This window comes from Gopherus flavomarginatus, chromosome 12 (assembly GCF_025201925.1).
Source record: "Gopherus flavomarginatus isolate rGopFla2 chromosome 12, rGopFla2.mat.asm, whole genome shotgun sequence".
NCBI lineage: Eukaryota > Metazoa > Chordata > Testudines > Testudinidae > Gopherus > Gopherus flavomarginatus.
This window is the reverse complement of record NC_066628.1, coordinates 23,736,773-23,794,719: the sequence shown is the minus strand read 5'-3', so window position 1 is coordinate 23,794,719 and position 57,947 is coordinate 23,736,773. Positions and strand designations below refer to the sequence as shown.

The following is a 57,947-nucleotide window of genomic DNA, read 5'->3' as shown; positions in this document are numbered from 1 at the left end:
CCCAAGCAAAAGGCTGTCATTATTTTGAAATTTTTTTAGTGGCCTTTTCCTTCCCTCCTATCCTCCTCCCAAACCCCACCCAGGCTACCTTGTCAGTTCTCTCCCTCTTTTTATAATTAATTAATAAAGAATACATGATTTTTAAACGAGAGTGACTTTATTTCCTTAGGAAGCAAGTGGTTATCGAAGGGGGAGGGTGGGTGGCTTACAGGGAATGAGTCAATCAAGAGGGAGGGTTCATCAAGGAGAAACAAACAACAGTCACACAGTACCCTGGCCCATGATGAAACTGGTTTTCAAAGCTTCCTGGTGTGTTCTAATCGCCCTGGTGTCTGGCTGCATGTAATCAGCGGCCAGGTGATTTGCCTCAGCCTCCCACCCTGCCATAAAGGTCTCCCCTTTACTCTCACAGAGATTGTGGAGCACACAGCAAGCAGCAATAACAAAGGGGACATTGGTTTGGCTGAGGTCTGAGCAAGTCAGTAATGTGCACCAGCGCGCCTTTAAACGGCCAAATGCACTTTCTACCACCATTCTGCACTTGCTCAGCCTGTAGTTAAACGACTCCTGACTACTGTCCAGGCTACCTGTGTATGGCTTCATGAGCCATAGCATCAAGGGGTAGGCTGGGTCCCCCAGGATAACTACAGGCATTTCAACATCCCCAACTGTTATTTTCTGGTCTGGGAAGTAATTCTCTTGCCGCAACCATTTAAACAGAGTAGTGTTCCTGAAGACGCGAGCGTCATGAACCCTTCCTGGCCATCCCACGTGGATGTTGGTGAAATGTCCCTTGTGATCCACCAGTGCTTGCAGCGCCATGGAAAAGTACCTCTTGCAGTTTATGTACTGGGTGCCCTGGTGCTCCAGTGCCAAGATAGGGATATGGGTTCCATCTGTCGCCCCACCACAGTTACGGAATCCCATTGCAGCAAAGCCATCCACTATGACCTGCACATTTCCCAGAGTCACTACCTTTCATAGCAGCAGCTTAATGATTGCTTTGGCTACTTGCATCACAGCAGCCTCCACAGTAGATTTTCCCACTCCAAATTGATTCCTGACTGACCGGTAGCTGTCTGGCATTGCAAGCTTCCCGAGGGCGATCGTCACTCGCTTCTCAACAGTGAGGGCTGCTCTCATCTTGGTATTCTGGCATTTCAGGGCAGGGGAAAGCAAATCACAAAGTTCCATGAAAGTGCCCTTACGCATGCGAAAGTTTCGCAGCCACTGGGAATCGTCCCACACCTGCAACACTATGCGGTCCTACCAGTCTGTGCTTGTTTCCTGGGCTCAAAATCGGTGTTCCATGGCTAGAACCTGTCCCATTACCAGCATGATCTCCAAAGCACAGGTGCCCGCGGTTTGAGAGAATTCTGTGTCCATGTCCTCATCACTCTCGTCACCGTGCTGCTGTAGCCGCCTCTTCTGCACCTGGTTTTGCAAGTCCTGGTTCAGCATAGATTGCACAAGAATGCGCGAGGTGTTTACAACGTCCATGACTGCTTTCTTGAGCTGAGCATGCTCCATGCTTGCCGTGCTATGGCGTCTGCAAAGTTCACCTAGGAAAAAAGGCGCACAACGGTTGTCTGCTACTTGGACGGAGGGAGGGGTGAGGCTGTACCCAGAACCACCAGCGACAATGTTTTTTGCCCCATCAGGCACTGGGATCTCAACCCAGAACTCCAATGGGCGGGAGAGACTGCAGGAACTATGAGATAGCTATGGGATAGCTACCCACCGTGCAACGCTCTGGAAATCTACGCTAGCCTCGGTACATGGACACACACCGCCGAATTAATGTGCTTAGTGTGGCCGCGTGCACTCAACTTTATACAATCTGTTTTTAAAAACCTGTTTCTGTAAAATCGGAATAATCCCGTAGGGCTCTGAGAGGCAGAGTACTTGCCATGCAATAGGTTTATCGCTAGGTCCCAGAAGGAACTGGGGAGGAGGGAGTGATCACCAGCCTCACTCAGTCCTGGAAGCAGGAAGTGAAATGCACTGTAACTCTTTGTTGCTGTGAGGAGTCCACACTTCTTGCAAGATCTTCGTGTCCTGGCTGCAGCCCAGAGAGGTGAATCTCCATCAGTAACATCCCTGCTGCTCCCCAGGAGCCTCTCCCAGTGCAGAGACCCCAGTCTGGCCAGGACACCCCCTTAACGGGAAGATCCTTGATCCCAAAGAAGGCACCACTGGGGAGGGGGGGAAGGTAAGAGTGACCCTCTCATTTCCCCCCCACCCTGGGAGCGATGCCTCCCGGTTCTACCCTGGCTAGCGGGGTAGGGGGATGCCCCAGGCTGGCTGCAATTCCCTGCATTGCATATAGGAAAGATGGCCGTCACCTCCCATTGTTTGCAGTGTGTGTGACGCCAACCTGCTCCAAGTATCAGGGTGAGACAGGGACATCTGGTTAGCTGGAGCTGGAAGAGGGCTGGAGGAAGAATATGAGAGTAAGCAGAGACTGGCTGGGGAGAGGAGAGCCAGAGAGTAGGAGAAGGGAGAAGGATGGTGAGAGATACAGTGGCAGCTCTCCCAGCCTATACAGGGGGTGGGGCCAGATAGGCAAATGAGATCAGCCTCTGCCTGAGTGGGGACTTCAGGGGCAGCACACAGAGGATCAGAAATTGGTGCAGCCACCACAGGGCTCTAGTTATTGCCAAGGGAGAAGAGACTGTTGCCTGTCTCTCTCTTCTTATGATATCAGAGTACTAGAATTCAGTCCCTGGGGCAGAAGCTGCCGCCTCCTCCATTGTGATCTGGGAGCCCAGACTGAGCAGCTGCCGCTCCGCTAATGGGGGTCAGTGTACTTTGATGAACTTCCGCTGACACTATTTGCTGTAAGTAGCAATTACTGATCCTTAGGGGTTCTCCTGGGCTGCCCTATCACAATATGCTGCCTCTGCCTTTCCCCATCCTCTAGTCCAGTGGCTCTCAACCTTTCCAGACTACTGTACCCCTTTCTGGAGTCTGATTTGTCTTACGTACCCCAAGTCTCACCTCACTTAGAAACTACTTGCTTACAAAATCAGACATAGCAATACAAATGTGTCACAGTGCACTATTACTGAAAAAATGCTGACTTTCATTTTTACCATATAATTATAAAATAAATCAATTGGAATAAATATTGTACTTACATTTCAGTGTGTGTATATATCGAGCAGTATAAATAGGGCCCTACCAAATTCCCAGCCGTGAAAAACACATCTCAAATCATGAAATCTGGCCTCCCCCTGTGAAATCTGATCTTTTGTGTGGTTTTACCCTATACTATACTGATTTCACTGGGATGACCAGTTTTCTCAAATTGGGGTTCCTGACCCAAAAGGGAGTTGCAGAGGGGAGGGGTGGGGGGGTGTCGCAAGCTTATTTTAGCGCGGTCACAGGTATTGCCACCCTTACTTCTGCACTGCTACCGTCAGAGCTGGGTGGCTGGAGAGCAGCGGCTGCTGACTGAGGGCCCAGCTATGCAGACAGAAGCGCAGAAGTAAGGGTGGTAGTAGCATACCATTCCATTCTTACTTCTGCTCTGCTACTGAAAGAGGGTCTGCCTTCAGAGCTGAGATCCCAGCCAGCAGCCACCACTCTCCAGCTATCCAGCTCTTAAGGCAGTGCCACTGCCAGCAACCTTCCACTGCAACCCCCCCACTACAATAACCTTGCAGCCCCCCCCCTTTTGGGTAAGGACCCCTCCAATTACACCACCGTGAAATTTCAAGTTTAAATAGCTAAAATCATGAAATGTATGATTTTTAAAATCCTATGACCATGAAATTGACCAAAATGGACCAGCAGTGACCCCAGCAACCGGCCTCTGTGGGCTGCTGCCTGCAGAGAGCCAGCAGATGCCGCTGGGCTGGGTCTGCCAAAGAGTAAGTAACCAAGGCAGAAACCACAGCCAGCCAGCCAGGGAGGGAGCTGGGGGTAGGGGGGTGGAAGAGAGGAAGGGAAAGTCAGGGGTGAATGAAGGACAACTGGAATAGCCTTCATGAAATATATAAGATATTTAAAGAAAGTTTTATCAGTTTCAGCCTCTGCAGGCAGGACAAAACAAAAAGAGATCTGAGATTGCACCCACTGTCCTAAGGACATTTCAGGTGTTTAAATCAATATATAAAGAGGGTGGATTGGAATGAAAACGACTATTTCTTTCAAAGGAGGCACAATAATTTCACTGAATATTCAGTTTTCCCCTCAAATCCCTTTGTGGTTTTGTCTATGGGGGCTATTTGCTTTCCCTGCAGGGCCGGCTCTAGGCTTTTTGCTGCCCCAAGCAAAAAAATTTTTGGCTGCCTCCCCCCTCCCCCAGACAAGAGCTCCCCCTCTTGCCCACCAGTGCCCCCCCACTCACACCCTCTGCTGCCCCAGCACTGGGCTCCCCCTCAAACGTGAGATCTGCTACCAGCACACTGCAGCCAAGCCCTGGCCTAACTGCAACTCTGTCTCCATGCAGGTGGAAATGCTGGGCGGCGTGGAGTGGGAGTACCTCCAGGTGGCGGCGAGGCTGCGGGGCAGCACAGAGAACACGGCCCCCTCTCTGGGCTTCGCGGCTCTGCTGGTGACTGAGGTGGATCCAGGGCCGTCCTTAGCCATAGGCAGAATAGGCAGCCGCGTAGGGCACCACTCTGCCTGGGGGCACCACTCTGCCGGGAGTCTGGACAGACGGGAAGCAGTGGAGCACGTAAGAGCAGGGCTGCTGGGTCCTAGAGAGAGCTGAATGCAGCACAACCTGAGGGAGGGGATTGGCTGCTTCTGTCTCTGGGAAGGGGAGGGGGAACGAAATCACCTGTGAGTGTGACTCTTTCCCCTGGCGTGAGGTGAGGCAGCCTCTGTGGCTCTGGCAGTATCCTTTGTTCTCCCCTATAACGTCCATTCTTCTCCCCTCTGCCCCACAGAGCACCCCTCCATTTCTCCCTCCCCCCCACGGAGCACCCCTCTCTTCCCCCTCCCCTCCATCAGGGCTGAGTTTGTGATGTGCTGTGGGGGAGGGGAGGCTGGCTGGCTGCCTGCTGAGGAATGAAAGTAAAAGTAACTCACTTCCTCGGCAGGCAGCCAGGACTGGAATGGTTGCACAGGACTGGGCTAGGGATAGCCAGATAGCATGTATGAAAAATCAGACAGGGGGTTGGGGTAGGGTGAGCAGATGTCCCACTTTTATAGGGCCAGTCCTATTTTTTCAGTCTTTTTCTTATATAGGCTCCTATTCCCCACCACCCCATCCTGATTTTTCACACTTGCTGTCTGGTCACCTTAGACAGGGGTAATTGGTGCCTATATAAGACAAAGCCTCAAATATCAGGACTGGCCCTATAAAACCAGGACATCTGGATCTGATCACCCTAGCAGGGGAGCGCATCTCTCCACTGGGCTGGCAGTGATTCATCTCATCCGGGGGGAGCGGCATAGGGCAGGATGAGCTGCTGTGGCTCCATGGGTGCCCCGTCCCTGAGATCAGTAGCTGCGGTGCCCATCAGCATGTGATCAGACCTGAGGATTTGCTGCTGCTGTTGCCACTCTGCATCCCAAGAGGTGGATTTTGGGGTCCTGCAGTTTTCCACCTATCTCCTCCTCTACTGCAGCTGTTGGACCAGCAGGCTGAGAGGTGAGTCAAGCATGAAAGCAGTACTGTGTTGCCATTTAAAGTGTCATTTAACAACTTTGTTTGCCAAAAATGCTTGCTAACAATCCTGAATTAAATTTCAATATTTTTTTTAAATCAATATCTTAGCCAAAAACAGAAAATTAAGTTGTTGATAATTATTTGTGACAAGTTTGGTATGGGGAAGGGAGTGGGCCAGTTTGCATCAGAGAAACAAAAAATGTTAACTGACTTTCCTATAGCCCTGTTACTGCTAAATGGAGCCCTCCAACAACTGTAATATGCTCATCTCCTTACTAGTGTATACAGCAGGGATCGACAACCTATGGCACATGTGCCAAAGGTGGCACGTGCGCTGATTTTTGACGGCACGCGGTGACGAGCTGAGCGGCTCAGCCCGTCACTGCTTTGGGGTTCCGGCTGCTGCCCCATTGGCATCCAGGGTCCCGGACCCTGGCGCCACTCAGCACCCACTGCTGGCCTGGGTACCCCCGAGGAATCCCAGGCTGGCAGCGGCTAAGCAGGCTGGCGGCTGAGACCCCGACTGAGCCACTCAACCCACTGTCGGCCTGGGGTTCCATTCACTCAGCTGGCAGAGGGCTGAGCAGGACTAAATTCAACGAAATAGGACAACATGAGCAACTAATGACAAAGTGCAAGAGCCTAGAGCAGTGGTCCCCAACTTTTTTCGTCTGGCGGGCACCAGATGAAGGACCGTGGTGGCGGACAAGCATCCGCTGAAATGATGCCGAATTTCGGCGGCATTTCGGCAGATGCTTATCCTCCGACCAGTAAGTGGGTGCACCGAGAGGCCCCTGCGGGCGCCGGGGCACCTGTGGGCATCGCGTTGGGGACCCCTGACCTAGAGAGCCTCCTGAAGCATGGTGATCGTTTTGATTTAAATGGACTTGAACTGTACGAAAAATTGAGTTGTTGCCACATGCAAAATCGATGATGGACATTGTACAGTTTATTCATACCAGCAAACTTGTTGACATATATCCTAATGTGTACATTGCCACTCGTATTCTACTGACAATTCCTGTAACAGTAGCATCAGGAGAACAGAGTTTTTCAAAACTAAAGCTCATTAAAAACTATCTCCGCTCTACAATGAGTCAGGAACACTTGACTGGTCTTGCTATTCTTGCAAACGAACAAGAAGACATCACTTTGTCTATGTCATATGATGACATTATTACTGATTTTGCAGCCAAAAAAGCCAGAAAGATTGCTTTTTATTAAAAACTAATCCTTGTTTCAATACCTCTTCATATAAATTTATAAATCTCGCCTAGGGCACCATAAATCCTAAGGACGGCCCTGGGTGGATAAGTTCGTGCTCAGCGCCCTCTCCCCCGACATGCTGGCGGCCGAGGACTTGGAGAGCCCCCCAGACCTGCTGCTTTCCAGCCTCATGGTGCCCTGGCCCAGCCCCAGTGGGAGGGAAGGCGAGATTAATAAACTGGTGCCCCGTGCCTGTCTTGCTCTTAGCAACACAAACATAAGCTTACAGTATTGGAAAACTTGCCACATGCATGTTATTAAAACCAGTTTAACTTAATTAAGCAAACTGTAATGCTGATGGACTAGCACTAAAGAAGTAGCACTATAGAAAAAATTCTGTTTTGACAGAATAATGCAAATAATATCATTTTTTTAAATTTGTCAACATTTTATTGGAAATTTATATGGAGAGGTATTGAAACAAGGATTAGTTTTTAATAAAAAGCAATCTTTCTGGCTTTTTTGGCTGCAAAATCAGTAATAATGTCATCATATGACAAAGACAAAGTGATGTCTTCTTGTTCATTTGCAAGAATAGCAAGACCGGTCAAGTGTTCCTGACTCATTGTAGAGCGGAGATAGTTTTTAATGAGCTTTAGTTTTGAAAAACTCTGTTCTCCTGATGCTACTGTTACAGGAATTGTCAGTAGAATACGAGTGGCAATGTACACATTAGGATATATGTCAACAAGTTTGCTGGTATGAATAAACTGTACAATGTCCATCATCGATTTTGCATGTGGCAACAACTCAATTTTTCGTACAGTTCAAGTCCATTTAAATCAAAACGATCACCATGCTTCAGGAGGCTCTCTAGGTCAGGGGTCCCCAACGCGATGCCCACAGGTGCCCCGGCGCCCGCAGGGGCCTCTCGGTGCACCCACTTACTGGCCGGAGGATAAGCATCTGCCGAAATGCCGCCGAAATTCGGCATCATTTCGACGGATGCTTGTCCGCCACCACGGTCCTTCATCTGGTGCCCGCCAGACGAAAAAAGTTGGCGACCACTGTTCTAGGCTCTTGCACTTTGTCATTAGTTGCTCTTGTTGTCCTATTTCGTTGAATTGAGTCCTGCTCAGCCCTCTGCCAGCTGAGTGAATGGAACCCCAGGCCAACAGTGGGTTGAGTGGCTCAGTCGGGGTCTCAGCCGCCAGCCTGCTTAGCCGCTGCCAGCCTGGGATTCCTCGGGGGTACCCAGGCCAGCAATGGGTGCTGAGTGGCGCCAGGGGCCGGGACCCTGTTTGCCAACGGGGCAGCAGCCGGAACCCCAAAGCAGTGACGGGCTGAGCCGCTCAGCTCGCCACCGCGTACCGTCAAAAATCAGCGCATGTGCCACCTTTGGCACATGTGCCATAGGTTGCCGACCCCTGCTGTATACACTAGTAAGGAGATGAGCATATTACAGTTGTTGGAGGGCTCTATTTAGCAGTAACAGGGCTATAGGAAAGTCAGTTAACATTTTTTGTTTCTCTGATGCAAACTGGCCCACTCCCTTCCCCATACCAAACTTGTCACAAATAATTATCAACAACTTAATTTTCTGTTTTTGGCTAAGATATTGATTTAAAAAAAATATTGAAATTTAATTCAGGATTGTTAGCAAGCATTTTTGGCAAACAAAGTTGTTAAATGACACTTTAAATGGCAACACAGTACTGCTTTCATGCTTGACTCATCTCTCAGCCTGCTGGTCCAACAGCTGCAGTAGAGGAGGAGATAGGTGGAAAACTGCAGGACCCCAAAATCCACCTCTTGGGATGCAGAGTGGCAACAGCAGCAGCAAATCCTCAGGTCTGATCACATGCCGATGGGCACCGCCGCTACTGATCTCAGGGACGGGGCACCCATGGAGCCACAGCAGCTCATCCTGCCCTATGCCGCTCCCCCCGGATGAGATGAATCACTGCCAGCCCAGGGGAGAGATGCGCTCCCCTGCTAGGGTGATCAGATCCAGATGTCCTGGTTTTATAGGGCCAGTCCTGATATTTGAGGCTTTGTCTTATATAGGCACCAATTACCCCTGTCTAAGGTGACCAGACAGCAAGTGTGAAAAATCAGGACGGGGTGGTGGGGAATAGGAGCCTATATAAGAAAAAGACTGAAAATAGGATTGGCCCTATAAAAGTGGGACATCTGCTCACCCTACCCCAACCCCCTGTCTGATTTTTCATACATGCTATCTGGCTATCCCTAGCCCAGTCCTGTGCGACCATTCCAGTCCTGGCTGCCTGCCGAGGAAGTGACTTACTTTCACTTTCATTCCTCAGCAGGCAGCCAGCCAGCCTCCCCTCCCCAACAGCACATCACAAACTCAGCCCTGACGGAGGGGAGGGGGAAGAGAGGGGTGCTTCGTAGGGGGGAGGGAGAAATGGGGGGTGCTCTGTGGGGCAGAGGGGAGAAGAATGGACGTTATAGGGGAGAACAAAGGATACTGCCAGAGCCACAGAGGCTGCCTCACCTCACGCCAGGGGAAAGAGTCACACTCACAGGTGAGTTCCTTTCCCCACCCCTTCCCAGAGACAGCAGCAGCCAATCCCCTCCCTCAGACTGTGCTGCATTCAGCTCTCTCTAGGACCCAGCAGCCCTGCTCTTACGTGCTCCACTGCTTCCCGTCTGTCCAGACTCCCGGCAGAGTGGTGTGCCCAGGCAGAGCGGTGCCCTACGCGGCTGCCTATTCTGCCTATGGCTAAGGACGGCCCTGCTCATTCCCCCCCCCCCCCGTGCCTGGGTAGCCCTGACTCAGGGAGCCCTTCCTCCCACCGCCACAGTCCAGGCTCTTTTCCAGGGGACCCTACCTCCCTCTCTCTCTCCCCGGCTCCTTCACACACTCTGGGATCCCCTCTCACCGCTGCCGCAGCCCAGGCTCGGCTGTGTGAGGAGCCGGGGACGGAGAGGGAGCGAAGCCCGGGCTGTGGCGGCAGTGAGAGGGGCTCCCGGAATGTGTGAGAAGCCAGGGAGGAAGGGAGGAGGGGTCCTGCTGCCGCTGCCACTCCCAGCGGCACCGCGTTTCCGAGTGGGCTGTGCAGTGGGTGCGGATCCTGGCTCGGGCGAATGGCTGCGCCAGGGCCGGCTCCCAGCAATGAGGCCCCAAGCTAAAAAATTAAAATTAAAATAAAAAAAAAGGAGGGGACGGAGTGCCGTCCCTTAGAAGGTGCCACCCCAAGCACATACTTGGAGGGCTGGTGCCTAGAGCGGTCCCTGTTTCCCTGTAAATCTTTAATTGCTTTAGCAAAATTGCTTTGCCCAAAATAAACCCTAATCATCATGACATGTCTTTCCACCATGTTCTCCATGTTTTTTGTGTTGTTTTTTTACTATTCTTATGCAGGTAGCAGATTTCTCTTTCCCTCCCTCAGGCCTGGTCCACACTACGCTGTTAAACCAATTTTAACAGCGTTAAATCGATTTAATGCTGCACCCGTCCACACTACACTGCTCTTTATATCAATTTAAAGGGCTCTTTAAATCGATTTCTGTACTCCTACAAAACGAGAGGAGTAACGCTAAAATCGATATTACTATATTGATTTAGGGTTAGTGTGGACGCAAATCGACATTATTGGCCTCATTCTTTTACAGTAGCTACCCACAGTGCACCGCTCCAGAAATCGACGCTAGCCTCGGACCACGGACGCACACCACCGAATTAATGTGCCTAGTGTGGATGCGCACAATCCACTTTATAATATCTGTTTTATGAAATCAGTTTAAGCTAATTCGAATTTATCCTGTACTGTAGACGTAGCCTCAGTCAGTCTCCTTTTCTTACCAACTCGCACGTACCAGCTTACTTTCACCTCTGCTCAGGGGTGAGGTGCTGCCTGAAGATGACAGAGGGCAAAAGCCCAGCACGGGAGTGGGGGAGGGGGACAGAATAACTGAGACACCAGTGTTTGCAAAAAGTGGGGGGAAGAGGGGCTTTTTTATTTCCTCTTCCACAGGACAGTACCTCTCAGCATGGGCTTCCCAGGGCTGGGTTCTTAAAGGCACAGGTATCCCAACACATAGTCACTGCAGCTCCTATCTGGTTTAACCTCCTGAGGTGCTACAGGAGACTTGCTTGATTCAACTAAATGTTTTACATACACCCCCTCAGAAACAAAGAATCCCTTTATCGGTTTATATAAAGTCTCCAAGAAGTTCACAAATTTGTCTGATGTGCTGTTCAGATTCCCTGAATTGAGCTCCCTTCCTTGTAATCCATTTTAAATATACCTTGGCTCCTTTAAATTGATTACTTTTAAAATGTTATTTTCATTACTCTTAGCACTTCATCATTTACCTTTGTTATCATTGTGCAGATGCATGTCATTGTGCTATTTAATGTATATTTTAATAACAAATACTCATAAAAATATGTATAAGCTGCATAATAAATGATATGTAAATGACTTCACTCTATTAAGAGGTAATTGATACATTTGTACACCAGGCAGGGCTGTTTGGAAACTGAAGGCTTTATGCTTCCATCCCACACAGCTGCCAAGTTTTTTCTTTAGACAAACTTTGTTGCATAGAAAAGAAAGTTTGTGTAGCCAGTGAAGGCCAAAGTAGAGCCCACAGGCCAAAGGCAAACTATAGAGTTCTACAAGTGAGAGGTAGCAACATGGGACAGAGGCCCCCATTAGTTACAACTTGCTACTACTGGACCAGAAGATAAGAAAGGCAAGAGGTAGCAAATTAGGACAAGATTAAGCAAATAACCATATACAGTCACTCCTCACTTAAAGTTGTCCTGGTTAATGTTGTTTCATTGCTGATCAATTAGGGAACATGCTCGTTTAAAGTTGCACAATGCTCCCTTACAGGGCCGGTGTAACCATTTAGGCGGACTAGGCGGTTGCCTAGGGCGCCGAAATTTGAGGGCACCAAAAAGCGCCCTCAATTTTTTTTTAAATGGTTGAGCAGCCACTGTTGCTGGGACAGAAAGGGAGTCTGAGCTGCCGGCGGCAGCCCGCAGTCCAGGGGTTCCCCTGGGTCAGGGCGCCTCCGTGGCAGCCGGCAGTCCAGGGGGTCCCCTGGGTCAGGGCGCCTCTGCGGCAGCCAGCAGCCCAGGGTGTCCCCTGGGTCAGGGCACCTCCGCAGCAGCCTGCAGTCCAGGGGTGAGGTTCCCCTGGGTCAGGGCGCCTCCGTGGCAGCCCACATTCCAGGGGGTCCCCTGAGTCAGGGCGCTTCCATGGCAGCCGGCAGCTCGGGGTGTCCCCTGGGTCAGGGTGCCTCCGCGGCAGCCGGCAGTCCAGGGGGTCCCCTGGGTTAGGGCGCCTCTGCGGCAGCTGGCAGCCCAGGGTGTCCCCTGGGTCAGGGGGCCGCCACGGAAGCCGGCAGCCCAGGGAGTCCCCTGGGTCAGGGCGCCGCTACGGCAGCCGGCAGGCCAGGGGGTTCCCTGGGTCAGGGCGCCGCCACGGCAGCCTGCATTCCAGGGGGTCCCCTGGGTCAGGGCGCCTCCACGGCAGCCGGCAGCCCAGGGCGTCCCCTGGGTCAGGGCGCCTCCACGGCAGCCGGCAGTTCAGGGGGTCCCCTGGCTCAGGCGCCTCCGCTGCAGCCCGCAGTCCAGGGTGTCCCCTGGGTCAGGGTGCCTCCGCGGCAGCCAGCAGCCCAGGGGGTCCCCTGGGTCAGAGGGCCTTCGCGGCAGCCAGGGGGTCCCCTGGGTCAGGGTGCCTCCGCGGCAGCCCGCAGTCCAGGAGGTCCCCTGGATCAGGGCGCCGCCGCGGCAGCCCACAGTCCAGGGGGTCCCCTGGGTCAGGGCGCCGCCGCGGCAGCCCGCAGTCCAGGGGTTCCCCTGGGTCATCACGCCGCCGCGGCAGCCCGCAGTCCAGGGGTTCCCCTGGGTCAGGGCGCCGCCGCAGCAGCCGGCAGCCCAGGGTTTCAGAGGGGGCACAGGCAGCTCCCATGGAGCTTCCGCAGTCGTGCCTGTGGACGGTCGGCTGCTCGCACGGTTCTGGTGGACCTCCCACAGACACCACTGCCTACCTGCCCAATCAGGGCATAGAAGGGGGTGAGGGGAGGGTTGAAGTATGGCTGATAAGAAACCTTATCACTGTTTGGAATGTTCACTGTCCCCTTTAGAAATGCTAACAAGCTTAGTCAGCGAAGTTTTGATGTACTTGATACATGCTATTAGATCATCAATTAGGCATCAACGAGATAATTTAAGAGTAAAAGTCTTTTTGTTTGAAGTACCACTGAACACTAATCTGTCCATTGCCCTCTCCCTCCTGTGTTACTGCTTGAAGCAGAATCCTGAGTAACAGTAATGGGGATGCTGGTAAAACCTTTAAAAATATTTCCCCTTTATAATGCCACATTTTTAATACAATTTTAAAATTAGATCCCATAATTTCAAGGCATCGATTTCCCCGTGTGGACAATTAAATTGCAATTGTTGGCATGAACATCATTTTAAAGCTGGGTTTTGAAAATCTAATTTAACTTCAAAAATTAATGACCAAAAGATGGGCACGTGAAGTAAGGTAAAAGTAATTAACAGAGGGTCTAGCATTCACTCCCAACACCGCAAAAGAGCTGAGAGATTTCCAAAGAACTCCAACACCACTACAGTGTATCATTCAAACGTGAGAACATAGTTACTACAGATAATAAATAATAAGTTAACTGGGTTGGAAATAGATCTTTGTGGAAGGGAAAGCAGGAAATTTGTCTTTTTGAGTACAGAATTATTTTGCTTCTGGATCCATTAAAATAATAACCGATTTTTTGGGGGAGGGGATGTGGGGAAGAAACTCTTTTCTCTACGAGGTTTGTTTATAGGCAGCTGAAAAGAAAAGTTAACCGGCTTTGCACAGAACTGAAACCTAAAGATCTCTCCTCCCTCCTTCTCTACTCTGACCCCTCTGGGCTATTCCAAGTTAATTATCATCTAATTGCCCAGCAAAGAAAGAGATAGTGGCAGTGTCACGGAGTGTGGGGGAGTCCGGCCCTGCACCCCTCTTCCTGGGACCCACAGTGACTCTCAGCCAGCCAGTAAAACAGAAGGTTTATTGGACAACAGGAACACAGGTTACAGCAGAGCTTGCAGGCACAGTCAGGACCCCTCCACCGAGTCCTTCTGGGCTTTCAGGGTGCTTGGATCCTAGCTAGGATACCCTGAATTCCACCCACACAGCCCCAAGCCCAAACTCCCACTGCTTCCCTCCTGCCACTCCCTTCCTTTGTCCCCCTTCCCGGGCAAAGGTGTTTGACCTTTCCCCTCCCTTACCTAGCTCAGGTTACAGGCCCTGGCATCGTCCATCCCCTAAAGTCCTCCCCTGCTCTCCCACTCCCCACACAGACAGTCCCTACTGCATCACATCTCTCCCCCCTTCGAGACTGAACTGAGCGGGGTCACTCTGCCCAGTGACCTGGGGAAGTTCAGGGCCCCCTCTCCGGGACAACGCATCCGCTGTCAGGTTGGCACTTCCTTTCACATGGACCACGTCCATGTCATAGTCCTGCAGGAGCAGGCTCCACCTCAGGAGCTTGGCGTTGGCTCCTTTCATCTGGTGCAGCCAGGTCAGGGGAGAGTGGTCGGTGTACACGGTGAAGTGTCGCCCAAAGAGATATGGCTCTAGTTTCTTAAGGGCCCACACTATGGCCAGGCATTCCTTCTCGATGGCTGCGTAGCTTTGTTCCCGGGGTAGCAGCTTCTTACTCAGGTACACGATGGGGTGTCTCTCCCCCTTTTCATCCTCCTGCATTAACACTGCCCCCAGTCCCGTGTCTGAGGCATCAGTGAACACCATAAAGGGTTTGTCAAAATTTGGGTTTGCCAGAACTGGGCCACTAACCAGAGCCTCCTTCAGCGCCCGGAAAGCCTCCTGGCACTGCTCAGTCCAGATCACCTTGTCTGGCTTCCCCTTTTTGCATAGTTCAGTGATGGGGCCGGCTATGGCACTAAAGTGGGGCACGAACCTTCGATAGTACCCCGCCATCCCAATAAAGGCCTGGACCTGCTTTTTGGTTTGGGGAGCAGGCCAGTCTCTGATCACCTCCACCTTGGCTGGTTCCGGCTTCAGGCAGCCGCTCCCCACCCGATGGCCCAGGTAAGATACTTCAGCCATCCCCACCTTGCACTTCTCAGCCTTTACTGTTAACCCAGCCTTTCGGAGTCGGTCTAGGACTTGTTTAACCTGGGACATGTGGTCCTCCCAGGTCTGGCTGAAGACGCAGATGTCGTCAATATACGCCACGGCAAAACTCTCCATCCCCCTCAGTAGCTGATCCACCAGGCGCTGGAAGGTGGCTGGCGCTCCCTTGAGACCGAAGGGCAGGGTCAGAAACTCATAGAGTCCCAGAGGGGTGATAAAGGCCGATTTCAGCCTGGCATCTGCGTCCAGCGGCACTTGCCAGTAGCCTTTGGTAAGATCCATAGTGGTGAGGTACCGAGCACCTCCTAGCTTGTCTAGGAGCTCGTCAGGCCTGGGCATAGGGTAGGCATCAGATACGGTGATGGCATTGAGCTTTCGATAGTCCACACAGAACCGGATTGACCCATCCTTCTTGGGGACTAGCACCACTGGCGAGGCCCAAGGGCTGGAAGACGGCTGGATCACCCCCAAAGCCAGCATGTCCCTGACCTCTCTTTCAAGATCCTGGGCAGTTTTACCAGTGACCCGAAAAGGGGAGCATCTTATAGGGGGATGTGACCCAGTCTCCACCCGGTGGACAGTCAAATTAGTGCGTCCAGGCTGGTTGGAAAACAGCTGTCGGTACAGATGCAGCACCCCTCTGATCTCAGCGTGCTGGCCCAGGGTCAGTTGCTCAGAGAGGGGAATCGCCTCCAGGGGGGAACCAGCTTTTGTCCCAGGGAATAGATCCACTAAGGGGTCATCTCCCTGCCCCTCCCAATGTCCACACACGGCCAACACCACATTCCCCCTGTCATAGTATGGTTTCATCATGTTCACATGGTACACCCGACGGTGATGTGCCCGGTTTGACAGCTCCACCACATAGTTTACCTCATTCAGTTGCTTGATAACCTTGAAGGGCCCTTCCCAGGCGGCCTGGAGTTTGTTTCTCCTCACGGGGATAAGAACCATCACCTGATCCCCGGTGGCGAAGGTACGGGCTCGTGCTGTGCGGTCATACCAGACCTTCTGCCTCCTCTGGGCTCGGGCCAGATTCTCCCTGGCCAGGCCCATGAGCTCGGCCAGTCTTTCCCGGAAGGTCAGGACATACTCCACCACTGACTCTCCCTTGGGAGCGGCCTTCCCCTCCCATTCGTCCCTCATCAGGTCTAGGGGCCCCCTCACCCGCCTTCCATACAAGAGTTCGAAAGGTGAAAACCCGGTAGATTCCTGGGGTACCTCCCTGTACGCAAACAGCAGGTGAGGTAAGTACTTGTCCCAATCTTGCGGATGCTGGTTCATAAATGTTTTTAGCATCATCTTCAGCGTCCCGTTGAACCTTTCTACCAGCCCGTTGGACTGGGGGTGATACACTGAGGCCCAGTTGTGCTGGACCCCACATTTCTGCCATAAGGACCGGAGCAGGGCCGACATGAAGTTGGACCCCTGGTCCGTTAAGACCTCCTTGGGGAACCCCACCCGGCTGAAAATTGTCAGCAGCGCATCTGCCACTGTGTCTGCTTCGATAGAGGACAAGGCCACCGCCTCGGGGTAGCGAGTGGCAAAATCCACCACCACCAGGATGTATTTCTTCCCTGACCGGGTCGTCTTGCTGAGAGGTCCCACTATGTCCATGGCCACCTTCTGGAAAGGTTCTTCTATGATGGGTAAAGGCCTCAAAGCCGCTTTCCCCTTGTCCCGGGCCTTCCCCACCCTCTGGCAGGGGTCACAGGATTGGCAGTACTGTCGGACATGGGTAAAGACCCCAGGCCAGTAAAAGTTCTGTAGCAGACTCTGCCTGGTGCGCCGGATTCCCTGGTGCCCTGCGAGAGGGATGTCATGGGCCAGGTACAACAGCTTGTGACGGAACTTCTGGGGAACCACCAGCTGCCTCCTGATCCCCCATGACTCTACTTCCCCTGGGGGAGCCCATTCTCGGTACAGGAACCCCTTCTCCCACAGGAACCTCTCCTTGCAACCTCTCCTCATGGTCTGTACCGCACTAAGGTCAGCCCGATCCCTGTGCTTCCGCAAGGAGGGATCTTTCTGCAACTCGGCCTGGAACTCAGCAGCTGGGACAGGAATGGGGACCGGCTCTCTCTTGCTGGCTGGGTCTGAGGCCGCAGCCTCTCTGCACCGTGCCCCTGGGCGTTCCCCGCTCCCTGAGTTAGGGTCCTGCACCTCAGGTCGAGTACCTTCCCCGTTGTCGGGGAGCAGTGCCATTTGCCGACTCTGACTACGAGTCACGACCAGGGCACTCTGGGTGTTACTAGGCCAGTCCTCAAGGTCCCCTCCCATTAACACGTCAGTGGGCAAATATTGGTGTACCCCCACATCCTTGGGGCCCTCCTTGGCCCCCCATTTCAGGTGTACCCTTGCCACGGGTACCTTGAATGGGGTCCCGCCCACGCCCATCAGGGTCAGGTAAGTGTCGGGCACCATCCGATCTGAGGCCACCACCTCGGGCCGGGCCAGCATCACCTCTGCGCCCGTGTCCCAGTACCCAGTGACCTTCCTCCCATCCACTTCCAGGGAAACAATGCACTCTTTCCGGAGGGCAGCCCCGCGCCCACCCGGTAAACCAAAAACCCGGAACCGGGAGCATCCACAGGTGGTATGTTGCCAACCCCCCTTTCCTGGGAATGTAGCCCCTCCTCCGATTGGGTTTTTACCCAGTCCACCCTCTGCGGGTTGGGTCTGCTTGGTCTGTCCCTGAGCTTGGGGCACTGGGCCCGTATGTGACCTCGTTGGCCACAGCGATAGCAGCCCATATCTCGTGGGTCCCCTTGAGTGGGTCGGAGGGACCTGCCGCTGGATGTTCCCCTTTTGGGGGGGTTCTCCATAGGCCCCCTTTGGGAGGTCCCATGATGACTCTCTCTCTGCGTTGAGGCAGGCCTGCTCCTTCGAGACTCCTTCCTGCCATCCCCTGCCCGACTGTCCACAAATTGGTCGGCCAGCTGGCCTGCATGCTGCGGGTTCTCCGGCTTCTGGTCCATCAACCACAGCCTCAGGTCGGACGGGCACTGCTCGTACAGGTGCTCCAGTATGAATAGGTCAAGCAGGTCCTCTTTAGTTTGGGCCCCGGCTGTCCACTTGCGGGCATACCCCTGCGCCCGGTTGACCAGTTGTAGGTATGTGACCTCACGGGTTTTACGCTGGCTCCGGAACTTTTTCCGGTACATCTCAGGAGTCAGCCCAAACTCGCGGAGCAGGGCCTGTTTGAACAGTTCGTAGTCCCCTGCCTCCGCCCCTTTCAGTCGGCTGTACACCTCCACGGCTGTGGAGTCCAGTAAGGGGGTGAGAACTGCGATCCTGTCTGCAGGGTCAACCCTGTGCAGCTCGCAGGCATTCTCAAAGGCCGTCAGGAAGGTATCTATGTCCTCCCCCTCCTTACACCGGGGCAGCAAGTGCTTATCAAAGCTCTTTGTAGGCTTGGGTCCCCCCTCACTCACCGCAGCCGGGGCCTCACTTCTCCTCAGCCGGGCCAGGTCCAGCTCATGTTTACGCTGTTTCTCCTTCTCCTCCCACTCACGCTGGCTCTGGTTCTCCTCATGTTCACGCTGTTTCACCTTCTCCTCCAGCTCTCGCCTCTTTAACTCGAGCTCCTCCCGTCTCAGCTCCCTTTCATATTCCAGCCGCATCCGCTCCATGGATGCCGAGCGTTGCCGGGAGGATCCCCTGCTGGGGGGTGGGCTTCGCCGTGAGGCTCCCCTGCTGGCCGGGGGTGTCACGGTGCCCTCGGTATACACTGGGCTCCTCCCCGCCCTTCCTCTACGCCTAGGGGGGGGTCTCGGGAAGCCCTCGTCTGCCGGCTGACCACTCCCAGCAGGGACAGTCACTGGTGCCTGCGCTGCATCTGCTCGGCTGCTTCCCTCAGAGACAGGGCTCCGTTCATTCATGCAGTCTCCCTGCTCCAGCTGGGCAATCAGCTGGTCCTTGCTGAGCCTCCCTGGGTGCAGCCCCCTCTGCTTACACAGCTCCACCAGGTCGCACTTGCGCTGCTTGGCATACATCTTCCTGCTGGCCACTCACAGGCCGGGGTGCTCGCCGCTCCCCACGGTTTCCAGGGGGACCCCTAGTGCACCAGCCCTTCGTGAGGTCACCACCTCTCTGCCAGGGTCGAGCTGCAGACTCCTCCGCCCCTGGGACCACTCGCTGCAATCCCCCGGGGGACCCTGTTACTGCAAAGTCCTTCTCACTGGGCACACACTCCCAGGGGTTAACCACCCCTTTGTTTTACTGCTCCCCAGTCACTTACTGCAGGAAGCGCCGTCCACGGGGTGCAGTATATCCCACCGCTGCCACCAGTTGTCACGGAGTGTGGGGGAGTCCGGCCCTGCACCCCTCTTCCTGGGACCCACAGTGACTCTCAGCCAGCCAGTAAAACAGAAGGTTTATTGGACAACAGGAACACAGGTTACAGCAGAGCTTGCAGGCACAGTCAGGACCCCTCCACCGAGTCCTTCTGGGCTTTCAGGGTGCTTGGATCCTAGCTAGGATACCCTGAATTCCACCCACACAGCCCCAAGCCCAAACTCAAACTGCTTCCCTCCTGCCACTCCCTTCCTTTGTCCCCCTTCCCGGGCAAAGGTGTTTGACCTTTCCCCTCCCTTACCTAGCTCAGGTTACAGGCCCTGGCATCGTCCATCCCCTAAAGTCCTCCCCTGCTCTCCCACTCCCCACACAGACAGTTCCTACTGCATCACAGGCAGCAATTAGACATAGCCCCCACCAGTTCAGGAGTCATTAACACAGTACAAAGATATGCTGCATGCTTTCCGTGCACCCAGGTCTAATGAGGGACTGGGGGCAAGAGGAGCAGGGTGGGGTGAGCCCCTAGGGAGTGAGCCGCAGAGAGCCAGTGCCCAGGAGGCTGAGAGGGCAAGGGGCTGCAGGGGCATCCCCACTGCTATTTAAAATGCAGATCCCGCAGCGGTACCTCTCCATGGGACAGAGCCGGTTCCTCACAGAAGCTTCTGTCCAACAGCTCTTCCTTCTGCAGCTGCTCTTTGTGCTCCAGCTCCATCCATGGCAGCTGAACCCCCTGTCCTGACTGCAGCCAACCCCTCATCCCCTGCCCTGCCTCCAGTCAGCCCCACACCCCTCCCTCTGCCTCCAGCCAGCCCCTCACCCCCTGCCCTACCCGCAGCCACCCCTGCTGCACCCCCTGCCCTGCCCACAGCCAGCCTCACACCCCCTGCCCTGTCTCTAGCCAGCCCCACACCCCTGTATCCAGCCAGCCCCTCACCCCCTGCCTGCAGCCATCCCCACACCCCCTGCCCTGCCTGCAGCCAGCCCCACACCTCCTGCCCTGCCCACAGCCAGCCCCACACCTCCTGTCTCCATCCAGCCCCTGCTGCAGCCCCTGCCCTGCCTGCAGCCAGCCCCACACCCTCTGCCCTGCACGCAGCCAGTCCCACACCTCCTGTCTCCATCCAGCCCCTGCTGCAGCCCCTGCCCTGCACGCAGCCAGTCCCACGCCCCATCTCCAGCCAACCCCGCACCCCATCTCCAACCAGCTTCGCATCCCCTGCCCTGCCCAGAGCCAGCCAGCCCCCCATCCTGTCAGGTTATTCAATTATTTTCATTAAATATGTAGGTTAAACAATGAAATTAATAATTTTTCAAGCCGAATATGTATTAATTCTAATGAACAATGCCACATTATGCAGTATTCATTTTTGAAAGTTTATAATAAGCAGTGCTCTGGGGGGAGGGGTGGGGGCAGAGGGCGCAAGGTGGAAGTTTCGCCTAGGGCGCAAAATATCCTTGCACCGGCCCTGCTCCCTTATAACATCTTTTAGCAGCCGCCTGCTTTGTCCACTGTTTGCAGAAAGATAAGTCCACTGCAGCTAGCTGGTGGGGGCTTGGGACCAGGGTGGACTGGCAGCCCTACTATTAGCTCCCCACTCGCCTAAGTTCCCTGTTTGGCAACCGCCCAGCAGGCTATCAATTGCCAACAGTTCAACTGTCCCACCCCCCACTGCCCCGTGCTGCTCCTGCCCTCTGCCTTGGAGCTGCTCACGGGAGCCTCCTGCTTGCTGTGTGGGGTGAGGGGGGGAAAGAGGGGAGCAAATGTCAGGGTGTTCCCCTCCCCGCTGCTCCTGTCACCCACTTATCCTATCTCCATGTGGAGGGGGCACACAACTGGGCTCAGGACTGAGGGAGCTTGCAAGCACCAGGTGCTGTCTCAACTTCCTGATTTACTTAAAAAGGCAGTGTACTTAGAGTGGAGTCAGCCTATTTAAAGGGGCAATGCACATCGCTCTCTCATACACAGGGTGTGTGTCTCCGTCTGCCATGCTGTCTCCCCTCCCTCCATTCGTGCTGCCTTGTAGAGTATGAGGCTACATTAACAACAATGTGTTAACCCTTGAGGGCTCAGCTGAGTGCTAGTTCATCATTCAACAGTAAGGCAATCCCTAGGAAATATCCCACCCACCCTCTTCCACCCTCTGACTCCATCACCTCAACCAAGCTTCACACTCATCATTGCTGTGTATAGTAGTAAATTGTTTGTTTAAAACTTATACTGTATATACATATATATAATATAGTCTTTGGTGAAAAAAATTTCCCTGGAACCTAACCCCCTCATTTACATTAATTCTTATGGGGAAATTGGATTTGCTTAACATTGTTTTGCTTAAAGTCGCATTTTTCAGGAACATAACTACAACATTAAGCGAGGAGTTACTGTATATCAGTAACTGCTCTTGGTAGCAAATTATGTAAGGTAGCAGTTTTCATACTACTGGAGCCTGCAGGTGAGGGGAGAGACATGGGGTAAAAGGCTGGGGCTGGGCAGGAAAGTGACTCTGCACCAATGGCCCCTCCTTTGGCTCTGGCTCTGCTCCCAGGAGGGCAGGGGTCTGCGAGTTCCTGAGCTGCTGCCCTCCCTGACCCCCGCAGGCTCTGGTCCCCTGAGCGCCTGCAGGAACTGAGCCAGCTCCAGGAGAGCAAGCAGGGACAGGTGGGTAAGAACTGCATGGACTTTTCAAGCTGAAAAAAAAGGGATATTTGGGAGGCAGGGGGACAACTAGGGGCTGTGGGAAAGCAGAGCAGTGGTACTGTTATTAATAGTCTGAGACCCAATGTCTGGAGCCCCTGTGCCATGCTGTGGGAGAAGCACTAATGGAAACTCGATTGATTGGCTGGCTGGAAGCAGTGTAGTCCCATGGGTGTAAATGCTGTGACATAGCAATGGAATGAGTTTTCTGAGACCAGGGTTGCCCAGAGGATTCAGGGGCCCTGGGGGGTTTATTGTTTTCACACAGACACAGACAGACAGACAGACACACACACACTAAGGAATTAAAACAAGCATTTAAACTGAAAGTGTGGTTGAATTATTATGCAAAACAAATGTAGTCAGACCCTATCTAAGTCTCTCTCCGGTATTATCAGAGTTGCTTATTTTCATTACTGTCATGAAAAGGTAAGGGCTAATTTTACTCTCAGTCCTGATCTGTGAAGGGCATTCACTTCTCCCTTTTTTTTAACGAACAGGGACACAAGGTGGAGGAAAGACAGCAAAGAAAAGGTGGGTGAAATCCAGCTTGTGTTGATGTTTTTGGAATACTGCACCCAGAGACACCATGTGTGTATGTGGGGAGGGGGGGAAGTGAGGTCACGTGCTCTCCAGATTTGCTGCCTAGCTTGTACTGAGCACACACACATGGACTGAGCATGCTGAAGCTGGCTGCCCTTACTCTGCCCTGACCAGCCCTCACCCCCACTATCAGCAGGCACGGGTTATCTCTGGCTGAACAGAGGGAATGCTTTGGCAGGGGCTGGCAAATCAACTGTGACACCTGCTGCTTGGACCTTGGTTCAAGCTCAGGGACGTCATCTAGTTGTATCCTTTCTCCTTAGACAAAGCAGGCTTGCATGGAAGCATTATAGGCTATTTCAGGATTCGATGCTAAGCCAAGGGAATGAGAGGTAGGATAGGAGGAGGGGACAGTAAACAAAACAATGGGGAATGAAAAACAATATAGGATCTTATGTGCCTCTGTCTTGCAGATCATTAGACATTAGCACTGGTCCAGGGATTGGATGCTATGATGAAGTGATGACTTTCAGCACTCACAGGTGTTTCCCTGGTGTTATGTGTTATCTGGACTGGTGATCTGCTAGGTCACTCCAATCCTTGACTCTGGGAACCAGCCTTATCCTGCTCTGCTGTGAGAACCCCGACTCCTAGACACAACCCTAGGAACCTCTGTCTTGCAGTATCCAGTTATGCTCACTGGATGCTTCAAGCTTATATGAGTTCGGCAATTAAACAAAGAAATTGATATGTACCAGGCTTGTTATCCCAAGGGGTCTCTGACATGCTTCAAACCAAACACAGTGCTTCAGGTAGAATAAACAAACACATTTATTAACTACAAAGATAGATTTTAAGTGATTATAAGTCAAAGCACAACAAATCTGATTTGGTCAAATTAAATGAAAGTAAAACGCATTCTAAGCTGATCTTAACACTTTCAGTACCCTTACAAACTTAGATGCTTTTCACCACAGGCTGGGTGATTGCCCTTCAGCCTGGCTCTCCCCTTTGATCAGTACTTCAGTCGCTTTGTGATGATGTCTGTAGATGTAGGTGGAAGAGAGAGGAAGAGCATGGCAAACATCTCTCCCTTTTATCATGTTCTTTCTTCCCTCTTGGCTTTTTCCCCCCTTCAGAGTCATGTGAGCATTACCTCATCATAGTCCTAAAGTGGCCAGAGGAAGTGGGGTGACTCATAGATCCTTTGTTGCTGCCTAGACCAGTGTCCTCTGTTCCTGTGAGGCTGGGCTGGGTTTGTCTCATACATGCCCTGGTGAGGTGTGAACTGCCCCTCTGCTCTTGGAGAGTTTTTGCCTGGGCTTGTTTTAAGTCATGAGGACACATTTTCAGCCTCATAACTATATACATGAAATGACAACCTATAACATAATATTACTATAACAAAAAATACCGTAACAACAATGGTCAGAGCATCATGAGTCTTCCGAAGACATCCAACATGACAAACTTTGCATTGGATACCACACCATCATATTATAAGGATGAACATGGGGGCATAGGGTGTTCTCCCAAGGTACAGAGCGTCACACCCAGTCCCACCCCAGAGCCCGCACCCCCAGCCCAGAGTCCTGACCCCCTCCCACACCACAACCCCCATCCCTGAGCCCCCCACAAACTCAGAGTCCCTCCTGCACCCCAAAGTCCTCATCCCCAGCTCCACACTGCAGCCATCACCCATGCACCCCAACCCTCTGCCCCATCCCTGAGCCCCTCCCACACCCCAAACCCCACATCCCCAGCTCTGGTGGGTCATAGGCATCAACAGTTTTCTTCAACTGGGTTGCCAGAAAAAAAGGTTTGAAAATCACTGCCCTATCCTGACCAAACCTCTGTGTGTGTCAATCCAAAAGGCACACTAGGGTGCAGGAGCAGCTGCATCAGGGCAGAAAGGGGGTCCCTCATGAGTCTGAGGTGGGGTGCCATGCAATACATAGGTTGACCAATGTGAGGGATATTACAGGAAGACTGGAGTCTGGACACAGAGTGGGGATGAAGGCCAGGACATAGGAAGAGAAACCAGGGGACAGATGAGGTGGTGTTCCAGATGCAGTATGGGACAAATGGGGAGCACTAGGACCACGGGGGCAGCTGGGTGGTGGGCTAGGAAAACAGGATAAAGGTACAGATCACAGGGTAGATGGGGTGGGTGGATAAGACACTAGGTAGATGGAGCAGGACTTTAAGCAGGGATCCAATGGCAGGGAGCATGACCCCAGGAATATGGTGGGGGTAGGACACAGTGGGGCAAGACCCTGCAGGGCAGGAGGACTAGTAAAAGGGACTGTGGCAGGGGGTTAGGACACAGGGAGTGTAATGTCTAAATCAGTTTCCTGCCAGGATTAACTAGCATGTGTAGTGACCTGAGGATGCTCAGTAGCATCTTCTGAAGCTGCTGCCTCAGTGCCCTTGCCTACCATCAGACTCTGCTACCTGTTGAAAACAGAAGGAAAAAAGGGGGCACGGGGGCAAATTAGATGGAAGAGAGGGACAGAATTTGTACAGGGACCAAACTGTTTCCAGAGCAGGGTAAAGGTGATGAAGGGAGAGGAAGGAGCTACCTCCATGTGCACTTGCTTATAGCTATCCCCCCATTTTCTTCCATGAGTAGCTCATTCTGATGCATGGCATGGTCCTCTGTCAGAATATGCTACCATCTCTTTTTACTTTAGGGGAACATTCCATCCCTCTGAATGAGACACTCATAGAAAAAGCTGGGGGTAGTTAATTAGGATAGGGAAGCAAGACCTGATATGGATAGTCAGAAACCACCACTAGTAGTTAAATCTAATGGCTAAATCTGACAGGAGGCTGTTTTTCACACCATCCCTTGTGAGGCACTATGAAAACGTGCAGGGCTGAGGAACCAAGGTTGGAGGGGCACCTGCCCACAGCAAATGATGCCCTTGTTTGGAAGAAGAAAAAGTAAACTTGTAAAGATTGAAGGACAGTGATGAAATGTATGATGATAAAAATATTTACCATAGGGAAAAGGCTATGAAATAGGGATAGAAGAATTAGTTAAAGAAATTTGGTTTACTTTTTTTAATTGAAAAGGTGTGAAAAGTACATAATATTGGAAGTCCAAAATTGTATTAATTGTCACAGGAACATAAGACCATTTAAAATATATAGAATCTTGGGGAGAGGTAACAGTCAATCGGTGGTTGCAGTTTCAGCTTGCAAAGTTATCCAGAAAAAAATGTAAATGTGTCCTTAACTGTATTCACTGCAAATATTCTTGTTGCTACCAAATATCTAGGTAGCCAAATACGCATAACTAGTGTTACCGACTTTTGCCATTTTACCATGAGGATGACAGGTATTTGATGTTTTTATTCTGAAAGCAAAAGCTTCTGGAATCAAAAGATTGCATGAGAATCACAGCTTCCATTAAGTATAATAATAATAAATTTTTTTGAACTTATCCTTTTGGGAGAAAAAAGTGAATATATGAATCTAGTGTACCCTAAAGGCTCAGAAACAAAAATGCAAATAAAAAGAAACCCAGACATCTTTGGTTTGAACCCATTATGCTTTGGTGCGTGAGGTGCTATGTGAATTGTTGGCTTATCAAGACTGTATATCTATGTTTAGCCAAAATTACAGTAGAAATTTGCCTTTGAGAGGGATTCCACACAAGAGAGTGTTACTAGGTTGACCCAAGTTGATGGCCAATGTTCAAGGCACTGCACACTGTTCCAGTTGGGAGTAGAATTTGAGGATGAGTCTGGTATCTTTCATACAATCTTGTTTATTTACCAAGTATGTAGGAAAGGCTGTTTCCACTTTAATAAGGAGGGAGCAAAGCACCCTACCTTTTGCTCACAGCTCCAAATTCCCTCAGCCAACTTGTTCAGCAGGTGTGTGACTCTCTCTCTCTCTCAGCCTTGGTATTTTGCTATTGTGTCTTTGTTATCATGTCTCACATTTAACCTGAATGAAGGGCAGCTGCTCCATTCATCATTTCAAGGGGTTGTGAGGCAACCAGTAACAAGAGAACAGGGCTGCCCTCAGTGGGGAAGTCAGTAAATCATGAATGAGGTAGCACAATGCCATCCCTGTGCAGTCTTAACCAAAGGAACTGATGGTGAGCTAAGAACAGGGGTTCTCAAACTGGGGTCAGGACCCCTCAGGGGTTCACAAGGTTATTACATGGAGGGTCGTGAGCTATCGGCCTCCACCCCAAACCCTGCTTTGACTCCAGCATTTATAATGGTGTTAAATTAAAAACACTATTTAATATATTTTTAAGGGGGCGTCACACTCAGAGGCTTGCTATGTGAAAAGGGTCACCAGTACAAAAGTGTGAGAACCACTGGCTAAGAACAAGAGTCATATGAACATTTAAAATAAATAATGAAAAGCAGTGAAACTGCATTAACCTGTGGATTACAGGAAAGGAAGTAAAATGCAACACGGAGTCCTGTTACACCTTATCGACCAGCTGTCAGCAACCTCTGGCACGTGACTCGCCAGGATAAGCATCCTGGCAGGCTGGGCCAGTTTGTTTACCTGCTGCATCAGCAGGTTCAGATGATTGCGGCTCCCACTGGCCATGGTTTGCCATCCTAGGCCAATGGGGGCAGCGGGAAGCTGTGGCCTGCACATCCCTTGCCCGCGCTGCTTCCTGATGCCCCCATTGGCCTGGGATGGTGAACCACGGCCAAAGGGAGCTGTGATCGGCCAAACCTGCTGATGTGGCAGGTAAACAAACTGGCCCAGCCCGCCAGCATGCTTACCCTGGTGAGCCGAGTGCCAGAGGTTGCCGACCCCTGTTATAGACTAACAAATGTATTGGAGCATAAGCTTTTGTGGGTGAATATGTGTCTGAGGAAGTCGGTATTCCCCCACAAAAGCTTATGCTCCAATACATTTGTTAGTCTGTAAGGTGGCACTGGACTCAGGGCCGGTGCAACCATTTAGGCGAACTAGGCGGTTGCCTAGGGCGCCAAGATTTGAGGGCTCCAAAAAGCGGCGCCCTCAAAAAAATTTTAAATGGTTGCAGCCACTGCTGCTGGAGAGGCAGTCTGAGCTGCCTGCAGCGGGCAGCCCAGGGCGTCCCCGGGGTCAGCGCGCAGCCGCTGCAGCCCGGCAGCCCAGGGCGCCCCCGGGATCAGCGTGCCGCCGCTGCAGCCCGGGATGCCCCCAGGATCAGTGCGCCGCCGCGGCAGCCCGGCAGCCCGGGGTGCCCCCCGGGTGAGGATGCAGCCGCGGCAGCCCGGGGCGCCTCCGGGGTCAGGGTGGCAGCCCGGCAGTCCAGGGCGCCCCTGGGGTCAGCGTGCCACCGCGGCAGCCCGGCAGCCCGGGGCGCCCCCCAGGTCAGGACGCAGCCGCGGCAGCCCAGGGCGCCCCCGGGGTCAGGGTGGCAGCCCGGCAGCCCAGGGCGCTCCCGGGATCAGTGCGCCACCACAGCAGCCCGGGGCGCCCCCGGGGTCAGGACGCAGCCGCGGCAGCCCAGGGCGCCCCCGGGGTCAGGTTGGCAGTCCGGCAGCCCAGGGCGCCCCCGGGGTCAGCGCGCCGCCGTGGCAGCCCGGCAGCCCGGGGCGCCCCCTGGGTCAGGACGCAGCCGCGGCAGCCCAGGGCGCCCCCGGGGTCAGGACACAGCCGCGGCAGCCCAGGGCGCCCCCGGGGTCAGGGTGGCAGCCCGGCAGCCCAGGGCGCCCCCGGAGTCAGCATGCCGCCACGGCAGCCCGGCAGCCCAGGGCGCCCCCCGAGTCAGGACGCAGCCGCAGCAGCCTGGGGCGCCCCCGGGATCAGGACGCAGCCGCAGCAGCCGAGGGCGCCCCCGGGGTCAGGGTGGCAGCCTGGCAGCCCAGGGTGCCCCCGGGGTCAGGGTGGCAGCCCGGCAGCCCGGGACGCCCCCAGGATCAGTGCGCCGCTGCGGCAGCCCGGGGCGCCCCCGGGGTCAGGACGCAGCCGCGGCAGCCCAGGGCGCCCCCAGGGTCAGGGTGGCAGTCCGGCTGCCCAGGGTGCCCCCCGGATCAGGGAGCCGCTGCGCGGCAGCCCGGCAGCCCGGGGCACCCCCGGGGTCAGGACGCAGCCACGGCAGCCCAGGGTGCCCCCGGGGTCAGGGTGGCAGCCCGGCAGCCCAGGGCGCCCCCGGGGTCAGGGAGCCACTGGCAGCCCAGCAGCCCAGTGCGCCCCCCGGGTCAGGGAGCCGCTGCGGCAGCCCGGCAGCCCAGGGCACCCCTGGGGCCAGGTTTGAGCTGACGGTGGCTGCGCTGACCCAGGGGAATCCCTGAGCTGCAGGCAGAGGCTCAGAATCCCTCTCCCTCGCAGAGCAGGGGCTCCAGCCTATGCAATTTTTCTCGTTGCCCGGCGGGGGCGCCGGCGGCTGGACAGAGCTGCGCAGCTCTGCTTAGGGCACGTGGCAGGGGCCCTGCGACAGGGGTGTAACACCAGGGCTTCGCTTCTGGAGGAAAGCCGCGGCTGCCCCCGGCTCAGCCTCCACGTAAGCCCAAGCGAGGGGCACGGAGAAGAAAAAAGCCTCAGCAGTGGTCTAGTGGAACTGAGGAAGAAAGAGGACCCTAGCGCTCATGCATTGGGCAAGGTAAGCAAGTGCCTCCCCATGGGTCAGCCTCAGGTGCCTGTGCTCCTGCCCCCTTTGTCCTTAGCTGGTCCCTGCTCCTGCTCCCCTTGTGCCTGGACAGCTGGAGAGAACAGCAGCCTGCAGAGCTGAGCTGCCCCAGTGCCCCCAGGCACCCCCCTGACCCCATCCCCCCCACAGCCCTGACCCCCAGCTCTGAGCCTAGTCCTTCTGAGCTGGAAACCCCCTGACCCCATCCTCCCAACAGCCCTGACCCCCAGCTCTGAGTCCAGCCCCTCTGAGCTGGCATTTGGGGGGCGGGGGGGCGCAAGATGGAATTTTCGCCTAGGGCGCAAAATATCCTTGCACCGGCCCTGACTGGACTCTGTTGCTTTTCACAGATCCAGACTAATACCGCTATCCCTCTGATACAGGAAAGGGAGTGCAATTCAGGCAATCAGGACAGTACTTGCTCCTTGCCCTGACTTTTCCTAATCTGACCATCTCCTTCTCTTGCCTCTACCAGTTCTCTCCTTTGGACACATTTTTTACCCCTCCACGATTTCTCTCCTTCTTTCCCCTCTCATTTTCTCCCACTTTTAGCACCATTTCGTTGCCGCAGGAAGCAGATTGGGAGGGTAGAAGGGCAGAGTGAGGGCAGCGGCTTCAGCAGATGCCACTGAGCAACCTGGTTTCGGTCCAGCAAAGAAGCAAATGCGGCAGGAAGCAGTTTCTCACTTGATTCTTCTGCCGCATCCCTGTCCGGGACGAGGGGGAGGGGACATTCCTGCTGGGACAGCAAAATAAATAGCACAGAGTGGCCGAGGGAGGCGGCCACACAGGAGCCTTCTCAGAGCCCGGGATAGCACCAGGGAGTGTATTGCTGCAGGCCTCTGTGTCTACACTCTGTGGGTTTCTCTCGGTTCAGGAAGGAGAGAAGGATTCTTGTTGGCGTCCAGCAGCTGAGGGGTTAACAGTATAACGCCAGACTGCTGCTCTGCTTAGTGCTGGCTCTTGCTGCTGCACAGGTGGGGGTTGGACTTCCTGGGTCAAACACTGACTGCTGCTTCCAGCTCCATTGTGAGCCGGGAACTGCTGCTCGCTCCCCAGCGGGGTTTGTACGGGGACAGACCTGCGCTAACCCGCCTCTATGCCCGGGGGACTTTCTGCGGGGTCTGGAACCAGCCGCTGGGGCAGCCTCGGGCTCTGCCGACACCAGCCCCTGAGCCGGAGCCTGCAGGTGAGGGGCGAGACCCGGGGGAAGGGCGGGGGCCGGGCAGAAAAGTGATTCTGCACCACCGGCCCCTCCTCGCCCCAGCTCTGCTCCCGAGAGTAGGTGTCTGCGAGTCCCGGAGCTGCTGCCCTCCCGCTCTACCCCCTGAGCGCCTGCAGGAGCTGAGCCAGCTCCGGGAGAGCGAACGGGCCGGGCCGGGCCAGGGACCGAGTCTCCCAGCCCGAGGTGACGGGGCAGGAGGGAGACAGGAGCAGAGACTGGCAGGGGCAGCAGGAGCAATCAGTGGGGAGGGAGGTTCCCGGCTCCCAGCCCTGCCCAGCCCCATTCCCTGCAGCACCCCGGGACACATTGACTTTCCGGGGGAGGAGCAGGGAGAGGAAAAGCCAGTTCCTGCCTCTGCCTGGTCCCCACGCTGCTGGAGGGATGTGCTGCCCTAGGGACAGTGTCAGACGAGATCCCCAAAGTGGCACCTTTGGTTCTGTTCTTTCAGTATAGCTGGAGCACAGTGACACTGACAGTGTTGGCTGCACCGTTTTAGTCTAAAGAAACCTTTCCAGTTCCTTATAACACACTCAGAGTTACTAGACAGGCCTCAGGTATGATACAGACTGACAATTCCTATGTTCATCTTAGGGGAGAGAGTCTCTGTCCTGGATGAATTTATTTGGAAAGTTTGATATGGGAAAACACTTGGCTTGTTTTTGAAAAGGGGCCTGGGAAAAGAGCAAATTACGATTTTACCATTTTATTTTTTAAACTAATTCTAGTCCCTTAAGAGTTTGGGTAAAATTTTTACATTTGACTGAGAATTCCTATTCAAGAGACAAGGTGGGTAAGGTAATATCTTATTGGACCAACTTCTGTTCATGAGAGAGACCAGCTTTTGCCCCACAGAGGGTATGTCTACACAGCAAAAGAAAACTCATCAGTTGGCTTGTCCTAGCCAACATGGGCTCATGGGGCTCCGGTAGCAGGGTTCTTTCATTGCTACCTAGACTTCCTGGTTTGGGCTGGACCCACAGGGTGAAAGTGATTAACCACTGGAACAAATGACCAAAGGAAGTGGTGGATTCTCCATCTCTTGATGTCGTCAAATAAACACTGGATGCTTTTCTGACAAATATACTTTAGACAAATGCAGGTCAGAACCGGGTAATGGGGTAAAATGCAAGGGACTGTGACATACAGAAGGTCAGACTAGATGATCTCCTAGTCCTTTCTGGCCTTAAGCTGTATGAGTCTTCAGAACTCATCCTGCAACCACTCACACATATTTAATATTAAGCATCTCAGTGGCCTCATTGACTTCACTTACTCTCTGTCACTAGCAGTGTTTAAAAGTCTCTGTGGGTTTAGTCCTTGTGGGAGGGGCTAGACTGTAAATAAAATGATGAAAGCCAGGATCCTTAAAAAACAGGAGACTAATGTAGAAACCTGTGTTCAGGCAGCTCAGTCATTGGCCTGATTATCAGCAAGGCTGGACGCTCAGAACAGACCCAATGTGGCAGGCTCATCATTCTTGAAGTGCAGGCCACTTGTTGAGAGACTTGACTATGGATTTGGGACTTGACTTTGGGCTGTTTTTTTGTTTTGTTTTGTTTTTTAGTGTCTTGACTCAAGCATTCTCCAGGATGACAGAGTCTAGAGTGCCTGTTGGCAGGGAAGGAGTCTGGGGGAAATCGGGGTGTGTAATGTATTAAACCCCTTCTGAAACCTTCCCTATCACCCTTCTCACTCTGACAGGCTGCAAAATAAAACCCACATTTGCTCCAGTTCATCCCATCCATGGAGAGACAAGGAAGGAAAATGGCTGCAGCGGAGCCAGTGACCTTCGAGGAGGTTGCTGTGTATTTCAGCGAGGAAGAATGGGCCCTGCTGGACCTGGGTCAGAGAGCCCTGTACAGGGATGTTATGCAGGAGAATTATGAGACTGTGACCTCACTGGGTAAGGATTCCTGTCCCCTTGGATATTAGAAGCTGTGGGGTCTCAGAAGCATCTGGGTCAGCTTTTCTTCAGGATTCTTAATTGGTCCCCCATATTTCTGTGATGATCAGCCCTATTAGTCTCTAGATCATGTGTCTGTGAGACTGTCCCTTCCCACAGGATAGAAGATTGAGGGACATGTTGATGGTGCTTGTCATGGTATAATTCCCCACTCTGAACCTTAGCATCCAAAAGAGGGGGTATCAGCGTGAATTCCTCTAAGCTCAATTACCAGCTTAGTACTTGTAGCGCTGCCACCAACCAGGAATTTCAGTGCCTAGTACACCCTGGTCCCTGCAAAACCTTGCCCGGGGACCCCCAAGACCCAGACCCTCTGGATCTTAACACAAGGAAAGTAAACCCTTTCCCTCACCGTTGCCTCTCCCAGGCTTCCCCTCCCTGGGTTACCCTGGAAGATCACTGTTATTCAAACTCCTTGAATCTTAAAACAGAGAGGAAAATGCACCTTTCCCCCTCCTTCTCTCTCCCCCTCCCAGACTCTCCCTGAGAGAGACAGTAATCCTAACACAGAGAGAAATTAGCCTCTCTCTCCCCCTTCCCTCCTTTCTCCCCACCAATTCCCTGGTGAATCCAGACCCCATTCCCTGGGGTCTCACACCAGAATAAAAAAACAATCAGGTTCTTAAACAGGAAACTTTTAATTAAAGAGAGAAAAACAGTAAAAATTATCTTTGTAAATTTAAAATGGAATAGGTACAGGGTCTTTCAGCTATAGACACTGGGAATACCCTCCCAGCCTAAGTATACAAGTACAAATTAAAATCCTTTCAGCCAAATACACATTTGAACTCCTCCCAGCCAAATACACATTTGCAAATAAAGAAAACAAACATAAGCCTAACTCGCCTTATCTACCTAGTACTTACTATTCTGGACATATAAGAGACTGTATCAGAGAGATTGGAGAGAAACCTGGTTGCACGTCTGGTCCCTCTCAGAACCCAGAGAGAACAACCACCAAAATCTAACAGCACACACAAAAACTTCCCTCCCTCAAGATTTGAAAGTATCCTGTCCTCTGGTCAGGTGACAGCCAGGCTCGCTGATCTTGTTAACCCTTTACAGGCAAAAGAGATATGAAGTACTTCTGTTCTATTAACTCTTACTTATCTGTTTATGACAGTGCTACTCTTCCCAGAACCAAGAATTTTAAGTGCACTTTATCTCCATTTTGATTGCATTCTGCCTGAGCCAGATAGGTTAGCAGGAGGTGCCAGATGTTTCAGACTCTTCTGCCTGTCAGGAAGGCCGTGGACCAGAGTCATGAGGCTGGTTGCCATTAGTGTCTCTAGAGCTGCTTCTTCTGCCAAGGTGCTGAGCTCTTGGAAGGAGGATGTTGGTCCTGGTGTTTCTTCTTGCCCATGATGGTTGCTCGCACTGAGAGTGGCTGTTCGGGGCTGAGGGAGGGTATATGAAGTAATTGGTGGTCTAAGAGAATTCTGTGAGTCTGTCGCTATACTGTGTGAATGTCGGGGGGACTGTCCAGGGAGGTTAGAAGAATATTCACAAATTGGCAAGGTGTTCATAAAAGTACCACAAGAATGATTTCAAGTTTGGAAAATGTGCCTTAGAGTGGGAGACTTAAAGAGTTCAGTATATTGAGTTTATCCAGGAAAAGATTAAGCGATATTTTAAACAAAAACCTTAGGTATCTATAGAGGGAGATTTCTGACAGCAGAGGGCTGCTTAATCTAGCACATAAAATCAGAAGGACATCCAGTGGCTGGAAGCTGAAGTTGGATAAATTCAGATCAGTCATAAAGTGCAGATGTTTAACAGTGAGGTGGATTAATCACTGGAATTACTTACTCAGGGATGTGGTGGATTCTTCATCACTAGGCGTCTTTGACTCAAGCTTGGATGTCTCATTCTAATAAATATAGTCTAGCTCAATCACAAGATATGGGCTTGATGTAGGAATCCTGGGTAAGGTTGTCTTGACCTGTCTAACATACAGGAGGTCAGACTAGATAATCATAATACTCCCTTCTGGCCTTTACATCTGGTAATCTGTGTTTGCAGATCTGTAGATTAGTCAGAAATCTGGTCAAGTCCCAATTCAGCCAACTTCCCTATTCACCAAGCACCAATTTGACTCAAGCACTAACTATTAGAGAGATGCTCGACTAGGAACCTGGGGGACTATGGGGATTCACTTGGTGGGATTTCTTTGGATGGAGTTGTCCTGCATCTAAGGAAGAGAAGGAGTGAAATTAGCAGAATAAGAACAATGTTCTTCCAAAAAGCAGACTTTCACAAACTCTGAGAACTTGGTACGTATGGTCCCATAGAAAGAAATCTAAGGGAAAAAGATGTTCAGGAGAGCTGGCAGTTTCTCAGAGACAATATTTACAAGCCAAAAGCATATCCCAATAACACGGAAAGATAGGAAGAATAGCAAGGGGCCAGTATCGCTGCATCAGGAGGTCTTAAATGACATGAGCATTGAAAAGGAATCCTGCAAGAAGTGGAAACATGGACAACTTGCTAAGGATGAGTATGAAATAACGGCCGAGGCATGTAGCAAGAAAATCAGAAACTCTGAGGCACATTACAAATAGCAATGGACTTAAAAGGCAATAAAAGGTGGTCCTGTAAATACATGAGGAGCAAGAGAAAAAAAACGACAGTGTAGGCCACTACTTGGAGCGGAAGGAGAGCTAAAAATGATAACATTAAGAAGGCTGAGTTGTTAATTCCTATTTTCCTTTAGTGTTTAGTAAAAAAAGTTAGCATTGACCAGATGCTTAATAGAACTAATATTAAAAAGAATGGGGGAAGGAACACAAGCCAGAGTAGAGAAAGAATAGATTGAATACATCTAATTTAAATATTCTTGAAGTCAATAGGGACTGACAAAATTCACCCTGGGGTACTTAAGGAACTAGCTGAAGCAATCTCAAAACTAATAACAGTTATCTTTGAGAATTCATGGAGAACAGGTGAGGTCCCAGAGACTGGAGAAGGACAAACATAGTACTTATCATTAAAAAAGGGAACTAAGATGACTCGTGAATTATAGGCCAATCAGCCTAAGCTTGATACCTGTATAGACATTGAACCAAATTATTAAACAATCAATTTGTAAGCACCTAGTGGATAAGTAATAGCCAACATTGATTTGTCAAGAATAAATCAAGTCAAGTCCAAAGTGTTACACTGAGGAAGGATAAATCAAGTGCACAAATACACAATGTGCAATAACTGGCTAGGAAGTAGTATTGTAGAAAAGCATTTGGGAGTTACAGTGGATCACAAACTGAATGTGAGCCAACAATGTGATGTAACTGCAAAAAAGGCTAATATCATGCTAGGTTGAGTCATATGTATGACACGGTAGGTAATTGTCCCTCTCTGCTTGGCACTGACGAGGACTCATTTGGAGTACTGTGGACACTTCTGGGTGCCTCACTTTTGGAAAGATGTGGACAAATTGAAGAGATTATAGAGGAGAGCAAAAAAAATTATTAAAGGTTTCGAAAGCCTGACCTATGCGAATAGGCAAAAAGAAGTGGACATGTTTAGTCTTGAGAAAAGAAGACTGAGTGGGAGACCTGATACCAGTCTCCAAATGTGGGAAGGGGTGTTATGAAGAGGAAGGTGATAGATTGTTTTCTACAGAATGTAGGACATGAAGTGATGGGTTTAACCTGCGGCAAGGGAGATTTAGGTTTGATATTAGAAAAACTTTCTATCTGTAAGGACAGTTAGGTAATGAAACAGGTTACCAAGACAAGTTGTGAAATCCCTGGTTTTGTCTACACTACACAGGTTTTTAGGAGAGCACTCCTGTCGACAGCGTGCTGTTCACACTGGCACTTGTCATAGCAAAACTTTTGTCTTTCGGGTGGTGAAGGTATTTAACACCTCTAAAAGACAAGAGTTTTGCAATTCTATCTCCAGTGTAGACAAAGAGCCAGTCACTGGTTGCTTTCAAGAACAGGATAGACAAACATCTGCCAGAGTCGGTCTTGGGATACCTGGTTCTGTCTCAATGTAGAGGGCTGAGACAGATGAGTTCTTGATTTTCTTTTCAGCAGCGCATTTCTATGATTCTATGATTTGAGCCAAGGTGGGAGAAGAATGTCTACTCCACAGCCAGAGCTGTCCTCTCTGGGTCTGAGGTGTATGGAGCAAGCTAAGGGGGTAGGAAAAGCAAATTCTGGGCCTGAGGTATGAGCCAGGCAGACCCCAGCAGGGGCAGATCGGGTCTTATGGATAATAGGGAAGGGCTGAATGACAGTTGATCAGCAAGTGTGTGGGGGCCCTTTTGCTGGTCCATCGTGACTCATAGACAGCTTTTTGCTCCCTGTGTTGGACAGGGAGCAGGTGTCTAATGATCTTTTTCCAGGCCCTGGGTGGTGTTTCCTCTGTTTATTTCTGAACAGCTTGTCATTGGGGGAGAATCTAGGGTCCCCAATCAGGTGACACAGCCCTGTGGAGCTAGGTGATGCATGAATGCAGACTAGGAGAGAGTCTCCATACCAAAGAGTTGATGGTCTGAGTAATATCCTCCTGTTCTGCCTTGTATTGAGAAGGGATGTAGAAGTGGTGGTGGTAGGGGGGAGACGTGACTGTAAATGATGGAGGCTAAGTTGTACCCCAGGTACCTTCAAAGTGTAGCAACTCTGCTCAGCTCCTCAGGGGAATAAGTCAGGGCCATTCCCTAGGCAGAGTGGGTGAACCCTGCTCCAGACCAGTGCATCATGGGATCTTGAATGATTTATAGCCCAGTCCCCGTAGGGTTGGGGGTAGGGAGAGGAAGAAGCCTCTCTGGGTGGGCTGCTCAGATCCTTGGTTTGGAAGTAATAACAGGCCTGAGCTTAATGACCAAGATCAACACTTGTTTTCTCACCCTCTCTGCCAAGCAGGATTCCCAGTTTCCAAACCTGATGTGATCTCCCAGCTGGAACAAGGGGAGAGGCTGTGCATTTCCAACCTCCGGGACTATGAGGAAAGGGAGATTCTGAGAGACCCCCACACAGGTGAAAAATCAGTTAAACTTTCTCAGAAATCAGTTATTCTGTCATCCTGGTAGATGTCACGGATGCATTTTCATCAAGCTTTGTCTGACCCTTCAGCCCCTGCCTTCATCTGTGCTCACAGCATGTGGAGGAAGGTTGAATCCCCTCCTGTGGGAAAGGGTGTGGGGGGAGCAGGATTCAGCTCCTGATAGTTCAGTCTCCCCAGCTGTTATTTGGGTTTGTTCTCCCCTTTCCTATTCCCCTTTCTGAGGTCCCCGGCACAGGGACTGACTCCTGTCTGGATTTGCTCTCTGTCCCAGCAGGTGATGGGATGATGAGTGAGAACAAGGAGGAAAATCCTCAGCAGGAAGGTCCTGAGCAAATGGAACCACAGGGGACAGTATCAGGAAGAGCTGAAGGGCATGTTTCCCAGAGTCCTGAGCAGAGAGAAGCCTGTGAAATTCAGCGCAGACCAAAAAGGAAGCAGGGAAACCACTCAGAGGAGACACTGTGTAAATCCACTCACAAGAGCAGAGGCATCAAGAAAATCAAAGAAACTGTTCAACTGAGAATCCCAACTGGAGAGAGTCCCTACTCATGTGGTGACTGTGGGAAAAGCTTGAGTCAGAGCTTAACCCTTATTCACCGTCAGAGAATCCACATGGGAGAGAAACCCTACAAATGTAATGAGTGTGGGAAAAGCTTCAGTGTGAGCTCAAAGTTTTTGTTACATCAGAGAACTCACACAGGAGAAAGACCCTATGACTGCCCCGTGTGTGGGAAAAGTTTCAGTGTGAGCTCCAACCTTATTCAACATCAGAGAATCCATACGGGAGAAAAACCCTATAAGTGTCCTGACTGCGGGAAAACCTTCAATCAGAGTTCAAACCTTCTGTCACATCAGAGAATCCACACAGGAGAGAAACCCTTTGAATGTCTCGAGTGCAGGAAAAGCTTCAGTCGTAGATCAACCCTTCTATCACATCAGAGAATTCACACAGAAGAGAAACCCTATACCTGTGCTGAGTGTGGGAAAAGCTTCGGTCACAGTGCACATCTTACTAGTCACCAGAGGACCCACACAGGAGAGAAACCCTACAAATGCAGTGAATGTGGGAAAAGCTTTAGTCAAAGCTCAAACCTTTATACACATCAGAGAATTCACATGGGAGAGAGACTCTATAACTGCCCTGACTGTGGGGAAAGCTTCAGACTGAAGTCAACTCTTGTTACTCACAAGAGAATCCACATGGCTGAGAAACCCTTTAAATGCCTCGAATGTGGGAAAAGCTTCAATGCGAGCTCAGCCCTTAGGAAACATCAGAGAATCCACAGTGGAGAGAGACCCTATAAATGTCTTCACTGTGGGAAAAGTTTCTGTAGCAGCTCAGCCCTTTGTAATCATCAGAGCACTCACCTTGAGGACAGACCCTACAAATGCAATGAGTGCAGGAAAAGCTTCAGTCAAAGTTCCAATCTTATTCAACATCAGAGAATCCACACAGGAGAGAGACCGTATAACTGCCCCGACTGTGGGAAAAGCTTCAGTCGGAAATCAACCCTAATTAAGCATCAGAGAACCCACGTGGCGGAGAGAGACTAAGTGAGCTAAATGTGGGAAAGGCTTCAGTGAGAGCTCAAACCTCATTACACATCAGAGAATCCACACAGGACACAAACCCTAGGAGTGGGTCATGTATATAAAACCTATTGAGTACCATGAATCTCAAAGGGTCAGGCCAGGCTGGAGTGGCCCTGTAATGAGGACCTGCAATAGTTAGTTATTAAAGCAGAGAATGAAATCACATGCCTGGAACAAAGCTGTGTAGGCCAAGAGGCTGGGATAAGATTCCCATGTTGTGATGAGATTTGTTTATTGCACTCCCCCCGACCCCAACCTGCACTCCCACACATACCTCACCATGTACCCCTTACATCCACACCCCACCCCCACCCATATACATCTGACTCACACCCCTAGACCTTTGATTCCCAGTGGGGGGCAGGTGCTGTTTGCTCAGGGGAACAACATCCTTGACTTCCAAAAGAAAGTGAAATTGTCTTTCTACATGCTTCAGGACAAGAAATGTTCTTCCCATACTTTAAAGCTCCCTCTCTCTTATTTGGGCCATCAGCTAATCAGAAGGATTTTTAATGATATGCAAGAAGAAATAGCAATAGCACATCTGCAGGAAGGGAAACTAAACCCATCTGAAACCTAACCTGAACTGAAGTCCACTCCGAACACTTACCAATTCTGAAATAAGGAAAAAAATCTTGCTCTTCAAATAGCCACGATGAACCCATCAGTGAAGTTTATAATCTTTAAAAATAAAAAGTGGAATGGCTCATCAAATGTGTCTACTCACTTTTAAAAGAAATAATGAGTCCTTTGGCTGTCAGGCATAAATGAGGGAGAGCTGCAGAATGGGTGTTCATCAATCACACTGGGCAGCAGGAGGAGCATAGTCAAAGCAGAACAAAAAAAACTGGAGAAAAAAACCCCTTTCTCATAGAATCATAGAATTGCAGGGCTGGAAGGGACCTAGAGAAGTCATCAAGTCCAGCCTCCTGCTCCATGGCCAGCGGACCAAGTAAACCTAGACCATCCTTGACCGGTGTTTGTCCAATTTGTTTTTAAAAGCTTCCGATGATGGGGACTCCTCCACCTCCCTTGGAAGCCAATTGAAGAGCTTAACAACCCTTATATTTAGAAAGTTTTTCCTAATATCTCACCTAAATCTCCCTTGCTGCAGATTAAGCCCATCACTTCATGTCCTGTCTTCAGTGGACATGGAGAACAATTGTTCATCATCCCCTTTATAACAGCTCTTAACATATTGAAAGACTGTTATCAGGTCACCCCTCAGTCTTCTGTTCTCAAGACTAAACATGCCCATTTTTTAAATCTTTACTCATAGTCAGATTTTCTTAACCTTTTATGGTTGTTATTGCTTTCCTCTGAGCTCTCCCCAATTTGTCCACAGTATTCCAGCTAGGGCCTCACCAGTGCTGAATAGAGCAGTACAATTACTTTCCTGTGTTTTACATATAACACTTCTGTTAATAGATCCCAGAATCATTAGCCTTTTTTGCAGTTGTCGCATTGAAGACTCATATTCAGTTTGTGGCCCACTATACCCTCCCTCTTTCCCCTTTTCTTCCCCCCGCACCAGTTCTTTTCAGTAGTATTACCATCTACACAGTTGTTTCCCATTTTATTGTTCTGCATTTGCTTTTTTCTTCCGAAGTTAAGTACTATGCACTTGTCTTTATTAAATTTCATCTTGTTGAATCCAGACCAATTCTCCAATTTGTCAAGGTCATTTTGAATTTTAAAACTGTCCTCCAAAGTGCTTGCAACCCCTTCTAGCTTGCTTTCATCTGCAGATTTTATAAGCATACTCTCTACTGCATTATCGGGTCATTAATTAAAATATTGAATAGTACCAGACCCAGGACTGACCCTGGTGGGAACCCACTAGATACAATCTCCCACTTTGACAGCAAACCATTGATAACTAGTCTTTGAGTACGGTCTTTCAAAGTGTTGTGCACCCACTTTATAGTAATTTCCTTTAGATCACATTTCCCTAATTTGCCTGTGAGAATGTCATGTGGAACTGTGTCAAAAACCTTACTAAAATCAGGTTATAACGCGTCTACTGCTTCCTCTCAGCCACTAAGTCAAGTAATCCTATCAAAGAAGGAAATTGAATTGGTTTGGCATGATTTGTTCTTGACAAATCTGTTGTGACTATGCCTTATAATCTATTATCCACCAGGTGCTTACAAATTGATTAATACTTTGCTCCAGCATATTTACATCTATTGAAGATAGGCTGACTGATCTATAATTCCCCAGGTCCTTCTTTTCCCCTTTTTTAACGATAGGTACCGTGTTTGCCCTTCTCCAATGTTCTGGTGCCTCACTGTCCTCTAAGAATTGTCAAAGAGAATTGCTAATGACTTGGAGATTGATTCAGCTAGTTCTTTATCTACCCTGGGATTCATTTAATCGGGGCCTGCTGACTGGAATACATCTAACTTCTCTAAATATTCTTTAACCTGGTCTTACCCTATTTTGGTTTACTTTCTTTCCCTCAGTTGCCAATATTAATTGTGCTGAGTATCTGGTCATCATTAATCATTTAAGTGAAGATTGAAGGAAAATAGGCATTAAGCGCCTATTGATGCTCCTCTTCCTACTAAGTAGAGTGCCCACACTTTTTGTTGTCTTTCTCTTGCTCCTAATGTATTTTAAAAAACCCTCCCCTTATGGACTTTTCTGTCTCTTGCCAGGTGTAACTCATTTTGTGCCTTAACCTTTCTGCTTTTGTCCCTATGTTCTTGTACTGTTCTTTTGTACTACTCCTTATTAATCTGACCATGTTTCCACTTTTTGTAGGATTCCTTTTTGATTTTCAGGTCATTTAGAAGTAAGCAAAAAAACAGGCAGGCTGCAACTTTGTTTAAAAAAACCCAACAACAATAAAAATCTTAAAAGAAAACCCAAAACATCAGTGCAACTTGGCTTTTTAAAAGCAATCTTGGCACAGAAGCCACCTAAGCTGCCCAGTGGAGGATACCACTGGCAGAGGAGTCTTCTAAGCCCCATCCCTTTATGGAGATAGATGCCTACCTCTTCCTTCAAGTCAGGAACTGGGGAATTTAGATGTTCCTCTGCTAATGGTGTTTGATACAGAAGTCACATTCAGAGACCACCTATCTCCACACAACGCAGCTGGGGAGGAAGCAGATGGAGGAACTCCTTCATAACCTTTAGCTTCATGGTTACTTTGTTCACCCAGGATGTGGGAGACACCTGGTTTATGTCCCCATACCACCTGCTGAGGCAAAGAGATTTGAACAGAGATCTTGCACTTCTCAGGAGAGTGGCTGAACTACCAAGGTATGGGATAGTCTGATGAGTGTCTCATTGTCTCCCCTAGCAAAGCAGTTCTACTGTATATAAATACTTAAAGAGTCATTGGGCCAGAGTGAGAGTGTGAGAATGGTTCCACAGCCTGGGGGTCAGGGTATCCACCTATAAGGTGGGTGACTCTGGATCCAATCCCCCTTCTCCAATGATCGTAAGATCCTAAGTCCCACCACTCACCACAAAGAAGGCTGTACACTGAACTGCAGAAGGAAGGGTGAGAAATTTCACCTGCTTGAAAGTACAGAAAGATTTAGGAAATCAAAGCTTGCTGCTACAATTCCATAGGGATTTTCTGTGCTTCAAAGAAATAGATCCTTAAAGAACACAACTAGAGTAAGATAGGGTTTGAATCTGACAACTTTGCAGGTTTTGACTGCTTTAAATTGCATGCTGTAACCTGTAGCTGCCAAACTTATTGTTCACACCGTGGGGGTGTGATGCTGGATGCACTCAACTTTGCTTACTAAATTATCTGGCTTACTGCTTAAAAGACCTACCCTTCAAATTTTTGGTTTGATGAGGACATAACTAAATCTCAGCTGTGCTGATTGTGTTACTGTATCTTTGTGGAAATTAATACTTTTGTTGTCTTGTTTCAGGTCTTATCTTGAAGTGTTACTAGGAACTAGTAACTTTGTTAATCATTGTTCTACTCTTCCCTGGAGTTTTCCCTCAGCACTTCCAGCTGTGCAGTTTTTGCTTGTGTGAGTGAGAATTAAATGCCACCCTTGCAATATTACACTGTGTGTGAGAGAAGTTATCTTCTAACTTCAAAAATCTCACATCAGTCTTTATTTGTGTGTGTTCTAAACTTCAGAATAATTTTGTACTAACTTCAGTTGTGTTGTGAGTTTCTAACTACAGAATGATCTAATATGTTTATATCTTGCACTCCACACAAACCTTTTCCCAATCTTGGAGTAGGAATTTAACTAGTTCTTATTTTATGTTTGTCAATTTTTTATACCAGTAGCAGGGTATGGTACTTTGTGATAGTTCTCTTTCTATATTTGAATGTTACAATGTTTACCTATTGGTGTATGGAATTACCCGTTAATAGTATCACTCTCTCTTTCCACCTCTGCCAATTAACTCACATACCAGAATCTCCCAGCAATAGCACTTTTCAACTGTCTAAGGAAACTCCCTCAGTCTCCTTGACTAACTTTAATTTGAATACCTTAGTTAATCAAACTGCTTTCTGAACTTTCATCCTTGTAAAATTGCCTATTACCTCCATCAAACCAAAGCTAATCCTCTCTCATCTGCATTGTTGTATAATAATCAAATTGGCTGATTCTTGTACCCCATTTATTATATGTGTCATTGTATCCATTTCCAACTAGATATGTGTGTCTAAACACGGCTGAATTTTGAGCTGTGGTGATCATATGACTTGCGAATTTGCCTTAAATCATGCTTAGCCTCACAACGCCATCTTTTTAACACAGAAATAAAAGTAATAGTAATGGTTTTGGTAGATTTTGAGCTGTCTACACTACTTTCAGCATTATTGTACAATTCAACCTATCTAGTTCCATCCAAATTTGTTTTGAGTTTAAAAGTTTTAATATCAAGCTGAATTATAGTGTTTGTAATCCAGTTATTTTACTGAGGTTATACATGGTTATCTGAAATGTTTTCTTGAAGATTAGCTGTTAAAGTCTGTTGATAATACTTAGCTACAAGTACATTTTATTTAGGGGGGAAAAAACTGATGATGCTTGTTAGTATCCTCAATTATTCTATTTTAGAATTTCATGTTAGTTAAGAGGTTATTTTAAGAGTTAATACATTGTATCATTTGTTTTATTTACCTTTTTTCAGTTGATGTGTCTCATTTGGATAATCTTTGTGGATTTAATTTTTTGTTGGTTTCTTCAACCAGTTTTGAGTAGTTAAATAAATGTTTCCCTATTTTAAATTTGAGTTCAGTTGTTTTGTTTTGGGCTGTAATTTAGTATAAAGGAAGCAGAATCCTTTGTTCATTTATAAGTGGTTACTCCTGGATTGCAGTCTCATTCTTCTTAGCATATGTGCAACATGCCTCAGGTGGCATGTGACCAGATTTCATCTCCGATTTTGGTCCACTGCAGTCTCATTAATAACCATAATCAATCAATCTGTGTGTTGGTTTGGTTTTCCTGAAATAGTCATTTAAGAAGCAATTTATTAATAATTCCATCTCATTAATGGTTTCTCCCAATTATGAACGTTTATACTTATTTAGTTCTTTTACTTTGAAAATCACCTGCTATCCAACCCCTTTTACCCCTACTCCTGTCATTTTTAGAGCCAGTTTATCCACTGCCTTCCTGGCTTATGAATCATTTTCCTGGCCCCTTGGACAGGACAAAGGAGCTGTTTAACTATACTCTGATCAGCTGCAGCTTTCCAGTGAAATGGGCATTTGGAAGACTGATGAGAAGGAGGCAGAACCTCCTGAGAAGGCTGGAGACTGCTGAGCAGTCTCTGTCTCACTTGATAGATGGTTGCTGTGTTTTGCACAACATCTGTGGAAAGCCAGGGGGAGATCCTCACCAAAGGCTGAGAGGTAGAGGGATTTCCTATATATTATGAACAGTTACAAGGTGCCCCCCAGTGTTCAGGGATGTGTTGTGCTCTTACTTTGATGTCAGAGTGTAGTGGTGGAAAATAAATGTCCTGTAGCCAGTTAAATGAAGGCAGTGTGTTTGTGTTCGGATTGTACTGATGATCAACATTAGGGAAAGGGGAGCTGCAGTGTAATGCAATTTTTCAGTTGAGTTGTACATGATAAAATGCTATTGATTTAACATAGCATAATGTAAACATAATTCCAGTGGGCCTGTGGAGGAACATGCCCAAAGTGCTGAGTGTCCACATGGCTGTACTAAGGGACTCACAAAAATGTGTAGATGGAAACTCTTCTCTTGTCTTGCTAGGTAGAATGTGGAAATGATGAAAAATTAAAATAGAATTCTGTCAAATGTAGTTATGACTTTAGCTATTTTGGCATAAATTGTACTGAGTTCACAAGCAGATGTTCTTTATTTATCTGCTGTCTTATCCCACTTCAATGAATCTGCTTTGGAGGTGATGCTACTATACTCTGGAATTAGTTCTACCGGTATAAGGTTTGCTTGGATTACCTCTATACTGCTTCTGGCAGTCCTCCCACTGCTATCCCCCAATGCATTGCTTTGCACCCAGGTCAGCCTGTGTTTACTTCTGTGCTCTTTACTGCTCTGGAGTCATCTTGACCAGATGACACATCTCCATGTGCACCCTTTTAGGAGTCCTAGGCCTTGTCTACACACACTACAGAGTTTTGTTGACAAAAGTTACACTCCTTTAATTAAACTGTTGTTGCATATCCACACTGCTCCTTGTGTCATCAGAGCGCATCCACACTATTCACTCTTGCATTGACACAGAGTGCACTGTGTCCATCCTGCTGCGCAACTGGCTGCAGGGTGCTTTGGGAAGGGTTTGCAGTGCCTCATAGGGCAGATACAGCATCGCATGATGCGTATTTCTCAGTCTCATCATTCCGTGGGCATCCTATTAGATTGCCAGTTGCTTTTCAACTAAGTGTGTGAGGTGGAGGGGTTGAGTGTGTGTGTATGTGTGTGTCGGGGGGTAAGAAACAGAGACAGTATGTGTGTTGGGGGAATGTGTTGGCATACTGTCTCTAAGTTCAGACAGCAGTCTGAGCAAGCCATCCTGAAGTGTGGGAGGGACCTCCCACATACATCAACCTCTGCCTCAGCACAACACGAGTCTCTCCCCCTGCTGCAGCAGCCCACTCTCCCTACCTGCCAGCCGCTATGCTCCTAGGGCTGGGGAGAGCAGGATTCCACGTTAATGATTCTGTGATTCCTTCTGAGTTCTCCCACAGCCTTCTCCACCCACAGATCAATGACCCACCCCTCCCTGGTAGTCCGGGCAGGAGAGTGTGTGCTGTTTTGCTGCCGGGAGCTGCATGCTCAGCTGGGCAGTAGCTATGTGAGCTCCAGAGTTTCAGAACTTCCTGGAGCTTTGGAAGGGGAGGGGTGCATGCCTGTGTAGCTGAAATGCAGGGCAGCGGAGTTCAAAATAGTGAGCAAAGTAGTCACAGCAGGCATTCTGGGATACTGTGGGAGGCCAGTTACAGCGACATAATGGCAGCAGCTATGCTGATGCTTTGTCGCTTTAACTTGACCACAAAAAGCTCTATGTCTCTTGTTGAGGTAGTTTTATTTTGTCAGCAAAACAGGTAGAGTTTTGCCGCCAAAAGTAGCTTTGTAGAGTGTACACCTCCGCTGTTTTTGTCAACAAAACTGTGTAATGTAGACAAGGCCCTACACATGTGGAGTTCATTCAGCTAGATTCACATGCCCATAAGAGCAGCTTTGCCCCCTGCTTCTGCATGGTCCCATCTGGTGCTCCTAGACTGCCTTGCCCTCTGGGGAGAGAAGCATCTCCAGTCCCTTTGAACAAGTGTCATCAGAATGTCAGGACCTATGAGCAACTGGCAGAGCACATGCAGGAGATGGATCACTCTCTGGCAACAGTCCAATGATGCATCTCCAATGGTGCTACAAGAAGAGAGAGAAGCGAAGAGGACTTCTGGTAATGCGTCCCATACCTGCCATGCTATGAGGAGCGGGGCAAGATTTTAGAAACGAAGGATCCATCGAACCCCAGCATGAGGCTCTGGGCAGTTTGGAGCCAACCACAGAAGAAACTCAATTGAGTCTTGACCCCAACCAGGAGGAGATGTTCTCAGAGAGCCAATATCTCTTCAGCATGCCCAAGCCAGAGACCCAGGTGCTGGAGATGCCCTTGAAACCTAGGAGGGGACCAGCCTGAAACTGCTGCAGAGGGGAGCTCCACCACTCAGTGTTATGTGCTGGGTTGAAATACACCTCTACGGGAGGATTTGACCAAAATTGTTCTGGGTACTGGCCAAGTGCTGCCATATTCAATGGAAGTGGGCTGTCAGCCTTTCCTTGTTTTCCCCTACCCCAACCCCAGTATGCTCAAAATGGTGTTGACTTTGGACACAAACTCTGAAGGGCTTATTTCCCTAAAGTATCAGATCCCAAATTGGGCAAATACGAATCTCCCACTACCCACTTTCTAGTGCTGCTTGGTGCTCCCCCTCCCTCCCTGTGCACTGCAGCCTTCCTCCGACCCTGCTCAAAACAGTGGTACCATGTTGGTTAAAAAATGCAGGCTGTTTGCAGGGCGGGCACAATTATTGTAGCAGCAGCCAGAGAAAGAGCAAAAGCAATAGAGACTTCCTTTGTTTCGCAGTGTGATCAGCACCCTGTGCTTTTGCCTCCCTTTACATTTGCAAAAACACACTATATTAGGAGGCTAATAGCACAAATGAGGCTATAGTTATATTTCTTAATGCATACAAATAGAGTATTTTGTGGCTACAGTGTAAGCACTGTGGGTTCAGACCAGTTTCAAAATCTATTTTGCAGTGCTCTTGGTGCTTATGTGTAGGTGTTATGAAAAAGAATTTAAGGCATGAAGAGGGTTGTACTTTGGCGTGCACATTGCAAGGCACTGCAGAAGTCCCTAGGTTGCAATAAAGGTGGTGCTTCCCTTCCTCTCTTGCACCAGCTGGGGGCGGGGGAGTGGGAACAACCCCCTTTTGCTTCCCCAAATGGCAGGCCCTGCCACACCATTCCACCCACTAAGACAAGGAGAAGAGTTTCCACCAAACATTGTTGTGAGCCTATCAGCACAGCTACATGTGCACTCAGCACTTTGGGCATGTTCCTCCATGGCTCCATTGGTCTGAGGGTTGCACTGTGTAATGTGAAATTAATAAAGGTTTTACCATGTACCATCAGCTGAAAAAGATCCATTGAGGGACATCACCGTTCTAATAATGTCACTTAGTAATAAAATCTTCATACAAACACATTGCATTCATTTCCTTGGTTACAGGATATTCATTTTTCTACTACACTCTGGGTACGTCTACACTACAGGATAAATTCGAATTAGCTTAAACTGATTTTATAGAACAGATATTATAAAGTGGATTGTGCGCATCCACACTAGGCACATTAATTTGGTGGTGTGCGTCCGTGGTCCAAGGCAAGCGTCAATTTCTGGAGCGGTGCACTGTGGGTAGCTACTGTAAAAGAATGAGGCCAATAATGTCGATTTGCGTCCACACTAATCCTAAATCGATATAGTAATATCGATTTTAGTGTTACTCCTCTCGTTTTGTAGGAGTACAGAAATCGATTTAAAGAGCCCTTTAAATCGATATAAAGAGCAGTGTAGTGTGGACGGGTGCAGCATTAAATCGATTTAACGCTGTTAAAATTGGTTTAACAGCATAGTGTGGACCAGGCCTCTGACATAGAATCATAGAATAGCTGGGTTGGAAGGGACCTCAAGAGGTCATCTAATCCAACCCCCTGCTCAAACCAGGACCAACTCCCAACTAAAATCATCCCAGCCAGGGCTTTGTCAAGCCTGACCCTAAAAAGTTGTAAGGAAGGAGATTCCACCACCTCCCTAGGTAACCCATTCCAGTGCTTCACCACCCTCCTAGTGAAAAAGTTTTTCCTAATATTCAAGCTAAACTTCCCCCACTGCTACTTGAGACCATTACTCCCTGTCTGTCATCTGCTACCACTGAAAACAGTCTAGATCCATCCTCTTTAGAACCCCCTTTCAGGTAGTTTAAAGCAGCTATCAAATCCTCCCTCATTTTTCTCTTCTGCAGACTAAACAATCCCAGTTCCCTCAGCATCTCCTCATAAGTCATGTGTTCCAGCCCCTTAATCATTATTGTTGCCCTCCACTGGACTCTTTCCAAGTTGTCCAAATCCTTGTAGTGTGGGGCCCAAAACTGGACACAGTACTCCAGATGAGGCCTCACCAATGTCAAATAGAGGGGAATGATCATGTCCCTCGATCTGCTGGCAATGCCCGTACTTATACAGTCCAAAATGCCGTTAGCCTTCTTGGCAACAAGGGCACACTGTCGACTCATATCCAGCTTCTCGTCCACTGTAACCCCTTGGTCCTTTTCTGCAGAACTGCTTCCTAGGCATCCGATCCCTAGTCTGTAACAGTGAATGGGATTCTTCCGTCCTAAGTGCAGGACTCAGCACTTGTCCTTGTTGAACCTCATCAGGTTTCTTTTGGCCCAGTCCTCTAATTTGTCTAGGTCCCTCTGTATCCTATCCCTACCCTCCAGTGTATCTACCACTCCTCCCATCAAAGTAGGAGCCCATCACATCTCTGACCTTGTTCCTGACTGCTTGTAGAGATCTGTCTTTGTCTGTTAATAACATACAGAAAGTCCATCCACTTTTGCTGCCCAGCCATCACTGAGAATCTCTTCCCCTGCTTTCACATTTCACAGCACCTACATGAGGCAAATATTTCTCAGTAGCCTCCAGCCATGTCAGGTGTCTCCTTCTTATTCCCTTCACTCTGCCAAACACTCACCCCTGTGCAAATCTGCAGCTATCTCAGGGTATAATTAAACAGCTCCTTTCTACTGGACAAATATCAAGGAAATTGTTCATTATCCAGGGATGCAGAGGTAGATGATATTCTCAGAACCATCTGAGTGTGGGGTAGAAAGGGGTTGGACACCAGGTAATTTTCAAAGTAAAATTACCAAAAGAATACCAAGTAATTATCAACACTGATAACTAGGAGAAAAATAACTACATGGAATTATTAATTCCAGTTATTCATTTTGTTTATTAAAGATACCGCATTGAGGAGTGACATCAAAATATACCATGGATTATTTTTCCTATACATTTTGGGATGTTCTAAAATAAACAATTGAACTTTACTTTAAATAAAGAGCTGTTTATTTAAGTAAACAAAAAATTATAGGAGAACATAAGAACATACTGAGTCAGGCCAAAGGTCCATCTAATCCAGTATCCATTTCTTGTCGCCCATTCCCAGCAAACAGAGGTGAGGGACACCATCCCTGCCCATCCTATCCTCTATGAATTTATCTAGTTCTTTTTTGAACCCCATTATAGTCTTGGCCTTCACAATATCCTCTGGCAAAGAGTTCCACAGGTTGACTGTGCCTTGTATGAAGAAATAGTTCCTTTTCTTTGTTTTAACCCTGCTGCCTATTTCATTTGGTGACCTCTAGTTCTTATCTTATGAGAAGGAGTAAATAACACTTCCTTGTTTACTTTCTCCACACCAGTCATGATTTTATAGATCTCTATCATATCTCCCCATAGTTGTCTCTTGTCCAAGCTAAAAGTCCCAGTTTTCTTAATCTCTCCTCATATGGAAGCTCTTCCATACCCCTAATCATTTTTGTTGAGCCTTGTCTTACCCTTTTCCAATTCCAATATCTTTTCTGAGATGGGGCAACCACATCTGCATGCAGTATTCAGGATGTGGGCGTACCATGGATTTATATAGAGGCAATATGATATTTTCTTATTATCTATCCCTTTCCTAATGATTCCCAACATTCTGTTCGCTTTTTTGACTGCTGCTACATATTAAGTAAATGTTTTTCAGAGAACTATCCACATTGACTCCAAGATCTCTTTCTTGAGTGGTAACAGCTAATTTAGACACCATAATTTTATATGTATAGTTGAGATTATGTTTTCCAGTGTGCATTACTTTGCAATTATCAACACAGAATTTTTGTTGTCCATTGACCCATTTTTGTGAAATCCTTTTGTAGCTCTTCACAGTCTGCTTGGGACTTAACAATCTTGAGTACTGTTATTTTGTATCATTTGCAAATTTTGCCACCTCACTGTTTACCTCTTTTCCCAGATCATTTATAAATACGTTGCATAGGCACTGATTCCACAAGTGCTCCAGCAATTAATGGGTGCTCAGCACCCACCAGCAGCCATACTCGCTCCTCTCCCCAGCCTGACAGATTTTTATTATCAATTTGCCTGAGGCTACAGTTGATTACATTGGGGCCACAGGATTTTTTGGGGGGAGGAGATGACAAAGCACACCCAGCGTTTAAATTTTAAAGCTTGATTGATAAAATAATAAAATAACACCAGAAAGTGCTGGAAAAGCTCCCATGTCACTCAGGGGAAGAGAGAAAGCATTAATTCCCCAAGTCCTAATCTCGCCTGCCGCAAGCCCCCGTATTCCTCTCGGACCTCGGTGCCCTTTTATCTGGGGCTACTGCCCCCTGGCAGTGCCCCCACACACTGGGTTTTCCCTCTCAAGGGAACTCCCGCTCTCTATCCCCACCTTGCCTCAGTGGCTACTGCCAGTCATTGTGTATCCCCCACTGCCTGGGGCAGACTGAATTCTGTAAACCACTTATCATCGGCATGGGGTTAAAACCTGCTGCCTTTGCCTATCTGTGGGCTGACACTCTGCAGCCCTGGTACCTATTTGGCCCTTTTAGCAAGGCCTACTGCCTGGGTTTTACCTGTCTGGCATTCCCCAGTTCCCTCTGCCGTTCCCCAATCCTGCACCACCACAGGTAACTGTCTCTGCTCCCAGGCAGCCAGGTTCTTCTCTCTCAAGAAGCTAGAGAGAGTGAGTGTTTTGCTTCTGGCCCACAGCCCTCTTATAAGGGCCAGCTGGGCCATGATTGAGCTGGCCACAGCTGTTGTCAGCGACTCACTCAGCTTCCTCAGCTGTTCTTAATCTCTTTTACCCAGGCGTAGCCCTCTCCAGGATTGCTTTTAACCCCTTAAGGGCAGGAATGGGGCAGCCGCCCCACTACATCCACCTTTTAATTTTGTTGTAAGTTCCCCTTGTTCTTGAAGTAAGGGGCATGGAAAATAGAAGTTCCTCATTCTATCTTCTCCCAGTTTCTACAGAAAGAGGAGCATCAAGAACCTCAGCTGAGAATCCTGAGTCCTGCCTGCCGAACCCTGAGAAACAAGACCTCATCACTTCAAGTTTGGGTTCTCTTGTAGTTACAGGTGAACTGTCTTCCTGACTGCATTTCTATACTACCTTCTGAACAGGGACATGATTTTGATTTGTGAATATTAGAGGGACAAGGTGGGTGAGGTAATATCTTTTATTGGAAAAACTTTTGGTGGTGATTGAGAGATGCTTTTGAACTACACAGAGCTCTTCTTCAGGTGATTATTAACAGTTTTAGCCTCTCCTTCCCACCACATTGCCATCCGCATTCATAGCACCATTTCACAGAGATGGAGTGTGAGAGCCATGTCTTGTGACAGGTCCTCAGCTGAGGATCTGCTGCACTGACAGAAATGAAGCTACCTTGATTTACACCTGCAGAGGATCTGGCTTAGTGTGAGCCCTAATCATACTCGATGCTCTGGGGTCACTGAGAGGCTCAGTATGTCAGGGCAGGCTGGAAGGGTCAAGATAGTACAAATATACTGTGATGGGTTGGATCATAGAAATCCCCTTTGGGACTGCCACTAGGATTATCAAGCTATTTGGACTCTCTCCTCAGACTCAGCACTCCCAGCCATCTTTGAGACACCACTGACTTTGTGAGGAAACTACAATGCACTGCTGACCTTTGGAAGAGTAATTTCCAAACAAACTGGGTCATTTAACCATTGAGATTGTTAACACCTATGGTATGATCCTGCGCCATTCAAGTCAACAGGAGTTTTCCCATTGACTTGAGTAAGAGTAGAATCAACATCTCTGTGCCAGCTGTATATAGCTGGATGTCTGAGGCCCTCATTTTCAAAAGTGACTGTTTTTTGGTGCTTTGGTTTATGGATTATTTATTTATTGTGTCCAACTTGAGACACATTGAAGGGGCTGGATGTTCAAAAAGGGTGGAGCGCCCACCCTCTTCAAATTATGTCGCTTTAAGGTGAAAATGTGGGTCATGAAAGATAAGCATTAGAACTTATTTTGTGCAAGATCCAGTTACAAAGTTGAGACTGAACCTGGATAAACAGTACTTTTCACTTGTTCTGATTACTTCAGAAGCTGATGACATAAGGCACTTCAGGAAAAGTTGGTGGACTGTCTTCCCCAAAACTTTCACCAACTAATTAGTTCTAGAACTTCCGCAATTCACAATGTTTTGTTTGTCTTGAGGCCGCAAAGGGACATAGCTTGTCTCTTTGTCATTAAAACCTTTGTTTCTTGGTAATTAAATCTTCTGGGAATAAAGTTAAGGAAAGTACATTTAGTTTGGCACTGGTTTTGAAGCTGGGAATTAACCTCTGGTAACTTGCTTCTGTGACAGAAGATTAGAAGCTGCTGAAATTTATTTTATTTTATTTTATTTTATTTTATTTTATTTTATTTTATTTTATTTTCCAGTGTGCCAACATTGAGATGAGTGGGCTTTTAGGCCAAGATTTTCTGAAATGGCTAATGACTTTGGATACTAGAGTGCCCAACTTGAGGCACCTGATTTTTAAGAACAGAGGTCTAGCACTTTCTTAAAGCGGCCTCCTTTTAAGGCATCTCAGTGCGGGCTGCCAGAAATTTAGTTATCCAGAATCTCTAGTCAGTTTGGAAAATTTTTGCCCCTATTTCTTTTTGGTGACCTCTTTTCTTGTCCAGCTAAAGAAGACTATTCCATAAATCCAGCTCTCCTGTTCCACGCCCCATATACCAAATGCCTTCCAAGACCAATTCAAAGACAGGGTCTAGCATTAGCAGGAGCTGTTGAAATACAGTAAGATTCTGACAGGTCAGCAATGGTCCAGATCTTCAGCTGGTGTCAGATCTTCAGCTGGTGTAAATCAATCAAGGCCCAATTATTTCCACTGAGCTCTGCTGATTAACACCAGCTGTGGATTGGATCCACTGACTTTAATGTCAAGATATACTCGCTGAGCATCTCTCCTATTTATTTTACTGAGGACAACAGATTTTCACTAGCTGGGGATCTGGCCCATTGGCTTTGATGGAACTATGCCAAGTAAGTTATCTCATCTGAAGATCTGACTCATTAAGCATCTATTCTCCAATATACCCAGCACAGTTTGTGTCTTTGGTGCATTATGAAATCTGTGCCAGAAGCATCTGTGTAACACATACTTATTGAGTTACCTGCCTTAAGCTGGGACCTTTTACATCACTTCCTGATTTAGGATAGGGGCAACATTTAGATGGGGCACTATCAATGAATACCATAACTGCCACTACTTACCTGAATGCCCTGGTGCAGGACTAGGGGACTTTGTGTTTCCGGAGCAATGTGCATGATTCAGTACATGCTTTCCCCTCACAGTCATGCTGACCCAGTAGTCCAGCATGGTTCTAGTGGGTGCCTTGTTGCAACGAATGGTGTGGGGTTCAAATGCTCTCCCCTTACAGTCAGTGCTGACCCCAATTCCCCAGCGTGGTGCTAGGGGGCATTGTGCTCCAGGGAGCAGAATGAGATGCTCTCACCACCAAAGCCAGTTCTGAGTACAATTCAAGGAAGGGCTGTGTTTACAGAGTGTTGTTGTCTCAAAGACATTAGCCTATATGAATTGAATTTAGATGGTGCAGGTATTTGATTCCCTTGGTACCCAGCAGCATGAATTTAAATAACCACCTTCGCTCACTGTTTGTGATATTCTGTGAACGGAGATGAACACTTTGGATGTAACAAAGGTAAGGCACTATGAATCAAGAGGAAAATATAAATAACAAAGGTGAGTTCCCCCCGCATGTGTAGGAAGAGGCAGAATCAGGCTGATGTGCAACCCTAACTGGGAAGTGATCCTCCTCACTCCATAATAAATGTGGGATGATAATAGAAGAGAAAGAAAGGCACCAGGGTGGTGGGGGGAAGATGCTGTCGCTGAACTCGTACTCTAAAAACAATCTGGCATATATGATTTAGGCTAGGAAGACTCTATCACCGCTCACCACTTCATTGAAAAGTCATGGAAAAGGGGAGACATTCCAGAAGACTGGAAAAGGGCAAATATAGTGCCCATCTATGAAAAGGGAAATAAGGACAACCTGGGGAATTACAGACAAATCAGCTTAACTTCTGTACCCAGAAAGGTAATGGAGCAAATAATTAAGCAATACGTTTGCAAACACGTAGAAGATAATGAGGTGATAAGTAACAGTCAGTATGGATTTGTCAAGAACAAATTGAGTCAAAACAACCTAATAGCTTTCTTTGACAGAGTAACAAGCGTTGTTGATGGGGGGAAGTGGTAGAAGTGGTATATCTTGACTTTAGTAAGGCTTTTGATACTGTTTTGCATGACCTTCTCATAAACAAACTAGGGAAATACAACCTAGATGCAGCTGCTATAAGGTGGGATTGGAAAACTTTTCCTAGAGAGTAGTTATCAGTAGTTCACAGTCATGGGCATAATGCGTGGGCTCCCGCTGGGATCAGTTCTGGGTCTGGTTCTATTCAATAATTTCATCAATGATTTAGATAATGGCATAGAGAGTGTGCTTATAAAGTTTATGGATGATACCAATTTGGGAGGGGTTGCGAGTGCTTTGGAGGTTAGGATTAAAATTCAGAATGATCTGGACAAACTGAAGAAATGGTCTAAAGTAAATGAGATGAAATTCAATAAGGACAAATGCAAAGTACTCCACTTAGGAAGAAAAATCAGCTGCATACATACAAAATGGGAAATGACTGCCTAGGAAAGAGTACTGCAGAAAGGGATCTGGGGGGGCTCATAGTGGATCACAAGCTAAATATGAATCAGTGTAACACTGTTGCAAAAAGAAAAAAAAGCAAACCTCATTCTGGGATGTATTAGCAAGAGTTTTGTAAGCAAGACACAAGAACTAATTCTTTTGCCCTACTCTGTTCTGATTAGGCTTCAACTGCAGTATTATATCCAGTTCTGGGAGCCACAATTCGGGATGTATGTGCACAAATTGGAGAAAGTTGAGAGAAGAGCAACAAACATAATTCAAAGTTTAGAAAACATGACCTATGAAGGAAGTGTGAAAAAATTGGGTTTGTTTAGTCTAAAGAAGAGAAGACTGAAAGGGGACATAACAGTTTTCAAGTATTTAAAAGACTACTTCAAGGAGGAGGGAGAAAAATTGTTCTCCTTAACCTGTGAGAATAAGACAAGAACCAATGGTCTTAAATTTCAGCAATGGCGGTTAAGGTTCGACATCAGGAAAAACTTCCTAACAGTCGCACTAGAATAAATTGCCAAGGGAAGTTGGGGAATCTCCATCATTGGAGATTTTTAAGAGCACATTGGACAATAACCTCTCAGGGATTGTCTGGATTAGTGGTTCTTAACCTTTACTGCAGGCTGCACCCCTTTGGTTCTCAAAATACATACTCGCAGCCTGTATGAAAAATCACTGAAGTAGGTCAGTTCTTTAGATGTATCATAACTATAGAATGAAAAAGAATTATATATTTATTTTAATTTTGCAGTAAAAATAAGAATACATGAAAAATTACACACTTTAAGTTTAGAAGCTCAGTGACTCTTCTGTTGTTGCTTTAGTTCAATGATGTGTGAGAAACAAGGAACTTTTTTGCAATAGCCACACATGTCATCACGTGCATTTAGGCAGTTTCTGGCCTTTGTTTTGATATGTAACGTGACTAAAGTCGCAAATGGCACAAGGATCTGCAGCGCTGTCTTTGCCAGCTGTGGAAATAGTGCTAGTTGCTCACACAAGATATTCTCAAGCTTCATTGTCTCAATAATTTTACTACAATTAGCTTAAAAACTTGAAAATCTTTTTTGTTTCTATATTACTGTAATAGTTAATAAATGTATAATGTTAATAAATACATAGATTTAATGAAATAAAGTAGTTGTATTTATGTGCCTCTGCTTAACTTGTGTTTTCGATGATTTACCTTCTAAAAAAATCTGGCATCTCCAGAAAGGGCATCTCACACTCCCAGGTGCTGCATGCACCCCCCCCCCCACCAGGTTAAGACCTACTGGCCTAGCTAATAGTCCTGTCTTGAATGCAGGGGACTGGACTAGATGACCCCTCTGAAGGAGGAGCTTTTACAGGGTCAGTGAAAAAAATGGCCTTCATCCTGCTGCTCCCATATGTGCTTGTTGGTCCATCATGCCTCTGGTGCTCAGAGTGTCTGCTCACTGTCCAGAGCATACGACTGCCAGAACTAGACTGTGGAGTCCACCCAAATTTCTTGGGCCAAGAAAGGTAACACTATGCATATATCTATGATGTTGGCAGCTTCGCTCCCTTGCAAACATTGCGGGTGTTTGTCATCAGAGGAATATGCTGCGGACCACCATATCATGGAGCTGCATAGGCTGGAATGGCTTTAAGTGAGGAGCCCCATGTGCACTGAAATCTAGTAGGAGTTAAATGCTTAATTCTTTTAGGTCCCTTTGAAAATATCATTACATTGGTGTTATGTGTTTGGTGAGAGTTGGGGGTCTAACTCACTTCAGCCTATCTGAAAATGTCCCCTGCCCCATTCCTCACTCCCTTTCCCATTGGGTCACATGGGATTATGATAGCTGGACATATGGAACATCTCAGGTAGAGCTGGTTAGAAAACAGGGACTTTTTGGTTAAACTAGTTTAGCAACCAAAACCCAAATATTTGCAGCCCCAAACGGACACTATTTTTAAGAACGAAAGGCACCTACCACGCCCTGGCCTGTTCCTACAACAGCGCCTGCTTTTGTTCCGTGCTTCGGATTCTGGTTCTGTTCTGCAGCACTGATTCCTGGCTTGATTCCTGATCTGGCTCTGGCCTTTGGCTTGGATCTTGATCCTTGCTTATATTCTTGATGCTGATTCCGAATTTAAGACTGACTCCTGGTTTCTGACTGTGGCTCTGCCCTGTGCTCCAGCCACTAGGCCCTTCTCCCACTCTGACCAC

The 57,947-nt window shown here is 48.7% G+C and overlaps 1 protein-coding gene across 6 annotated transcripts; it reads left to right on the top strand.

Annotated features, from left to right (window-relative positions):
• Positions 1-5,433: 5,433 nt before the first annotated feature.
• Positions 5,434-42,162, top strand: LOC127032450 (zinc finger protein 501-like). Of its 6 annotated transcripts, none has more exons than XM_050919727.1 (5): positions 5,434-5,605; positions 22,465-22,498; positions 32,035-32,236; positions 37,168-37,281; positions 37,581-42,162. In XM_050919727.1, exons 3-5 carry the CDS (start codon positions 32,077-32,079, stop codon positions 38,861-38,863), a joined length of 1,557 nt encoding a protein of 518 aa, XP_050775684.1. In that variant the 5' UTR covers positions 5,434-5,605; positions 22,465-22,498; positions 32,035-32,076; the 3' UTR covers positions 38,864-42,162. The 6 variants fall into 6 exon arrangements, with proteins under 6 accessions (XP_050775684.1, XP_050775685.1, XP_050775686.1 ...); XM_050919728.1 differs by lacking the exon at positions 5,434-5,605 and adding an exon at positions 21,869-21,928; XM_050919729.1 differs by lacking the exons at positions 5,434-5,605; positions 22,465-22,498 and adding an exon at positions 29,943-30,085.
• Positions 42,163-57,947: the final 15,785 nt, after the last annotated feature.

Coding starts and splice junctions, on each gene's coding strand:
- LOC127032450 (XM_050919727.1), top strand. CDS start 32,077: ATGGAGAGACAAGGAAGGAAAATGGCTGCAGCGGAGCCAGTGACCTTC. Junction 32,237..37,167: donor TGAGACTGTGACCTCACTGG/GTAAGGATTCCT, acceptor TCTGCCAAGCAG/GATTCCCAGTTTCCAAACCT. Junction 37,282..37,580: donor TCTGAGAGACCCCCACACAG/GTGAAAAATCAG, acceptor TCTCTGTCCCAG/CAGGTGATGGGATGATGAGT.